This window comes from Adelges cooleyi, unplaced genomic scaffold (genome assembly GCF_023614345.1).
Source record: "Adelges cooleyi isolate 19-005CV unplaced genomic scaffold, UGA_ACOO_1.1 ACOO_flye_CR_arks_rails_tigmint_CR_PRNA_30, whole genome shotgun sequence".
In the NCBI taxonomy this organism is placed as follows: Eukaryota; Metazoa; Arthropoda; class Insecta; order Hemiptera; family Adelgidae; genus Adelges; species Adelges cooleyi.
This window is the reverse complement of record NW_026095971.1, coordinates 2,193,406-2,257,013: the sequence shown is the minus strand read 5'-3', so window position 1 is coordinate 2,257,013 and position 63,608 is coordinate 2,193,406. Positions and strand designations below refer to the sequence as shown.

Below are 63,608 nucleotides of genomic sequence, written 5' to 3'. Positions count from 1 at the left end.
TTAGTACGTAATGGGAACATGAAAATCTGAATTTTACTGAAAAACTCATTTAAGGCCTTGAAACGATCAACACTAAGGTATTACAGCAATAAAACTGTTAAAAATAACTTTTGATGCATTGGATTTAATTTTATAACAAAAAAGCTATGTAATTTAGTAGGCACAATATTTTCAATAAATTAAAATGTATTTTTAAACTTATTATAAATATATTTAAATAAAGTTCGTTTACACTTTAAACGTACGTCTAAACTACGTTTATTTTTTAATAATGTGCAAAATTTCTTGTAAACTTTAATATTATTACCAAAAAAATTAAAAAAAAAACATTTTTCTGAAAATTCTAGACTATTGGGTTCTCACGTTTCTTCAGTTTGTACGGTCCATCTGGACCTTTGCTGTCTTTTCTACTGTCCTCCGTCCGTCTTATTTCTCACCATCTTGTACCTTTACTTACCTTAAGCTCATTTATTCAGATCATCTTTAGTTCTGTCTGTCAATCGCTGTCTTAGCTCTCGGCCTTAGTTAGGTTCACCTGCGGCAGGGCTTTAATGATACCACTTCATCTCCAGATATGGCTCGCCTAATCTAGTTTTTTGCTTATTAAGTACATATATGAATGTACTAGGTTTTTAATTTTTTAAACGTTGCATTTCTTCGTTTGTTCTTCTCCCGTATTTTCCACATTGTAAAATTTGGTCATATTTATTATGCATCGCCTATTACGTTGTTCTGCAATTATACATGCTTGAAATCTCGTCACATGAAACTGTAGTACGTCAAATGACCATTTTCGTCTGTGGATATATTCAACGCTTAATGTTGTTCTTCATATCATCACTGTGATTTATGTCGTCGGGTAACAGAAAATCATTAACTCTCTGCAAAAACATAGTGATCTGCGTATTCTTCTACAGATGAAATTTATACTGTGAAAAGAAACTCATGATGTTTTTAAACGCGCTCGTGGCATGACGTCGTCGGTATTAGGAATGTACCTATATCGTGTTGAATTGTTTATTTACATATATCTGTCATGCACATCTCCGTTAAACGGACTACCGCACGTTTTACAGCTTATACACATTGCGTGTGTTTTCTACCTAGGTACCTAATTTTGAATATAATATAACGATATGTATTTTATAGTTTTTTTTTTATTAATGCAGACTGTTTGGATTTCTATCTTGTTCCGAAAATCTTACACTCAAAGCTCCTCAACGCTATTCCTAACAAATAAAAAAAAAATTGTAATAAACTATTGCATTAAATTTAAGTTGGAGCAATATAAATAACGTAGAAAAGTAACTATTATACAAGTAAAATATGATAAAGTAAATATTAATGAAAAGCAATTATTAATGAAGCGTATGAAATATTTAGCTACATATTTTTTTTTATATTAGCCTACCAAACTAAATAGTTTGGTTTAGACGCATTTCATAAACTATAAAATTAATTAGTGAATTTATTTAAATTATAGGTAAATGAGATGTTTCATGGAATATTTAAAATTAGTGACATATTTTAACTTACAACTTTGTAATCCATATATTTTATACAATATAAATTATAATCCTTCTGCGCGTGCGAGATTGCGATCGTCGTTTCTTGTTAACCTACCTGTTTGACATCTAGATATTTGTTTCATGTTTTTTACTCTTTAGTCCCTAAGTAACCGACATCGGTCATTTGAACATATCGGTCTCTAAACTTTTGAAATTCTGATAAACCACCAAACCTTAAGCATGCACCTTTAATGTGTCATTACGCGTGTACCTCCTACGATTAAATTCTAAACTTTTAGTACGCAACGAAACAAAATTCATAGTGGCATAGACTGTAGTTTCTGAGCAGATTAGGATTCTAATTCGACCAATAACTAGTCATATAATATTATATATTAAGTTTATTATTATTATACATTAAGTTTGAAAAAGTTTTTTTTTTATGTGCATTGTTACCTCAGTTTGCGCCCTCAATGAAGCCCGTAGCCGGCAAATCGTAAGCCTTTTTTATCCTAAAAATAAATACTTATATAAATAGCTTTATTTACATAAGCTATAGCTTATATTAATAGCTATACATGTACATGCTCCCAAATCAGCTGGACAAATCCGGACGGCAGTAGGTATTATAGCTTTCTTTAGATCCGATTTTTAAAACTGGTGTGACTAAAGTAACTGTAGCCAAAAATATTTCAGATTTACTTGAACATGGAAACGTCTAAAATTGTAAAATTATATCTACTTAAAATATATCTAATATACCTATAATAACTGTTTGAAGGAAATTACCTCGAGCTGTTTGTCTATATTCAACGTTTTTTTTTTTATTGAAAATAACGTTACGAAATGAACGTGTTAGTTTTTTTTATCAATTTTATAATTATAATTATTATTGTTATTCAAAAATATTGTAAACGATAAACTACTAAACGTGAACGACGAGAAAAATATTTATACATATAACTGAACTATAATGATAAATGTCCCACCTCAGAATTCTGTGGTACCCCGATACGCGGATAATGGCTCTGAGGGAAGACCAGTTACTTTTGTCGATTTCTAAAAATATTTATTATAAATTCTATAAATATTTCATCATTATTTCCGTTAATATCAAGAATTATAAAAAAAACGATTATAAATAAATATTTTACAAGCTGCCCCGACCCGGCGTTGCCCGTGTATTAGAGTAGACACACAATCAGCTGATCGGATCCCTGTGGTATGAAAACCATAGAGATGTATTGATAACTATTAATACTATTGATAATCATAATTAATCATTTTAATAAATTAAAAATTAAAAACATGTTCTATCTATTAAGTTATTTGCACGGTCTTTTATTTTTTTAAAGGGAAAGGTAATAAGTGAACGTGGTGTGGAACATAGGTAATATATTATGTTTAATTTTTCAAATCCAAACGGTTTTTACAGACACATAACTATTGACAGATAGAAGCTACTAACGCCCAAAGGGTTAAAAACGTACATCGCCGACTTCGCGGTACATTTAATGGATATTTTTGTTTAAAAAAATAAATACACAAGTTTGTTAAATGATATCATACATAACGTGCAACGGCATGAGTCAAAAGCTCTTGCGGCGCAGTTTCTTTTATATAATATATATATATATATATATATACATAAAAGTATGTATATATTTTGCTTTATTGGCCAAGGGTCGCGCGACGGGGAGACATTCGGATTCCTGGTTACGCGACGGAGAGCCTATTGATCTCTTTTTGTGTTGCAGCGCTCGACCTGGCCCCGCGTTGCAGGTCTTGTCGCCGTCGATCGTTTTGCGCTGTGTATGCGACCGCATTACTTACAGGAAACCAGCACAGGCGAAATTTATGGCCCGCCGATCGCGCATCCCGACCCAGAAATAATAACCACACCGGCACGGTAATATGTTTTCACGGTCCATTTGGGAGTGCCCGTCCGATACTACGATTAATTACGTCCAAAAAACCTGCAAAATTCAACACAACGTCGTCGTTTTACCCACGATATTCCCCGCACAATAGCCCGGACCAGCCCCCGACAATCTATATGCACACACGAGGCATCATGATGTTATTTATGATTTTACACCCGTGTCCGGTATAATGTTTTTGAGCGCCAACCGACGCGTATGAAACGTGAGCGTACAAAATATACGCCGTGCCGCGATGTTCCGCCCAGGACAACCGCGGTTTGACTTTTCAGTGTAATCTCCTCGTTTAATAATGCGATTACTGGAGAATTTGCGAATTAGAACAATGACAGTATGATCTATGTGACAGTATTTAAAGTAGGGGGGGGGGGTATTAGGTAGGTACCCCGCGTTGGGAATTAAACAAAACACGGATATTTAAGAGACTGTCGTGGGATAGTTTGTAAAAGTGATGGCCCTGGGTGCAAAAAATTCAAATTGCAAATACCCGCTGATCTATAAAAATAACATACATATCTAACGGTAGTTATATTATAGTACTCACTATTGTGTAGGGTTGTGTTGAGTTCTGAAACAAAATACAATTTTTTTTTACCCTAGATTCGGATTTCGGAACGCAAAAGGTAATATGGTTTTTTATAATGATTGTGTCGGGACTCAAAATAACATTTTGACCACAGCACCGAACAGATTTCTACACTTAACCTAGTCTATAAAATTAACCATAAATCGTAGACTATAGGTATGTACTTTATAATGTCAAAAGTGTGAAAAGTTCACCGTTTCCCTGCCCAAATCAAGAAAAACCGTCATTTTTGTGGTTAAGGGTTTATTTAAATATTTCATTATTTTACTTTTATACTATACAGTCAACATTTTTTTTTTATCTAGAAAAAACAAAAAATAACACATTTATTGGCCATAATATATTATAATATTGTGATTTATATTAGGATAAAAGTGAGGATATATTTTTCCCTTAAATTTCCGAGCAAGCCAACAATATAAAAAGTTCTTTTCATTTATAGTAAAAAAAAATGATGCTGTTAACAAACTGTAATCGAATTGATTTTGACATCAAGTGCTACCGACAACTTTTCTGCACAAATTTCACTGCAAAATATTGAGATTATCTTGTGTAACTCCAAGATTTTTAATGTCACGGCTAGTCCGTTAAAAAAATAAAATATAAGAGATTTTTTATTCGCAAGACTTCCCTTTGGGACGTAGCGTTTGTTGTTTTAATTATAAGTAGTTACGCGTAGAGGCCATGAAAATGTGTATAGTCGTGTACTTTTATTTCTGCGCGGTCTAGTCGAATTGTTCACAATTCTTGGCTATACTAAAACGTTTGCGGTAAGGTTTTTCGGCTTGGTAAAGGCTACCCACATCATTGTAAGACCAATACCTTCTCAGCTCTGCACCGAAGCTAAAAGGTCGGAGCTTTATTTAAAAACTGTAGACACTACGATTTCTTACTCGGTCTTTTGTAACCAGATTCACCGACGAGTTCTTGAAAGAAGTTAATAAGTAGAAACTTTTTTATCAGCTTACAAAGGTATATCGGGTACGTCGTCGGCTTAAGTTTTATTAAATCCGCTCAGGTTACGAGAGAATTTTTTTTTTTTTTAATAGAATTCTTTCAAACTTAGAAATGCAAACGTTTTTCCAGTCGAATTTATTTTGTTTCAAGACCATATAGATTTTATAGCATTTTTTGATTTTATTATATTAGTCAGTATGTATAACGGTCGTTTGACTTCCGACAAATGACGAGTAATCGCAACTGCTTCGACTTGCAATTAAAGATCTTTAACAGAAAACCTGTTATTCTTGAGAGACATGGTCGATTATGTGGAGAATTTTTCAATCGCTGGTCTTTTGATTGAACATGAGGTATTAATTTCTATAGTATAGTTGTAACTTGTAAGGCGTACAACCAAACACGTATGACTAGACGCAAGACGGCATGGCAGTGGTTTGAGAAGCGACTATTAATGCGTGTACAGTTGATTTATATTATATTTATATACGTATATTGTTCTATGGTGTCGAGGGAATGCAGCAATTTCAAAATACCTTCCAAAGAATTTATTGAATTCAGACGCAATCGACGTCTCGGTCCGTATTGTTAAACATAAAACCCCACAGGCTGCATTATTAATATTATTAATATGCTATGTGCAGCAGCACAGGTCATTGGTTTGTAAATTGTTGGATATTATAATGTATTCCCTTCAACACGCATAAAATGCTGATATTTGCATATCTACTCATACAATTCAAAAATATGATTTCGGATCATTGATTAAACATAAAACACGGTGGCGATGACCGGAGTTGAACCGGCTTTCGGCTACATTGCAATTTAATAAATTTTATTTATATGTAATACGGATTTTGTTGCGCCATCCTTATTATAAAGATACGGGAAGACGATGGGAAATAGCCGAAACATCCTCTGTTCTTACAAAAAACAAAAAACTCAAGAGTACTTAGTACTTACAAACGTGAATTAAGTAGGGTAATCATCGCAGCCAATGGAATTTGCTCTCTATTGTTTATTGTTGAGGGGAAATAAGATACTCTTTCGGTATATTGTATTGGATAGATCGTTTATTTTGTATACAGCCGCCAGATATAAAGCACAAAATGTAGGAAAACTATTCAAATACAAACGAATATCTACAGCATTTTGCCGTAAAAACTACTTAAGTTAGAGATAAGATAAAAAGTTTTTTTACAAATACAACGATAGTTCTACCATTTATTTTTGTTAAGTCTGTGGTTAAAATATTATTTTAAGAAACTGCTCCTTGTTTTGTTTATAAAAAAAAGTAATCAGCGCATTTGTTCGAACTTTAGAATAATTTACAAACTGTTAAAGTATAAAAGAAAACAGCTTTTAATAATGAATCTTTATTAATGCAATTTAAAAATACCTGTAGTTAATTAAATTCTAAAATTGTATAATTTATTTGTACAAATTTAATACGTTTCTAGCTTCTACAATTATGAAACAACAGATAAAACGCGGATTCTTTCCTACTAGGGATAGAATTATGTGTACGCAGTAGTCAATGATATCGAAAACCAAAACAACTTAGACTGATGGCCGTACGTAATGTCTATAATCAAATATCTTCCCCTCACTTATCTCAAAAGACAATTTCAACGCATTATTTCTAGTTATTTTAAAGTAAAGTTATTTAAAAAAAAAAAAAAGAGAAATGACGCAGTTTGTTTTATGGCCTGAGTGGATTTGCTATATTTTATTTTCAGCGTTCGAGCATTAATGTAATTGGTTTTTAACTACTTAGGGTTCTTTTTTTGTACCTAACATAACGAGAATTAAATCCTTGCAAGTGTGGATTTCGCGCAATGACAACGCCTAGGGGTATTAACGCAGAGCCGTTGTTAGTATCAAATATTATTCTGTTTCTATCTATATACATAGTATACAATGCACGCTTACCGAGCACTATAGGTTAACTCATAAATACATTTTTTTTTGTAATTATAAAATCATAACAATATTGCGTTTGCTCTGGCAAAAACTGCAATAAACTGTATTTTTTAAATATAGAATAATTCTTTAATCTATACATAAATACAAAAATGGTTTACTAGTAGCCCAGAGAGTTGTGTTAAGTTTATTATGTAATTTCTACTATACAATACTCAGCGGGTGTTTCTTTTAATGACTACCAGTACATAACATTTACAAAATGCTATACTTACAGAGCACTGCATGAGTGCAACTATTTTGAGTGAAACATACGAAGCGGCCATTAACTTCTTTGAAAACAAATTGATTGAGGATTATACTATTAAAGCGTCTACCACTGCGTATATGTTATTACGGCGTATATTATATACGATTCGTTTAAAGGTAAAATATTACTGAGAAATGCAATCGGTTCCTGATTAGTACAAATAATCATAGCATCGCGATATAGTTTAATGTACACCACACACAAACATAGGTAACACACCATAATGTAACGCCGTTCGTTAGATTTTTCATCCGTGTCCGTGTGTGTTTATAACAATATAAGTATGATTAATCGCTGAAAGAGAATTCTCGTTAACGTTTGGGTGAAAAAAACTATGCGAGTATATATTATGTACAGTATGTCATGCACATAACGTTACACTCGTAAAAATCACACACGTTTACATCATAAATATCCTACAACGGGGGCTTATGCGCACTGAAAAGTTTATGAATAATTTAATCGCAGTGTATATAGGTAATCTAATCGGCAGAGAATATTTTATGCACCCTAGCATCTATGTACGGTCTTGGTGCAAGCGCACGTATCAGCTGCTCGTTTTTTGATTTTATTTATTTGTTTATATATTTATTAATTTCACTAAACATAACTTTCCAAAATGTTTGCTACAACTTTATTCTGCAAGTGAACATCAATAAATATTAACAACAATATTATTGCACCCGGAATACGGACTACCCTTACCATACAAATAATAAAAAAAAACTTATATTAAAGCAATGGGTTTAAAATAAAATTAAGTAAACTATAAAAATGCGATTACTAACGATCGATATTTTCAAAAGAAATTTGACAATTTTATGAGATAAAGACAAATTACGTTTTTTTTGTTGAGATAATTTTGTGTAAATAGAATCTATAGTACACTATCCCTCCAGAGTGGTGCACTGTCTCATCAAAAAACATGTAAATCCAAATATTTAAGTTATTAAACTTCAGATAAAATTTAATGTGTTATGTAAAATAAAGTATAATCTGTTATTTTGGCGATGAGAATAGTAGACCATTTAGTCTAGGCATCTCGGATTTTGCTGATTTGTTTACCTTCGATCTTTCAAAAAAAGAATACATAATACTGTCTAATAACATACGTTGGCCGTTATAGATGTATTTGTATAAGGTTAAAAAACAATCTCTGTCTCTTACGTTTGTTCTTACACCATTATACTTGAAGCCAATTGAATTAGAAAGCTTAATATCATAAGTTATAATTTTCTCAAAAGCTTAATATTACTACAAGCTGCTGACTGAGTTGTATTATTTAAATTTAACCAGCCGATGTTTATTTATGAGCTAATATCAAATTCATAACATGTCGCTGTTTTTTTTTTTTTTTGCAGATTTATTGAATTTAAATAAGTTTTAAGTGGACGGCACGATGTAATATATTTTTAGTACCAATTAACATCTGTTATAGTTTTTTTAGGAAAATGATCATTGAAGTTTTACCTAAACGCATTGGATTATAGTAAAATTGCTTGGTGTGTATATAACACCCAAACGTTCGTAGTTTATTTGTAAACGTCGGTTGTGGCGTTTACTACATAAATACTAAATTACTTCACAACGGCCAAGCATGACTTGAATATCAAAATAGACGATCTGATAATATTCCTGGGGGCTTACCATTTATTCTCTTTATTCGTCTCTGTCTCCTCTTCGCACACTTATATAGCTGTCGAGAGAGCTGTTTCAGTATTTGCTGGCACAATTAATTTTCAAAACGTCCAAGATGCCACAGAACGGTGACGCTAAAATATACTAGACATTATAGTCTTAACCGTGACACGGACAAAGCTTGCATTCGAATCGTTAATAATATCTGAAGTCCTGCACACCGTTGACAATTTTTTTTATAACTATTATAATGTCACTTAGAATACAAATACAAAGACAAGAATCACCTATCATCTAATAACGACCTAAGTTTAATATATGTATTGTAAAATAGTGGCGTAACTAGAAGGGCTTAAATCCACTTAAAAGTCTCTAAATTTCTATCCCTGTTTAAAACATTTAACATCGGGACAAAAGTAAAGATTATCATACATTTTAATTATATTAATACAAAACACTTGTTTTTTTTTTTTGCGATAGACGTAAGCATTTATTATTAAAAAAAAAATGCACAACTGTTTAACGAACACATGACGTTAGCTATAGACGGTTGGTCCCATTGTTTTATACTAACTTAAACTATAGATACTCAAAAAACAATTATTTGTTGTTATTATGACTAAAACAGGTGTATGCGTTTCACTGCAAAAAAAAAAACACGGTTAGACTACCTAATAAACCGAAAAAACATATAAAATTAATTGTTTGTTAGTTTATGACACAACTTTATTCGAAATACTTTTTTTTCCGGAAATTTATACGAGTTAGGCATTTATTCTAAACGTTATTAAAATTAATTTAACGCGACAACGTCACGACCACAGGGGTTGTTGTGTAAAAACGTCGACAACTGCTGCCTGTGACCTTTGTTTTCCTTTTGTTTTTGGCGAACAAGTCTGATGACACTATCTGTATATTATATTACTATACACACAGAACAGCGGGATAATACTCTGTATTGGAGGTACCCAAATTGTACAGACGGTAGCAGTATGTACTGTACTGACAGGCTCGTACAACAGACATAGGATGTATCATAACAATAAACGCGTACTTTTGTTTTTTGTGTACAAACCGAATATTAGTAATAATTAGCCAACATATAACAATTACGTTAATTAGTTTTGATGTACGCTCGTCCGACCGCCGGCATGGCAATTAACACACCACTTACTTATACATCGACATAAACTAATGTGTATGCTAATATAAATATAATCGTGGCTAAATATTTTTGTTTATTTTTTTTCGCTACAAGTAAATTTGACGTGGACACGCTCGGCTAGCAATACATTTTCGTATTCACATAATCGACAAAATATTATTTTAGTTACGCGTTATTATACATTGTAAATATTAATAGGTCTGCTGCGGGTTCCCATAAGAAACATTTCGCCGTCAAAGCTCGTTAACGCACAACATATTTTATACTCGTTATAAATTTACTACACACTTATACCGGCAACTTCGTTTTTAGCGACTTTTGCTTGTACGAGTACGGGTTATACTTGGATATATATATATATGATTTTTGGACTGTACGTGCACACGTTATCAATTCGTGTAAAACTAATGCGTCCACCTTCCCATCGGGTGTAAAGTTATACATGTAAATTAATAATAAGTATATATGAGTAGATATTGTAGATGTAACACATGAGATATCCGCCGTGTTCGATATTATGTAACATGGAAATCTGATACAAAACTTAGTCATATGGCTTACATACAGAAGACAGTACTCGCATTTTTTTATTGGTCAACCCGATTGTATTATAGACACACATACAAAATAATGGAATAAAATGAGCGGATAATGTGTTTAGAGACTAGAACAATACTACTACAGCGGGACGCGGTCAGAGGACATTTTTATTGTGATGATTTATGTTTTTTGGCACAGAATGATGCACCAGAATTTTTCTTTTGAAAATACCAAAAATAACATTCAAATGCTGACCGGCCATCGTTGGTGTTTGTATGGAAAATTGAAAACGATTTATTAAACTACATGAAAAAATAAACTCACTCCCGCATACCCAAATCCCTTTGGAAGAGAACAAAAAGTTAAAGCATTTCTTATTATATCTACTATAAGTAGTGTCTGCCATTTGGTCAACTGTACTTATTAAAAAATGGTAAGCAAGTATAATCGTTTTGAGTGAAATTATAGAGACTTGACAAAACGTGAACGATGTATTACTGTTTTCTGCGGAGTTTCAATATTATAAAAAAAAAAAGAGGGAAAGATCGAACTTTTTAAAATGTGGCATAATAAAGTATCTTTTAGATACGATTCCCCTGATCAATAGACTAGAAGAAACAAACATATTGTAAAAACAATACCCCCTCAACTCCGCATCAAAACTAAAACAGTTAATGACCAAAGGTTATAGGATTTCGAATATAAGAATGGTTGCTTGACTCGGCTTTTAAAAAAGTATTTAAAATAAAAGTACGTTTATTTTTAAGAAGATATATTTGAAACAAGCTGTTATTTGTACTGCCAACCGAAAAACGAACACTAGTGCCAAATCTACAAACGATAAAAAAATGAACGTGTGACATTCACATTTTTTTAACGAAAAATTAAATGATGGGTGGATCACTGAAGCAAGAACACATCGAAAAAGGGTACGCTCCAGAGTATGATAGCAATTATAATATCCAAGAGGATTGCACAAGATTTTAAACTATCTGGCTCGCTGAAAGCTCTTTATTGTGCTCTCGTCAGACCTATACTTGCATATGGATCTGTTACTTGGGACTGCTGTTGAGTCAATGATGAATGAGAGTGTCCAGAGAAAATTTCTGCGGTTTGCCTCCAACGTCCTTAAAGTCCCTTGTCCTCCCCACGACTATTCGCCTATTATCCATGTGTTAAACCTGCCCAGCCTTACGGATCGTAGGCATATGGCTAACAAAAGATTCTTATCTGGCCTTCTTTCCGGCTTGGTAGACTCTCCCTCATTGTTAGCCAATATTAATTTTAGAGTACCCGCCCGTCAAACTAGAAATTCTGTCCCTTTTTATGTTCCATATTTGTCCATAATATCGGTCGTAAATTATAATAAATAAATGTCATACTATATTTTATAGTTTATAACACTCTATTTTTCCACATCTCCCCGACCAAAAATATTATGAACAAATAAAAAACTAAGAAAACAGTGCACCAACAAATATCATAATGTTATGTATTGACATATTGTAATAATGTTCATTATAGATGTATTAATAGATGTAGAATGTTTATGTACTTATATTCAATATATTAATCCTATATCTAGGTCTTATATTGTATCCATGTACATAATGTTAAGAAAGAGTGATAAATATTGTTAGTCTATTGTAGCAAATATACCTAAGTAAAGTTGCAAATTATGGTCTCAATAAGAAACGTGGAAAATAATTTTCTATTACAAATTACTTCTTGAATTTTTAGACTGCACAACCATAGGTGATTTTATAAAAAATGAAACATGTGAAATATTCTATTTATACGAATGGTGGAAGCTAATATTTACACCATTATGCAGTTTTATTACAATTTCGTAACAAAAATAAAAATACAAAACTTTTTTTCGGTGGATCCGAATCTGGCCGCAGATATTTTTTAGTACATTCAATTAAATTTATTTATTTTATTTTTTACGGGACAAGCCCAAAATTGACAATGTGTACAGTACAGTAAATTTTAAATATGATTAACAATATAACAATATGCCTTTTTTAGCGTGATCAGTGATCACTGATCTGTATATTGCAATTAAAAATTGACTTCGTTTACGATGAAATAGTATATATTGTGTTCTAAAAAAATACTCATCTCTCAAACATTCGAGCAATTTATTTAACAAAATCACTATCTATTCAATGATGATATAATTCTCGGTATTTAGCTGTGTGTTTGTGTGTCTTTAGGCAGTAGGAGTATAAATGTACATACGTCATATGACGGATATTATTACAATATTATTATTCAAATAATATCAAGAAAAAACGTATATTTGACGAAAACTGCCATACTGCACCTGCGCAGACGATCGCAGGTAACCCGAGCCATATAGACCTTGTCCCGCCTTTATTATTATATTAACATGATAATGCGACTAATTGAATTATTACATCAACGACCGCATGTGTGTTTATTGTATTATACATGCATACATATTATATTATATATATAGTGATGTGTGTTTATTGACGTTTACGCATTATATATAGGTATAGAACAGAGTATAGCATAGGAATCGTACGCAGTGGTATATTACAACAATAGAGGAAACCAACTTTTGTATGTATTTGCCTCAGTGACGTATAAATGGTTTTAGGAAACCGGAGCACGTACCCTATATAATAATATTATAACGCGCAAACTGTATTGTCGGAATAATAAAAAAAATATGGTTGTGGCGATCACTGGCTGAGTCGGGTATACATTTTTTTAAAAATGATAAATCATGTTTTACTACATCACGGCGCACCGATTCGAATTTGCAGTTTAACATATTTTAATAATTTTTATACTTTAAAAATGGTTTTATTGAAAATCATTATTTAAATAAATACATTTAGGAAAATTATTTTACTAATCTAAGAATTGATAAAGCCTGGAGTAAAATTGACAAGGCCTTATAGGTGAAAGTTGACAAATTAATTGAAAAGGACAATTGGTTTAATTGATACTAATCGTTTTGGCTGTGCAGTTGTATGTAATTTTTAGAGGCCAAAGATATGAGGTATTGAACGTTACTTTTGCTCCATTTATAAAATTAAAATTTTCGGTCATAAAACACGAGTTTGTTAAAAATTAAGGATATTCCTTTCTTGAGTCTCTTTATTAGATAAAATCGCCGCTCAAAATTATACGATTAAACTGGTAGTAATCCCTTTATACCGTTATCAAAGCTCTGTAGTAATAGAAGTCCTACTACTGTCTTACATGGTAAGTAGTAGGTCGCTGTCACGCTATTGGTTGTATACCTCCACTGATGAATTAATGCAATGGTGTTTGGAAAAAACTGTAAAAAATTTTTTAAAAAAAGTTGATGTTATACTTAGCTTTAGAAAAAACATATGGAATTTTCGGTAAAACGGCTGAAGTCGCCGATTTTAACAGCGGTAAATACATTTGTACATTTTACACATTTGTGAATTTTGTCTTTTACGTTATATCTATAATATATTCATTTTTGAATTTTAATTTTGAATACTGAACATTTTTTTTAATTGTTTATTTTATAGTGTAGAGGTACAAAAATATGATTAATTGCTTGAGTGGAGAAACCACTCGTTTGGATACTCCATGACTGAACATTTAAAATTCTAAACGATTTGTCCCGAGCATCGTCGAATATTTGGCGACACATACATCTGGTCGACAATAGATCAATTGGATACACATAGAATTTATCTTTTTTTTTAAATACGTTTAATTTATGGCTTTACTAAGGAGCTATCAGATTTTTATGGCGTTGCAAAGGACGTGATTATTTTTCGGTAACATAATGTATTATCGTCACAGTATGGAGCATGTATACGTCGCAACGGTAGCAACCGACGACAGTGTTAAACGTTTTATATCAGTCTACTATCTAATATAAATCTCGAGGTTAGGCTCCCCGCCGACCTTGTTTAATTACAACGGTGACTAATAGAGTGCGGTTAGAAAAATAAACAACCTACTGCACAGGAACCGCATATACGCTACAATAATATGTACATAGTATTATTGTGCAAGAACGAAAAATAAAAAATAACCAGTCATGGAACCGTGAACAACACTATGCCTCCTCCTCGTAACGAACCATTTCCTGTACACACACAAACAATACAGTGGCTAATACCATGAATATACACTGTACATATGTATATCATATACATAATACAAGTGTCATCATACACGGTGTTGAACTCGATTTTTTTACAGCTTCGAGGCAGTGTCTCGGCCCCGATTGTACCAATACAGTATCATGTAATGTAATTTGCACGTCCTATATGTGTACACGAGGGATTTATCGTACGACGGAATCCCTGATTTATGCTTTCATCTGTGTGTGTACTGTGTTCGATATAATATTCGTTTTATTATTATACACTACGAACTCCCATAAAATAAAAGAAGAACACTACAACCCGGCAAAACGTCATCGTGATCGGGACGCACCTACCTATACAATTATGTCGTTCGAGAACAAAACACGTCTCTACTATATTATGCAGGAGTGGCACTATATATTACTATTATATAAGTCCAACCGAAAAACTGTTCTCCCACATTAGCCTCTATACAATTTGCTTGTAGCCTTTTTCTTTTCCATGAACACTATACTATCTTATTTATTAATAACCCCCCCCCCCCAGGTATAGTGCAGTTACTTATAACATATTAATTATCTTTTACTTTTAGTAGCAATATCTAGGTATATGTTCCTATAATTAATGTACCTTAGAAAAATCGTGGTTGAATTCTTCGATGTGCGAGTTTTAGGAGAATTTCACAAAAACTATGCCATATTTGAATCGCTTTTTGTTAAAAAGTTACCATATTTTAAAAGTTATACAGTTTTTTTATCATTTCCCAAAAGTTCACCTATTGAAACATGTGCCCTTTTAACAAAAAGCGATTCATTTGACTAAACTAAAAAAAAACCCTTTTTAGGTAGTTTGTTTAGGTTGTTCAACATTTTAGATCAGTGGTTCTTAACATGGGCAGTACCGCCCCTAGGGGGAATTTCGCTCCTTCAAGGGGGCAGTAGATTTTAAGGGGCGTTAGAGGGTCGATGAGCTCTAAAATGCGGAATAATAGAAAAAATAGAAAAACACCAATTTGTTTATTGGTTAGAAGGGGGGGGGGGTCGTAAGCCATCAGTTATCTCGGTAAGGGGGCGCTGAACCGAAAAAAGTTAAGAACCACTGTTTTAGATAATAATGAATTCCTAAAGATTTTGGTGAACATATTTATAAAACAGAACATATTTTCAACATGACTAAACGAAGAAATATTTGAACGCAAACTGAATATTTTATAGAAAATACTCTAATAATAATGTAAATGTCCAAGCGATAAGCAAATTATATTGTTTATGTGTAATCTATGCAATTAATTAACGTTATGTAATTACTTTATAGATTTCGGCAGAATGGATCATTTAGATTTCGAATAGCGGCAATAACATAATTTTATCTATTCAGCCAGCCCGTTATTTCTTTAGTTTTACTTAATCTAACAACAATAACAATGTTATTATTCAGATTTCATTGAGATTATTCAAGATTTTACAGACTGATAAGGCAAAATACATGTATTTCTGGTTAATAATTTTTTTGAGAAACGAAGGTTTAAAAACGGGTCTATTTTGCCGTCTTACGTCTGTATATTAAACATTGATGCTATCATTTGTTGGTTGTACATACTACGTGCAATCAACAATTTGTCGTGTACCTACAATGTAACGCGGTAAAATAGTTTTTTTTTTGTAAATCTTCTCCGCTTAATCTCTTCTAGGAATGGGCTTCAAAGTTATTATCATTCTTTTCCATATACTATAGAAAGAATAAATATATAGAGACATATAAAATGTATATTCCTCTTGAAGTAATGATAAAAAAAAGTATAAACCCAGAATATTTTATGGTAGAACAAGTTTAAAGCTGAACGAGTCTTATCTTTGAAATGATCCAGGAAGCTTTAACCATCCTATAACCACAAACGACTCGGTGCGTTACTTGAAATCCCCCGTGATAGCCACACGGAGATCTACAGAGTGTACTTAGAGCGTTGACCCAATTGAACTAAGACCGTCTGTATTATATTAAAGCCTAGAGCTCTGAAAATTTACGACCGAGTTGACCCCATCGGTTTTAACATTACATATAAGTATAGTACTAACGTTATATGTTCGACTCATTGCGGAAAGAAGCCAAATAGAATTATATATGACTGGCAATCTCTGTGCTATTTGGTATGCCACTGTGGTCTTAAAAATACTTAGTAGAAGCTCATCAGGTCTTGATGTTTCTGATTTTATAATTATTTAATATTTGATTATAGTATAATGTGAATTCCCTAAAAACACATCAACAACCTGTTTGTTCATTTAATCTAATAATTTTAAATTAAATGCAGAAGATTCAATGAAGAATACATAAAATATAATGCTACTTAGAATAATTTTGAACGTTAAGCGACTGGGTAAGTGACCATTATTTGTAAACGTATTAAACCAAAATCGTACTATGATAACTGATATTTAAAAAAAAAATTACTATAAATAAAATATATGACATCTAGCTTTTGATTTGGGCTGAAGTAGCACATTTTTTACAAAAATAGAAGAATAAAAAAAATAATAAAACCGAAAATATTTTTTATCAACATGCAAAGAAGCTGAGAAGGTGTTTTTTTTTATAATGATGTTCGCCTTCTAGTTTTGATATTTTGGCAGTTATAACAGGTATACAGAAGTCTTAAACTGAAATATAAGCTACAAATTATATGTACATCGATCAGCTAGCAGCTCAATTTCTTAAACTGTATAAAGAATTGTAAGCGATGTCCTCCCAAAAGAGTAGGTCTGAGGACCTAAGAGATAACGGTGCCTTGCAACCTGAATTGAAGGATTTGCAAAGCAAGATCAACGCATTAGACCCAATACGAATACCGGGGTTGCATTTGATACTAAAGTAACGTTCCATATCATTGCATATATTTTTCATGTAGCTTAACGGGCCATCAATTAACTTGTCTATGTAACGTTTTGGAATCCTAAGAGTACCTGGGTGATAGAAACAATTGCATTTCTTAATTGTTTTTTTAACAAATCTGTACATCAAATGACTTGGTGATATCCTCCATCTTGTTTTTAGCACATTCAATTAACTAACTGAAGTCCTTCGTGCCCCTGAACTTCTTATAGGTTATACTTTAAGGCTAAATAACATCAGATATGTTTATTTCTACGATCATTAACGGCTACTAAATTGTTCTTGTACATCGTTGGCTATGGGTATTTTTACCATGCCATCCATTCGGTACTACGTTTTGTGCTAGAGACCACTTATAAACCATCTGGTTTTCTTTGCGGGTTCTCTCCAGAAATCAAATTTATTGTCATTGGGAATTCACGTAATCATGCCAAGTATAGAGCATTATAGTCTCAAGAGGTTACAATCTAAGGTGATATATTTGTACCATCTACGGATTTGCATAGAAGTGTTTTTTTAAAGTGATTTCTTCACTCTAAAATTATTTAAAAATAAATAAACATTCAACTGTTTTTAAAACAGTGCAGTCGTTATTGTTTATAAGTTGATGCAGCAAAAAAAATCCTTCTGCTTGTACAAAAATAAAACCGGCGAACCGAGTCGATACAAAATAAAAACTATCCGTTTTTATTGTTATCCTTTTCGGAATCCTTTTTTGCCGAGTTAAACAGAACTATGTTTGTCTAAGCGTTTTTATTTGATCGATTGAGGGACAATAATAAACATCAAGCACAAGTCGCGACGTCTTGGTTTCATTTGTTGAACGTTTATTATTATTGCGATTGTTATTATTATTTTTACGACTAAGAATATATTTTTATTTTGCTGGCGTAATAAAGTCGAATGCATTGTGTACATAGTTATTTTGCCGGTCTATTTGTCATTTGATTACCAACGTTACGTGCGACATAATAAATAATATAATAAAAGTAATGCTACAAAATGCGCCTGTTTGCATACAGTAATAGTTTATTATTATATTCTCTTCGATTTTAGTTTAAATTACATAACAATAGTTATTCAATTATACCCAAAGTTGTTTTAATGGTGATTAATGATTACTCAAAAATCTGTTCGTTCCATTCAATTACTGCTGGGACTGTTATTCATTAGTAAATGTTTTTTTTTTTTTTTAAACATTTACAATCTGTACATAAAAAAATATACAATAAGAAAATATGCTAACAATGTAATAAATGACTTGTAGACTAAAAGTAGGGAAGCTATCCAGTGATAGGACCCTTATGACAGGTTTCGGCTAGAAATCAAACGGTAGCATTACAATTTAGGAGGTCTCGACACCAACGAGAGGGGTTGTCCGGGATAGTAGCTGTGTGCTGGCTTGCTATTAATGGATTCGAGTGGAGGAGTAATCTAGAGTGGAATTTATTATAATGAGTCTTAACTAAATTTTTAACTGATTCGGTGTGTAAGTCATTGTGAAGGGTGAGGTTGGAAACATACCATGGAGCTTCTATTCTTTTTAGTTGGGATGGTTTGGCACAACCCCATATTTGAGCTCCGTATGACCAAATTGGTCTTAACATTGACTTATAAATAAGAATTTTGTTATGAAGCGGGAGTTTGGATTTTAGTACAGGACGTAGTAAGTGCAAACGAGTATTAGCAAATGTTAACTATTGATTAATAAAATCATCGGTGGGTAAATAGTTACAGTTATATTTCAGTTTGAAATCTGTTTTAATGATAAAATGCATTGTATATAAAAATCAAAGCAATGTGTCACAATAATTTTGTAATTTATGTCAAAACATCAAACATCTTATGAAAAATGATTATAATTATTGCTTCATATGGCTTACAATTAGTACACTATTTTCGGAATAACAAACATCTGATAATAATATCTAGTCGCAATTTTTTAGACAGGGTAAAATACAAATACTTATTGTGTATCGTTTTTATTGTTATATCTGTTCGAATTCGTTTGGTCTCAAAATGGAGGTTTGTCTTTTTTCACTCAAAGCATATAAAATATTGTCTTGCCGATAATAACGCGACGAGCTTATTATGAGGGACGCGAGGAATATCATATATAATATATTGTGTTGCTCGTGTATTATAAATTATGTAAATCACGTGTGTGTCAGCATTTGTTTTCCGAGACCGTTCAGTAAAATGCCTTTAGAGAGGAGAAGCAATGACAGTATAATATATTATATCTATGTGCGAATATCCATTTAAAACGCGTTATGCCGGAGACGCGCGATAAGACCCATTCTGAGGACAAAACTGCCGGCCGTGGTCTTGCATATCGTTGTAACGTAAACGGCTAAAAACGGTGTCTACCTATTTAATTAGTAAACAGTTGAAAGAAAAAATCGTTTCATTACCATGCGATAACTTCGCAGTAGCCGCATAAGTCGACCGAGGGTACACTATATGCACTACAATGTCGGTAGCATTATCCTATAGTGTTGATTAGTTGATACGCTGTTTATTATTTTTTTTTTTTAATGCTAGCGGGTTTTTTTTTATAGTTTCAAACGACCGAGAAATTTAAATTTAAATTATTGGAATAGTTTCGTTTGTTGCCCCGAAGTTAGTTTCGCTAATTACTATAAGCGCGCTGCTACGTGGTGACTGGAGGGGTAGAACAGCTCGGACCGAACTTTTATAGGGAAAAAAACCAACGCCGTTAAATCGACTAAGTTTTATACTTTGACTGAAAAAATAACTTTAAACGTTAAATTAAATTAAATTATAAAAAAAAAGAAATCATAATACGATAACTTTTTACTCTCCACCAAATCGTTTCCCCATCACGTGTGTTCGTCTCGGTCGGCAATGGCACGAATGCGTCCGCTGCGGTTAATTAATTCGACTCGGCAAACGGTCGAATCGTTCAAAATTTTTATGTACACGAGCAATGCGTTAAATGTTTAAACCATTGACGTTATTATTGTTTTCTCTGTCCCGTTTCGCTTTGTACTATTGGCCACGCGGCTTTTGAATGCGATATCGAGAGGGTGTAGTTAAGCTAATTTATTTGGCCCGGAAACGAGTAAGAGACGACCGACCTATTTATTGTTGCGTCCAATATAGAATACAATATATTACGTCAAGTATATTTAACGTCAAATTCCATGATAATGCACCTAATCCGGAGAAGGAGAGATATTAAATTTGATTGTTTAAACGACAATTCGACTGCGCGTATTGTGATGATGGGAAACACGATTGAATAAGGTAATTGAAAAAACGTCGAGTTGGCGCTCAGATATAAAAATATAAAAATTTACATTACGTCAACTCGGCTTATTGGGAGAAAATAAACGATAAACACATATAAACCCTGAGAAAACAAGTATCGATTAGTTGTAGAGAAGTCGAAATCACTTCAAAGAAACCAGTTCAAACAATTACAGCCAATCGCTTAAGAAAGCTGCTATGCACGTATACTCGTGTCTAATCAAATATAACATTATGTCCGGTTACCAATTGAGTTTTAACAAGCTTCGTTTCTATTGTAGTAATTTATTATATTGTATTAACAGTATAAATGAAAATAAATACGGACAGCACTTTAGTTAATAATATTACCCCTACCTACGCTGTAAGTAATTTACCAAAAGGATGCAGGTAAATCTGAACTTTATTATTTCTTAAAATTCCATACTAAATGAACGAACGTGACATATTTGATTGGTAATGTAAATTATATTTCGACGACTGAAGAAATTAACCATTTTACATTTAGTACCATGTACTCGTACATAAATAATTATTGATTATAAACCGTTTTAAAATCTCGTATTTATTCTTTAAGACATTATTTTACGACCAGTTGTTTTGTTATCAAATACTGAGGCATAATATTTTTAAGGCAAAAATACTTCAATGCAGTGTACAGCGATTATTAATGGGTTTAATGTATGAGTTTAACGAGATAAATATAACTGGACTGCTGCCAGTGGAGTGTTTAAAATTAATATACTGGCTCCTGGCTGAGAGGGACAAAAGTTTCGTCATTCTCCTTTGACAAAAAAAGTTTTTTTTTTTTTTTTTAATATACAGCTCTCAATGGTATGCGTGCCTCTGCAAAGTGAATACAGTACAATAAAGATATGGAGTATTATAGAAAATAACGATACGATATTCGTTTTACCGACCTTAGGATATTCAAAAGGATCCCATAGTATGTTCTTCCCTGACATTTATAGTCTGTTGGCTGGTAAAATTATTCGATTACAGTAAGGGCTAAGGGACACAGACTGATTATCATCTCGATTGCTAAATGCCACATTATGTTTGCCGGGTAACCGAGTGAAATTATTATAAGCTTAATCTTTGTGGAATGTAATTGGTCTTATATATTTTTGCAGATTGTAAAATCGTAGCTAGTTGTTTTTAATGCATTCATTATGTGTACATTTTTATGGAATACATTTTCTTTAGGTATTATTACCACATACAAAATTAAATTTTCCGTTTAGTATTATTTTAATATGTTTTGTTATATATTTCCTTATTATACATATAAATAACTATCGATACTACTTTTTGCTTTAACCCAGTACCTACTTTAATTTGGTATTTTTCTAATTCAAATATTATATCTTCAATTGTAAAAATTTCCGAAATACGATATTAAAATATTAAAATATTATTTCTTTTTTCGGTATTATGTTGACGACATACTATCTCATAATAATTACATTCGATAAATAAATGTTGAATCATCGAACATTAATAATATATTAATTGATTAGTAGTGTTAATAACATTTCATAATATTTTTATCAAAAAACCTTGATAAAACCTTGCATTTAGGATTGTTATTTCAAGTTTTGTCTTTATTTTAATAGTACTGTTGAAAAATTCCTTCTCGACTTAAACAACCAAGTCAAAAAATAATATTGAGAAAATACATTTCATTTTATTAATTTAAACACATAATGTTAAAACTATTATACGACATAAAAGTCTACTATGTAATTCATAAGTTATTTCATTCTGCGGAATTTTTAATATTAGTTTTCAATATAATGAAGCTTACAGTCATTGTCCATTATATGAACGTCACGTAGTTGATGCGACCCTCGCGACGATAATATTAAATTACTGTTTTAATAAAAATCCAGTGAGGTACGGAAACTGATTTTCACGTTTTATGCTCGTTATTATTGTCTACCTCGACAATTTCATTTTTTTTACAAATCCAAAATCAAATTGTTAATAATTATTAGGTAGATATAATTATAGTAGATGCATTCCGATGTGTGATTTCATTTTCTCGATATTTCCTCAACATTCGCGGTACGTTTTAATCCATTGATATGTATCATCACGAAAAAAACGATAGATAATAATTTTGCTAAAAATAAAAACACGTGTATGCCGTAATTAACTTAATACTTTTACTAGCTCTAACAATAGGTATGTGATGTATTATTATTGTTTCTCGCGTGCATAGTGTAGTACCAAAGTATATTCGACGGAAATAGTTTCTTTTATTTTGCAGTCAATTGATTTTGAGTATCCTGAGAATTCCCGCTTCTCAATAGAAGTATTTTCTACTTCATTGAGTTTTCAAAACTTCGATCCTTCAATGAGCTTTTTCGGATTCCAGTGTGGTGCCAAAATGATATGGGCAAACTATTGTGCGAAACATGTTAAAACTAAATTCTTAAATGTTTGAAATAGTATGTGAATAATTATCGGATGTCTTAAATTCTATGCTGACATTTTTGACTTTCGGACTCATTTCAGAGTCCATCTCGCTGTCGTGGCTATATTGACTGGCTCGCTTGTTTTCTTATCGTTATATTTGATGTGTTCCACGTCTTGAGAGCGCCGTATTATCTTGACCCAGGGGTTGCTACGTGATCTGCAGTGTCGTACCATGTCGTCATATAACATGTGACTTTCTTTGTATGTCATGCTTTTTTTTTTTGCATTCTTTACATATTGCTCATCCTTTGCGTTTGCTATTTTCATTTATTTCGACAACGGCTGCTTTTATTGTCTGACATTGATCAGTTGGTTTATTTTGTTTCTTCTCTTTTCCTGTTGAATAATTGGTTTTCGTGTATTGTTATTTTATCAACCATCTTCTCCATTGAAATTTCGTTGGCATTATTCAATTTCTATTGCGTCTTTGAACATCCTTTTTCTGAAGTTAGCTTCTTTGTTTAGCATTTTTACCTTGTGGAACTGAATGTTATATCTCCAACAAAAATCTAACGGTGAAAAAGGGCCAAGTTCCAGACCCAAAAAAGTCAGCCTATCAAAGTAGTGATATCTACAATGTGGCCAAGTCTGCTATTTCTTTAGTTCATAACCTACTTTCATGAGTAACACTGCTCTTTTAATTATCTATTCTATCTGTTCCTTTTTAGACTGGCTGTTTTTAGTTTATTATATTTGGCTATCGAGTTCAGAATCGTCCTGGTGCAGAGCATGCCCCTCCTGTAAACTGTAGTTTGTACATTAATGAGCTTTTGAAATATTTAAACCGCGTTCTCGTTACACTATCGTTTTAATCCACTCATTAAAATGTACAAAAGCAATCCGCGATGATGTTATAATTAATTCGTGGGGCGGTCGCGGTTTATGGACAGGGCTGATCGATTTTTCTATTATTAATACGGTACGATACACATTGTTCAATTGGAATACTCAAAACAATCGGGTTTAAAAAGAAGTCGACATCAGTCGCGACTGGTTAATAGATTTATCGGTGTCACCCCAAAAGCTGAAAACAACAATTTGTTATATTTTATACATATGTACTGCACGCGTGCATATTATCATACAGTATAGTCGGTCGATGGAGTTATTCGGAGCAACCCATCAATTTCTATGTAATTTCATAAGTCACGATACATAAAAATAAAAATAAATCACTTCGCAATCGAATCCCCATATCCCGAGCTATATGTACATACCGGGTTTCTCCTGGTGTTTTGACAAATCTACATACAAACCGTGTACACGAATGTTTGTCAAAACAGCGTGAGACACCCTGTGTATACATATAGACGTGTGCCAGCGTACCAAAGTATCCTTAAACGTACATTTAACGAAATAGTTTGGAAACGGCAGCGAAAGCAGAAACGCTCGGTTATTATATTAATATTCTTCTAGTTAATTCCATTGTAGCGTGAAATACCGTTTTTACAGCACACCCCCAGACTGTGTGTGCTCTTTAAGCACTGCATATAGTTTGTAAAATAAATAAAATATTCAACGCTGTGTGCGAGGTCTTCGGACGTCCAATAAATAGCGTTTAATCTATAGACACCTTAGAACAAAGAGTTAGGTTAGGTTAACCTAACTGTCACGATTGCATGGTGGTTCTCTTCATTGTATGTTTGTATTTAATATTTCAAATAGTGAGAACAAATGGCTGAGTGAATAAGACGAGAGTGGGTTAGCGCTCACATTTACCGATTCGACACTCAAGTCACGGACGGTCTCTCTCTCTCTCTCTCTCTCTGGGCAGATGACTATCTAAAGATAAACTTTAATCATCTTCCTAGGTGGCCGAACTTACACCTTTTAAGTACGCTACCATCAAAATAAGCCACAAGACCTTACAGAGGTAAAAATTTCGCTCTTCCGGCTTCCACTTATTTTATCTACTAAAGCATTATATTTTGATTCAAGTCGTTTGTTCTTAATACATGTTGATATATCTAAACAAATTGCAAAGATTCTGTTTTGAACTCCCTTCTGGAAGTTATTTTGTGTTATTATTTATTTCCTTTGTTCTATGACTTGATTTTATTTTTTAGTATGCCTAAGGATAATAATAAGAATGTTATCACGTCAATAGCACAATCTATTATTAGTTATTCTTTTCTAGGAAACCAGTTGTCATATTATTCGGATGAAATTTATCGGTTGTTTGAGAACAAATTCCTTTTATATGCCATGCCATATTTTTAATCTGGCGTAAGTACGGAATTTTGTTGTTATTGTTACCCGCCGCCCTGGCTGTACTAATACTGTTGTAGCTATGACGGGCGAACGCCTGAGGATTTCTGTCGACAAATACAAACAGCGTTTCCTGGTCTCTTAGCTTGGCAAACTTTGTAATAGCAAATTATTTTCCAACTGTCTGGAAGTTATTACTTAGAAGTGCAATCTTCTAGGAACGACGGTCTAACCGTGAAAGTTTGAACACAACCCGGTCGACCGTCATTCAATTTTCACCATAAACCATTTGGGAAAAACAGGCTGCGGCACGCATTAAATCTAATTTTAAATTTACTCGCTCGACAGAAGCTTATACATTTAAGTTGGTGGTATAATCAAACAGATCTATTTGTCGGCGGAAAAGGAAATAATTAAAAAAAAGACAGAGATAAAGAACTAAATGTTACATAAGGTTCTAAGGAGAAGTTGCCCAACGCGGTAACAAGGTTTTTACCAAACACGAATGTATTTTATAAAACAACCGAAAATGTAATTTGTGAACACATTCTCGGCAAAACGTCAAGTGTACACAGAGCGAAGTAATAAAATAAGCTAACGCTATCAAAACAACAGTAACAAAAAAAAAACACCTTGCTCTCAAAACAACCTCCTAAAACGTGTTTTCCAATAAAATAAAGACAACATAAAAAAAATCTTCCCAGTCCTCTTGGTTTTCGCGTATAATGATTTTAACTTTTTTTTTTTTTTAGCAACGCCGCACCGTTGAGAGTAAACTTACAATGTTTGTGGGTATCCACGTCACGTCGGGTCGCAGCAAAACTAATGCGAAGAACGTTCACACTCATTAACGTTAAGAAGTCTCACAGGCACCGCAATGATGTGCGGTGAACGGGAATAATATAAGGAAAATTAATCGTCGTCGTTTCTGTTCTACACCTAGTGTTGTTGCTGTAAACGCCGTTAAATTAATATAAATGTACATACCGCGGTGGCATTCGGTAAATTAACTGAAGTATGTGCTATATATATATATATATATATACGTACGCGCTCAAAGGGCGGATGCAGCAGCCTACACAATAAACGCGAGAAAATTTTCAAAGTTTCTGGAACGCCACCTTAGATCTATTATAGCTTTGTCGCAGAAATTGTAAAAAGTTGTCTGAGAGCTGCAAAATAAAAGCTTCGGGTCTGGGTGTATAATACAAAATTTAAAAATCCGGCGAAACGCTGACGATTTGACACGCAGGAAAACATGATTTTCTTATTATCTATGCGACGGAAAGGTTTTTTAAAACCGACAAATTGGTTATTTTGAATGTAAACACGTCTCCGCACAACACTATAATATTTGCTTGAAAATAATAAACTTCCATGTATACTTATTGGATTTTGGCTTAGGGGTTTCACAGCGAAATTCGTTTAAAAAAACCTTAGGCCAAGATTGAAAGCTTTAGCTCTTATATAAAACAAATTGAATTGAAACTGAAGCTATCTCAAAAATAAAAAATACCCCCGACAAAGATCTGATCGACATGCAAGATATTAGACACATTAGGTATAATAATATCATACTAAAACAATTTTTTTTTTAGTATTAGTGGCCTCTGGGACCATCCTGTGCGCTTTCCAATAATGTTCTTATTTTTAAAATAAAATATATAATTGATAACAAAATCACATTGAAACAAATTGATTAAATTCAAACTTGGAACTGCGAGAAAAGTTTATTTTTAGTCTATTTGCACTTATACATGAAAGTCCTACTAATATGTTAAGAGCTCATTCTATGGATAATTTACATACATTTTTATATTTTACTCAGTATACGAATAGATATTGGGTAATTATAGAAAACGTACAGTGCCATACACGCTGACAAATTGTTTTCAATACCTAGCTGAATTTCACACTAATACTGATTGATGTCGGATAGACAGATTAGGCATATATATTAGAAACCATTAGCGACTATGAATTTCCAATTAAAATCTTTTATCATTAACACCAATAAAAATAACCTATGTTTAAGAAATATGTTTATTTGGCTTCAGCTACTAACAAATATAGATTTTTTTTCTTTCAAGATGTTTTATATTTTGGTAAACGTCTCTCAGGCAGTAATAAGCCAATCGCTATACTCATGACGCACTGTACTTTCGGTAGGTATTGATAATAAATTTACAAAAAAAAAATATTCACTGTGGTTTTAAATTTTTCCGAAAGCGGTATTTCAATTGCCTGAGGCCGACTGAGAAACCCCATTTCCCCACCAAAAAACCGTTGAAAATAAATTATTACTTCATTATGCGTAAAAAATGGCGGGGAGGCAACCGGAAATAAAAGTATACCTATAGATTATATAAGAACCATTGTACAATAGTGCGTACGACGTGTACAGCCATTAGATGATGACAAATTGAAAATAAAACGATTATAATTGTTAAATAAATAAATAGGCCCGTAAAGGGGAACGGCCGAGGCGGAAGGGCAGAGGTGGTGTAACCTATTTTCTTTGTGCGTTAATCTTGGCTGATACGACAATAAATTACGTGCACCCAGCAGGGGCGTGGTGCCTATGATACTCATTAGTCATTAAATTATTTTGTTTTCAAATCCGAATCCAATGAGATATGCTTAGTTAAGGGTTTTCGTTTTCCTTGGCTTTCAATTACTTTTAGCTAAATAACCATCATCGTCGGCAGTCGACACACTCCGACGGTAATGGGTACGAAACGGAAGTACTTCGTTACTGAATCTCGTTTGAAGAAAATACAATTCTGCGTCATAAGAATTAATATTAGTTTTTTGATTAACCGCGAGCGCCGTGAGGACGAGCTTTAGCGCAATTAGGTCAAACCGGACACAGATAACGTTTGAACTGTTAACGTCAAAACCGTGTTGGCCGATTTCGGCAAAACGGTAATTGTTATAAACAACGATTAGAACGGGAAAACAACAAATTTAGGTGTAATATTAATTACAACGGTCTCTTGTTGGCATTAATAATAAACAAATAATACATTATTCGTTATCGGTCGTTATAGTATTTAGACAGCGGTTAAAAAAGGCCGTTGGCGCGGCAGTGGAATAAAACAAGGCGTTTCGTGTAGGCAAATTTAGTACGTCGGCGCGTGTGTGCGTGAACTTTGTCGGATTGTCAACGAAGTATTATCCGGTCCGGGGTCGAATTTGTTCGTAATATTACACAATAAAAATCTGATATCCGATACACTTATATGGGTGTACATTGTACGCAGTAAAAAACCATAAATACCCAATCGCATAATGTTAGCGAAAAATGATTTTACGTTTACGATTCAATCGGCTGTACGCGATTGTAAACAACAGTTTGCCTAATGATACATATAATATAAAGTATAACGAGAGGATGTATCGGTAATAGTCGTAGTCGTAGTAACCATAGTAGGTGTATACACGTTATTATTATTATTATTATTATTATTATTAATATCGTCATTATTGGCGAAACGACGTTAATATCCGGATTTTCGGCCGTAAGTATATGCGTGGAACAAAAAAAAAAAAAAAAAATAATAAAACGTTTTAGCAGAAAACCAAGGACGCGGCGGACAGGCTATACGAGTAAGGACGTTGTGCGTGTGTGCGTAAAATGGAACGGGGCTGAATTTTAATTTAGAGTTCCTTTGTGGGAGAAGGCAGGGTTTTCCCCGGGGGTCGCGATGGCGGCAGCGCCGACGACGGTACAGTTGAAAATCGATAGCACCGCTAAGGGCGCTCTCTACTGCCGGGACCGAGCGTCCGTTCGGGTCACTGCGACCACTGTACACACCTACCCTTCTTTTTCCCTATCTCCAAGCGTATATCATATATATATATATATATATGTACACTTGAGCCGCCCTGCGCACCAGTGAAAGCGCCTGAATTTTTCCCATGCCCTTCGACATCGATTAACCCCCTCGGCGACAGCGGTGGCTTTGCCGGCAGTCTCCCCTCTTGCGCACACACGCAGCCGTCCAAAACGCCCCGCCGTTGCCACCGCCCTTATAACCGGTGGCAATTTCGTGTAAAATATCTTAGCATAACGCCACATATTTTAATCTCCTACCACTGTTCCTCTCTTTCCTAGTATAGCCCACGTAAGTAGGTATACGAGTTCGTAATAATATTATTACACTCGAGTCTGCTCCTGAACTCTGTATAATTACCGTATTTGTTGTTAGGTGTAATATTATCTCCTTGACCGTCATTTACAACGTGCGCGACGTCGTGACGACGGCGACAGCACATCTCTAATTTAGTGTTAGTAAATAGCTAGTCGTTTATTATAATAAATGATAGTAGTAATATAATAGATCATGTTATGATCGTCGTTGTAGCGTTAACGTGCATTATCGTAAAATACAATAGCGAAACACGACAACAATTCGCCTACCATCGTCAATAAATCACGTTTTTTAGTTAGCATCCACAACGCATGTACACGACGAAAACCGATTATTCGACCATTAGGTTTATTAAAAAAAATCAAAGTAGAAAAAAACAAGACCTAGGTAACGCGTATAAAGAACAAATCGTTCGCAAGGGTAAAATATTTAAGGGAGTATCTGACAAACGAGGGAGAAAAAGGTCAAACGAATACACAGAAATCAACCGCCGCTTGTGACAATATTATTTTAATAAGAACAATTACAATTTCACAAAAGTAATTATTTTGTGCTGTACAATTATGAAATACTATTTAATGGTCCGCTTATGTGTATTAATCGGAACGCCTTGACCTATGGAAACGATCAGTTCTCACGAAACACATTTTGCTACAGAAATAAAATAAGTTAGCACCATACCGTTCGTTTGAAAGTACATTGTAAAATAATGAATGTCACGAGGGAAATAATACTTTATTTGGTTCCATAGAAATCTCTCCTTTTTTATTTTATCATTGTATTAAGGGTCGGTCTTTTATGTTTGCACAACGTCATCTGAATACAAATATAAAGCGAGGGCAGTTAAGGCAGACAGACCGATCGATTCGTACGGTATGCGGCGTTTGTAGGTAAAAACGACGTCGGTTTTTTTTTTGGTGTTATGTACACATTTCTTTCTCCCTCGACCCAAGCGCTTTGGACAGGCGCCGTCTTATTGCTGTTGCGGACATACCTGTACTGAATTGTAATATTAGCCGAACCATAACGTTCGGCTACGGTTGTTTGGGTAAGGCCTTTTTTGGCTTGTTTACACGATCGCAAGAGTCGCGACCCAATTTGACGGTCGTTCGACGACTGTTATTATTATTATTGTGTATTGAACAGATAAATAACCCTCGTTTACTTGTACCCCCGCGTATTGTCTTTTCCCTGAACAAAACAAACGTTACACGCACATATTCCGTGTTGTAAAATCCGGTACGAATGTTCACGTTGTAGAGTCGAAAACGTTACAGCTGGTGCTTGTAGTATCGCACACAACGGTACCGCCGTAGGAAAACGGGTCGTTTGGCTATCGCACACGGCACAGGTCTTTATAGACTGACTGTGTGCTAGCCGAATCGAGATGAAAATTTGCCAACGTTCATGTAATATCTAATACGCGTTAATGCGAATACGTATGTATACATTTTTTTTTACACAGAAAACGGATCAGAAACAATGCACGCACGCCGACAGTGACGGTTGTCAATGGCACAGGTGGCGAGGAGCCCACCGTCCATTGTGAAATATAATGTGCGTGTATTTTTCTTAGTTTTGACTCGACATAACACATACATATAATGTAGCGATAAATGTTTTTTTAAAATTCTAGGTCTTATTATGTTACTATGATGTATGTATTTTTTTTTTTTTGTCGTTTGTGTTGAAACACACTTGTGCGCAAAACTCGCATTGTGCAAACACAATACAAACACACGCATACACGCAAATACGAAACGTGCAAAATAATTAATTTTAAACATGTTTTTTCATAGTGACTAGTGTCGAGACTTACCGATTTCGTACCACACATCATGTTTGCTAAAATGGTAGGAAACAACTGGACAATTGATTTCTGTTCGGTCGATTATTAAATAACATAGGTATATAACAATATTGTGTCGTAGCGTACACCGACAATATCGTAGGGTTGGTTGCATGTCATTGGAGGGACGTAACATTGTATCATGGAAAAATAAAAAATTATAAGCGGCAACAACGTAAAACAAAGGGTTCGTTTATTATGATTATGATGATGATTATTATCGTTATTATTATTATAAATTGTACTTTGCCCGTGACCAAGCACACGTGTATCCACACATGTATATTATACAATAGGTACCTAGGTAATACGGCTAGCAACCGATGCGCCGGTAATGGTTAAATAATTGTAATGCCCGTCCGCCCGATGAAATACAACCCACTCGGATAATAATTAATACTATACGGTTATAAAGCATTGTAAAAGTTATAATACGGAGTCGCGTTATCGAAAATATGGTCATTGCATACAGCATGTCTTAAACAACGATTAAAACAGATATCGTTAACGAAACGAGTGGAGGTTTTAAACGAATCGTCGCTGGCACAGTACAATTAACAATAATATTTCATACTTCGTACAATATAATATGACAGTGATAGCCAACCCAATCTCATGAAGTTCAAACGACAACGTCCGTAGGTACTTATGAGTTATACAATTAAGTTCTATAGGGTATTTGTGTATACTAACCGGACTTTACATCTTAAACCGCTCAGTGAAATATTGTTTAAGTTTTCAGCTTTTGAAACACGTATAAGCCGAAAGTAGTATAAAGTTGAGACCGCAAGTCTCCATGTTTCACTCAAAACTTAAGACTCCCCATTATTCTCCGTCATCACTGTACTGGATTGTATGTATAATAATATTTTTGTTGTTACCAACTTTCAGTTATAATAAGAATTTTCTTCAAAAACTAACGTCATAAATAATAACTAATAAAATAGTTATTAAAGAAAATTTTTTTATCTTTTCACCTCTTTTGGTAGGAATAATAATAATAACTATGTAAGTATGCTTCATAACAGAGATCATCGCTGGGTCCAAACCTCAAATTAATCATTTTTATTTATAAGTCTGTCGTCCATCTAGGTACTTTTAAAAGATGATGCTTTGTAAATGATTAAATACTATTGAAAACTATAACAGTATTAAATAGATTTCTATAAGGTATAAAAAGTACACCTTAATCCTAAAAAGGTACTGAAATTTATATTAAAAAACTTACTTGAGATTGTTGAAAATCCAGTTTTTGAATAACTTCTTTCCGTAACTAGATTACGTTTTGAATTGTTACCTATTTTAAGGTATTAATAATGTGTATTAACGCTTAACATTTTATTTTCTTTGCTTATGATAGTCTGTGTTAGCTTACACATTTTTAATGCCAAAATAGTTCACCAGTCCGTGTTGTCCTGATTTTAAAATAATTATGCATAATGGTTACTAACCTAGTCACCATAAAGTACACTAGATATGTGGTCTACCTATCTATGTATGTAGGTATCGAATGCTTAAATAAAAAATGTTGGAAGTACAAAGTCGAAGATTTTCCTTTTACATCTCTTTATAGTATGTACTTAACGCACTTTGTTATGCTTTATTGACACATTATCAAAATATTTATTTTAGAATTAAGGTCAAGTCTATTTAACGGGGTTTTCGAACAAACATACCTACTCCTGAAGTTAAAAGCGCATTTCTTTTTCTCCCCGTTAAGTTCTATTTAAATTTAACAAAAACATCTAAATCTGATAACATTAATTGCATTACTATAGCAACATCGAAAACTTTAATTTAAAAAAAAGGAAGTCCAATATTTTACTCTTTAAAATCCATTTATTCTACAATGCAAACACATCCCCAGGGCACGCTTTTAAAACAAACAGCGTTCAGATACTTTTGTATACTTAAGCTCATAAGGAAGAGACAAAATATTTATTATAGCGGCCTCTCCCTTAATGATCAAATGTTGCACTCGTATTTAGTTTAATAATCTCATAAATTAAACCGACACAGAACTATAATATATTTTAAGCAATGAATGATAGTATTACATGCATTTTTTTGTAATAACTGTAGAATAATAATTAGTCATATGACGCTATTTAAGAGGTCACAAGCATAAAAGTGGTGTGTGAAGGAAACATAAGTTCATGACGTCCACTCATATTTTTAACTTGTCGTTAATTACAAGGTTATAACGACTAATTAAAAAAAAAAAAAAATTTGTAATAATTACTGATGGTAAATCATGGAACACAAAATAGAGGAAAAAGAGAGCGGTAGATAGATCGGTTGATAAAAAAAGTCGATATTTTATGTACCATACTAATGTCAAATTTATTAAGAGCATTTTCATTTTGTTTCAAAAAAAAAAAAATGTCTCACTAATGATCATTTATTTGTATTGTCGCCAACGTTCTTAACTGGCAAACAATGGTCTGAAAGGTAGTTGGTATGATCCCAAGATTCATCGGTGCAGCTTTATTTCCGCAATAACACGCCTGTAAGAAAACGTAAAACAAAAAAATAAGTCAACCAGTCATATAATGTATTAAACCATAAATGTCTTAAAAAGGTTAACGTTGCCAAATATATTTTGGAAGGCTGAAAAATTTGGCACGCCCTTAAATGGCTGCTGGCGGGGACAACGGGCTCGGCGAAGAGGAATAGAACTCCTCGGTTTAATATGAAATTGTAAATAAAAAGTTGATAACAGTTGCCACACAACGAGTAGGGTTTCGTGCAGCAGATACATTCGTTCTGCGCCATCGGGTTTGCGATATTTATTTACATGGTAGAAGGGGGGGGGGGGGGTGGTAGGGGAAAAATAACGTTTTTCGACGTTCTGTAATCCTTTTAGTTTAATTAAGTGAATACCTTGTAATGGTGCATTGGATGGCATATTATACTACTGCAGCGATACTTGAACGGCAGAGGAAGCAGCTAAAGCGGTATTTTTGAAAATCAATACCGTCACAACGTGTTGAGAGAAAACGACGTTGACGCAACACGACGTGTGTACAACCAACACAACACTTTACTCCTGTCTTCTTGTCTAGCGCAAATAAACACAGGCATTTCATCTACTACTTCTTTTAGATAAGCGTCGCCGTCTTTTGCCAGCTTCGTCCATTTTACGATTCAACCATAAACCGAGCACATTCGGGCCTGAAAATTAAAATCAAACACAAACTTTAATCGTTATTGGTAAAGAGTAAGCAGGGAGCCAACCAGAAAGGATACAAAAGTCGCCTCTTGTATTTAAAAAAAAAATCGTTTTACAACATGTACACAGTACACAAGGCGTTTAAAGGGTAAACGGCATCGACCTAGATTTTTCGAGTTCTGTTTTGTTTATTCCCCTGCACAATATCGGCAGCAATAAATCGTATCGCGTGACTAATTTATATATATATATATAAGTTTGAAAAATAGCCGTGTATCACAAATGCCCTTAAACCACGAATCGTCGTCGGCCAATAGAATTAAAATCGTTTACAACACGCTTGGGTCGCCCACCTAACATATTATTAATGTTATTAGCTCATGTAAATGTTTTTGAAAAAATGTCTAAATAACATACTTAGTTTCCGTTTAGTTACTACATATATTTCTGTACATCTGACCCGTCCCGAGAAATTCCCCCCACAAACAATAAATGGTTTTTGTAATAAATTCGGTATTGGGAAAATATACGATTGCGTACGGAATACATGTATTTAAAATATAGATAAGACGCCACCGCCAAACGGTAATATGTATACGTAGTCTACCAGCCAAAATAATGGTATTTAATACACAACTACGTTTCTATAATGCAAGTTCGAAAAACAAAAATGATTTTAACATATTATATGACCACTGATGGTTAATTTTGGCCACGGAAGTTTTGTTTGAAAGTAATAAATTCGAAAATACAGCTCTTATCATTTTACCATTATTCTATTACAAGTTATACATTCCTTAATAATAATCGTATGACTAAAATTAGTTATTAAAGATGACAGATTATTTTTTATCGGTCACCAGTGTTCACATCACGAGAATGATGTGCATTATAATATGATATTGCAGGTTAAATTTATATTCTCATTTAATACAATTTGTTGGCATTGAATTTGTAGTAATCGAGTTGTAAGGCAGTGGACAGAAGCGAATAATTAATCAGGCACAGCGCTTACGACCTATCAAGAATAACGCCAGTAATTAGACCTAATGTTCCCATCAAAGAAAACATGGCTGTAGGTTAGTTAATTCAAGTCAGTTCATATCTGCTTAACGAATATATGTTACAACATTCTTATTATTTATGACATTTGGAGTTGGGTATAACATTTTTCAAAATAAAGTAAAAACAAAACCTAAACTTTATAGAAACGTTTTGAAAATTGTGAATTTTCCACGGTAGGAATACATTTTAGGACAAAATAGTGAATTGGCATGCATTATCGTAAGCAATCGTATAATTTTGTTTAACCAAGACTTGCCGACAACTGTACACATTGACAGTTAAGGCACTCAAAAGGGGTTCATGTATCCTAGAAAAATCGAGAATTTGTTTTTTTTTTTGGTGGGAGAGGGGGGTTAAACAAAAACATAAATATAATAAACATATTAAAGCAAAAAAAAAACCCGCTTAAGTCGTATTTGGGGTTTTATTTTCCAACTGTTCGAGCACAGAAATGTGAAAAATAATGATCACATTTCCAGTATTAAGATTTTAATGAGCAGTGTTAGTTCACTTAATATTGTAGGCAGAACGATACTTGTTGATCTGTGATCAAATTGAATAACATAATGTAATTAGCTAATAGAGTAAGATCGGGTGAGATATCGACTTTTCCCAAGACACGAGTAATTCAAAGCAGCGGTCAGTCGATGGCAAAACGGTATAATAATATTTAAAGATGGTTTGTTTTGCACCACTGCGGTTGGCCGTAATACGTATGGAAAATCTATTTTTGCGGTTCAATTCTCGTCGACAAAACAATGATACTTATTGATTTTGCCGACCGGAGTCGGCGTGTACCTTACAACTTCTTCTGGTGTTTGCAAGCAACAGCCAAGTATACAAAGGGTCGACTTGTGGGTGGACTCGTCGATAATGACATACCTGAAGTTGAGTTTCCATGTCCACTGCAGCTTTCTGGTTGAAGCCCGGAATAATTTCACCGAATGACTCTCTCTTTCTCTCTCTCTAGTCGATAGTCTAACGTTATACATATTGAATGTAATGTACATACTGTGTCACACTGTAAAAACTCGGGTGGTCGAGCACGGTCTTGATAGATATAGCGTCGAAGAGACACAAGGGACGAACATTTTGTAGCCAGCGCAACACAATTAATGGGGAAAAAGTGACTAAGCGCAATTTATTCTTGATGATATAATTAAGTATTGAATAATAAAAACCTAATAACCACCGCAATGTGTCTGGTATCAATTTTAGATCCGACCAATATCCAATAGAGAACTATTACGCCTATAAACTACCCGACGAGACAACGACAGACATTGTAAAGAGACCGCCCCTCCCCCCTTAAGTACTTATTTTTTGTGGTGGTCTATATAGTAAAAAATTTTTAAAAAAGAGGGCTTAAGACTTTCAGAAAAGCATTAATAGAGGGCACCGCTTCTCCGTTTCGATCGTAATGTAATTTACGGCACATAACGATTTTATAATTCTGTAGCTAAAGATGAAGCGAGGGGTGCCCTTCATTCATCCTTGTTTTTTATCCGCTGCGTACAAAAAATAATTATTTTTTCTAGCTGAAGTTCTGACAGCGAACCACCTAAAAACCATTAGTCGCCTGAGCGGGTCACGGCTTCCGTCAAAACTAACTTTTCACGAGCAAGAACAATATACCCTCTTAAACGACCCATCGGCATAGCTTCGTCAGTAAAGTTCTTTCACCTCACTTTCGCCATATAAGAAATGCGAGGAAAACAATTTTAACGCTAAAGACGTTATGTACAGACACATGTACTCTGCCCTACTAAGCTAAAGTGCCGTTGAGTCGAATTTTGTTTTCGTTGTAAAAAAAACTGATTAAACCCAGTAAAAAACTATATTACTTGGTTTAATCGGGTTTATTTAAAGGTACGACACATTTGCTTATCAGGGCAGTGTACATGTAAAAACACATGACTTGTTTACAAAATCTCAAACTTAAATGAAAGTTGTAAAATATACATACTCAATCGCTAAATAAAATAAAAATAAAAATTATAATCATCGTATTGGTTAGTTAAATAAAAATATAGTTTAAAATAAGTGTTTAAACACATGTTTTTATGTTTTTTTAATACACATGACGGATTATAGTTTTACTTACTGTAAAAATATTAGCCGCGAAAGATAATAAAATCACGCTATGTCAATCACTTAGATAATTTAGAATCTACTTAATAATAATATAAATTCGATAAAAGAAATCAGATTATTGCAAAAGACCCATATTTTGTTTTAACAAATTAATCGTTTCGTCAACAGCATTTTAAGTGTTAAGGAATTATTTTTTTCCTACTTGTAATAATAACAAGAGGAAAATCGGACATTAGGTTTATTGAAGTTTCGCTAAATAGAAACTTTCTTAAAATATTAAGGTTTTTCATTTTAAAATTATATATTCTTAACAAAACACAACTCTAATATGTTGTACATTTCAGTCACTATGAAATGGACGTGTAGAATTTTTTTTAAATTTCCCATAACAATAAAAATACCTTTAGCCGTGTAGCTTTTAGACCCTTTAGCTCTGTAACCAACACTATATGGAACGCAATAACCTTTAATAATTTAAATGTTTTAAAACCCGAATTAGGTTAGTACTCAGCTTATGAAATTAACACTTTCGGTATACATACACTTTACAAAACACACAATAGGTACATCATTTTAAATTACATTAAATTTATATATTTTTCACTCATTAAAGCAAAGCCGTTAATTAAATAATGTTGCATGGAAATATCAAGTGTATATAAACTACACGCATTTATTTTTATTTTTCCATTACAATCATTTTTAGGTCCTGGAGACCAAATGAAAGCGTAGTTCTATGAAGCGCATTCTAGTTTTACATTATATCAAAATTTGTGTTAATAGAGGACATTTTTTCTTACCTACTTATAGCAATGCTAATTATGGCAATATTTTTCTTCCAAAGAGGATGTTACATTTACTATTCAATAAAAACCGCGCCAGCAGATCATTGCAAATTACATATAACGCACCGTTATTAATGAGCAAGATCTGAAGGATAAGAGACGGTGTTTATTAGGTATAATTAAATTATATACATAGAAACTGTTAATTAAAATTAAGAACATAATGATTCATAATTCATGATGTCACCAGAATCTAAATAAAATACAAGACGTTCTAGCTTGAATTCTTACTAGAATCGGTATTAAATTATGTTAGAACTTCAATATTAATTATCCTTGCTAGGCTATCATAGACGTAACAACGGCTTTACATAGGGGAATGGCTCTAAGCACAAACCCTTTTTTTTACGAGTTCAAAAAAGTAGTTGAAATTTTATTGAATCTTTATGAGAGCTACTTTTCCACCCCAAGTGTTCTCTAGTTACGCATATGAGGCAAAACGACTGTAATGCCTATTGACAAAATACAAATTAGTTTTGAACGTTATTTGACATGGACTCGTCACGTAACTTATACAAAATTCAAAAATTAGTATCAAATCATCAACAAACGAGCATTGTCTACTCATAGTACATTTTAAAACCAATGGCTGTATTGATTAGTAACGACATCAGTTCGTGTGTCAGAATTACACACGAGAAGTCGCTACAATTATTTAAACTGTACCGAGTCTGTGTATATATTTCTGCTGAAAAATAAAAAACATTTAACAAATATTATAATTTAACATAATAATTAAACCAGGCACTTTTCGTAAAGCGTCAAGGGCATGACTGAAGAAGAAAGGTGTATAAAATAGCAAATCGGCTAAGAGAGAGATCAGTGCAGAAGGGCACAGACCAAAGAATTGGGTGGATGTTAGACCCAGAGATATGTGGATGATTTAGCTGCCCGACCCAATTTGCAAAGAATAAGGTGAAGAGAATGAAGTTTTAAGTATTAGAAATATTCAGTACGTAACATAATGGACATTAACCTGAAACCACATTGAAGCGTTATCTTGCCGTTATGAAAATTGCCAGGTTTTAATATTTTTTTTCCATTACATTTATTTGTAGTATACATATCGCAGTTTTTCGTCAACATACCTTCATAAAAAAAAGTTATAAGGTATCTTCCATCAATAAAATTAACAGAAAATATTATGTCGAATTTTCGGTGTCCTCAATTGCATACAAGCTCTTCGCAGTTTCCGTACACTATAATATATACATATTATATAACCAAGGAAATACTTGATGAACGAAAAGGAAGAATAAGAGATAAAGATAATAATTTCGAAACGGCGTTTAAAAGAGAGGTAAGGATTAAGGGAAGAAAGAAATACCTACCCCGATGGTTTCTTCTCCTGGAGCAATCACAAACTAATGATATTGATTTTAGGATATAAAATCAATGTAAGTGTACTGTTTTAACTATAGTCATATTCTGCTGTAGTAACTAGTAATCACAGTAGGTATTCATTATTTTATGAATCGACGATAGAATTGGCTAAGCTCACAATCACTCTTTGTCAACTCATTTGATTGACTTATTTAATTTTGTTTTATTGTTTACACGTTTTAGTTTTTTGTTGATTACATTCTGATAATTCGTTTTATTTATTTTGCGTCAAAAGTATATTAGTTTTCACACTTCTTTGGTGGTTTCCGAAAATTGGAAAACATTAATCCATTTTATAATACAGACGAAATAGATTATAAGGACAACGATTAAAATGTAATACAATTGCTGTGTACAGCCGACATTTGAAGGCAATAATGCATCAACGAACTAGTCTAATAGTGTCTTAAAAGAAATTGATAATTCAGTAATTCACTTTTTTCTAACGTATGTTGAATATAATATACTTAATTATTATATATTAGCGTAACAAATATTTTTAGATTTGTAATTATCATAAGAATATTATTATTGAGCAACTACCATACCAGCTAAAATTCTTTGCTAAACCTTTCAATGGCGTTATAAACAAGTTTAACAGTACAATAAATATGGATGTAATCCCCGTTTGTAGAATTTTGTACATCTTTTGCTTCAATATCTGTGCCGAAGTTACTACTTCAACGATCGTTAAAAAAATACTCTCATATCAAAATGCACAAATAAAGGTACCGATAAATTGTACCGCAAAATGTTTGAACCGAACAAATTTGTATTATTATTTATTGCTTCCAACAGTTCCAGTTTGCTTATTATAACAAATTATTTCACTTTAAGATAGCAAAAACTTAACAAAAATGAAAAACCATTATAAATTCAAAATAATTTTGTATGTCAGTTAAAGTTATACTACCGATTGCAAATATATACTTAGAAAACTATCTAAGTAAAGCTTTTTTCATCAAATGCGCATTAAAAATCAAATATTATAATTTCTACAGATCACTCATTTATCAAAAATAATGAAATTTATAAATTGAATGTATCATATTCTTTTAACGCCTTTTCACAAGTCAAAATAAAAATTAATTGAGGAACAAATACCATAAAAATTCTAGAATTACACATCAAATTGTGTTTCAAATCAATATGCAACAGTTATACATTTATAAATTAGTTTATTCATCATACTAGTATATTCAAACATTCGACACCAAATAAAAAAATCTCATTATGGCTCATTTTTTGTAATACAACTTTATATTGTAAAATATGAAATTACTTATTATTTATTGATTAATAAATAATTACTTTTAGTCAAAAACAATCTATGCAAACAATGTGTAAATAGTAGTTTCAAAATAAATTGCGTTTAATTTTTTAATAAATGAATATAAATCTAATTAGTTTCTAGTAATAAAATAATATAAAGACTACAGGGGAAATTTAGAAGTATTTTTTTTTTTAAATGGGGATTTTCGTGTCATAAAATTTGATGAAGTACCGCTACGACAATATACGTTTTTAAACGTATATTGTTCTTCAAATTAAAAAAAAAAAATTCCATCCCGTTTCCCCTTAGTACACTTAATATATAAAAAAAATAAGATTTGCATAGACTAGCTTTTGTACTATTATGTAAAACAAATACTTTAAAAAACAAAAAAAAATGTACACTAATTAAACTCACGCGTTAATAAAATGGGGTTTTTTTGTGGATACCAACCCCCTTCCCTTGTAAACATTCTAAATAGTAAATAAGTGTAAAATATAATTTTTCGTCCGCACTATCTACATTCTAGGCGTTTAAATTAACATACATGAATGATCTTAATATACTTAACCTACCTAATTATTATATAATTAAGGTGTACTTTATATATATTTCTAAGAAAATGTATAAATACATGAAGGTTTTATGTAATAAAACTATAGTCACGCATTTGGGCTAAATGCTAAAATTGCATTAGCAACGAAAATTCAGGGAACTTCATACAACACACATACACGATATAATACAATATAATAATACTTGTATTGCAACCAGAGGTTACTGGCGGTCTCATGGAGCCTACGTCTACACACAATAATAATACGGGATTTTGGTTGCAATCATTCAGTTGTTACTTAAAACGCTGACAAATATTTCATTAAAATACAGAAAAATTTTACTTTCAAGTACCAACAAAAAAATTATAAATATAGTCGCTATCATGGTCTCCTGGAGATCGCTAGCAACTTAATGTCAACAAAGTATTGCAAAACTAAATATAATAAAATTTAATTGTTATTTCTAGCTTGTATAGAAAATTATGAAAATATACACGATATACGTGACCATGAACATGACGTATTCAAAAACACTGTCGACACTTAAAATAAAAGAAAAGTACAAACTACGTTTAATAATTACTACCAATATTTATATCAAAATGTGTATAAAATATTATAAAAAAAAAAAATAATAATAATAATAACCAAATACCGTAAATGAATAATTAGAGAAACTAAGTATCAAAAATAAAGAAAAAAATTGTTTAATCGGCTTGATTTTTGTATGAAACAAATTCGGTATACAATAAATGAGATAAAATATAACTCTTTTGGATGTAATGTCAAATATTGTAATTAGTTAATTTATAGCGTTTTCCACAAAACACGCCTTAAGAAAACTCTAGGGTGAAGTGCAAAAACGTAAATAAGTAGTCTAGAGATGTTGGGAGTATTTCTATTAAAAATAATCGTTCCCAAAAAATATGATATCCTCTTAATCAATAAACATTGACCTAGGTTACAATGGATGGGTCTGCATAATAAGTTATCATTTAATAATAATTGTTTAGTGTTAAGATGGAAAACGCTAATAGTCAACTGCATTATAGAAAAAAAAATGTAATTATGAAGGCAACTAATAGACGTTGTTCTATCTTCAGATGTATCCCATTTTTTTTTTTACGCGTTTTTGTTATGTACTTTTTTTTTAGTCAGATTAAAATCTTCTACGGTCCTGGCCATTACGTCTGTCAGGACCCCACCTTCCGCCCCTGTCTCCTCTAGGGCCATTGTCGAAAAGGCCTGGCGGCGGCAATACTCCTTGATTGTCACGTACAAAAGTTTCCACAAACGGCGTTGAATCCTATCAGTTATCAAATCAATCAACGCATTCAAAGGGAATTAGTCAAGTAACAATTAAATTACCTAATTAAAATAAAAATATATAAAATTAAAAAATATGAGTTTTTCAAGTAGAAGTTTTTTTCTGAAGTCACTGGTTGAGTTACTGATAAGTGATAACGTAGACATTAAACAAATATACATGAAATGGATAATTTTTTTTTACCATACGTATATATCAGGATTGTTATACCTCACCAGTTTAAGCATAGCTATTACATGTTGTGTAATAATTCATGTATTAATAATTTCATAATAACCAACAAAAAAAGTCTGAAGTGGACACCAATGCACTAAAAATGACTTATATTGCCTAACAATTTATAATATTTCCTAATTTTTCTTCGAAATTCTGATTAACTACATTACATGCAGAAATAATATTTTAACGCGCTAATTTTATCAGTTACGTATCCAAAAATGTAAACACCATGACTTGGTTAATTTTTAGACTCTTATCGATTTATTATGAAACACGCATATGACCATTGATTTTAAAATACAGATATGAGGTGCTATACATAACAACAGCAATAGATCTGCATAGTTTGTCGCTGTATAGTACTACTATCTGTATCTTTTAAAATCACCGATATTATACAACACACATTCATTAATGTGTTCAAAATTTTAATGCTGAAATTAATGCCCAATACTATCTATACTCGCCACGCATTAACAACATCAACAGATCAGCGATCAAAATTCATAGGCTGGCTTATTGGTTTACAAAAAAATACCACCGCTATCCAAAGACAGTGCACAACTATGGTGAGGTTGCGGGACGAGACCTGTGCGACTAGTCATGTGCAGCGAGTAAAGACAATAATAGCAATTGATAACCAATATAATATATTGACAGTTGTTTTACTTAATTGGCACAGATTAATTTGTCAGTTGGTCGTTTTACTGTAGTAAATCATAAATAATAATAAAGAATAAAGCATTTCTATTAAACAAAAGTAAATTATTCAAAATATTATTGAATAGTAACTATAAACTATATAGTATTGAAAATATTGCTATAACTGTATTCTTGGTATGGTGTTTAAAACTTTATGTTGGTATAAAATGTTTCATTTATATTTTATTAGCACGATGTAAACGTAGGGATTAAAAAAAAAATAGATCTACAAATAAACAACATTGAATGTCGAATAGTATTGGACGAAATCGAATATTAAATAATTTATCGAATCATATGTTTTCGTCAAATAATAACTCCCTTTTTTAAATAAATAACCAACAATAATAAATAATTTGCCTAATAGAATAATAAAAACCGAATAAAAAGAAACAAAATGAATTACAAATAATTTTGTCACAACTCATAAATAATTTAAAAAAATTAGGTAATTTTTTTATTTATAGCTTCATATTTTTATTAAAAAAAAGTTTTATTAGTTTAGTTTGTTTTCATTCATTATTTAACAGTTATACATAACTCCTTATATTATAAATGATAGTAATAATACCAGAATTAAACCTTCCTGTTAAAAAATTCTAACTTTTTGAAATTGTATGAAAACTTTTAAGAAGATACAGTAAAAAGTTCAGTTTTGGTGACACCAAATGACAATACTTATATACTTGTAATAAGAATAATATTGATTTGTATATATATAATACATAGCTTATCCAGAAATAATGAAATTACAAATAATAATGCTTTTCATTTTATATTGTAACAAAATACAACTTAACTGAAAATATTTGTTTACAATTACATTCATACTATAAATTTACTCCCTTAAGTTTTTAGAGGAAGTTAAGTTCTAGAAACTTATGAAAATCAGTTCAGTATTTAAATAATAATATATTATCATTTGAATAACAAATGATATCTCTAATTCTAAGAGATGTCTTGAAATTGAAATTTCAACTTAGAATTTGGTTATTTAAAATAACTCTTTTGTGAGGTATTCTAGTTTTAATAAAGTTTTTAATCAAGTCAATACTATTTTCTATCTTTGTGTTTTAAATTGTGATATTTTTATCAACAAGGGATATATTATAGTTGTTTATTAATAAATTTTTCTTAAAGAGCAGAGATGTCCTTAAGACAATTGCATAAACTTTCACTTAGACTCAATGAATCAACACTGATATTTAGTGGACTTTGATTGGTCCATGAAATTTACCAAAATCATATTTTTCGATATATACGCTTTCACTTTGGTGCTTTAACTGAACTTTGTTCACGTTAAGTATTTTTTAAATTGAGTAAATCATATATGCCATTAGAGATCTACATCTACTTTGGCCCCTCTTTAAATATACACCTTCCAATATTTTTAAAATATGTCTAACTATTAAATATATGGGAATAGAAATTAATAATTGGTACATTACCATTCCTTGTGCTGTAAAAAACAAAAAAGGTAAAAATTAATTTAAATGTTATTAATAAAAATTAACAGTTAATCGAATCATTACCAGTCATAGCTTCTAGTTCACGAACAGACATGCCTTCGACAGGTGCAGGCGGTCCATCAAATCCTGGTTTGCCTGGTCCTCCTCTGTGGTCCTTAGTAATAAAAAAAAAAAATATATATAATGTGAAAAATACTTTAAATATCTTTTATTTCAATAAGATCTACTTCATTTAAAGAGGTCGCCGAAAAAAAAAACTAGCTTTTCACAGTAACCAAGTAAACTAGAGCACAATTTGGCATTTAAAATTAACTCTTATATCCTATAGTTAAATTTCTAATTATTTTAAAATGAAATAAATGACCAGTACCAATTTTAGTCTTAATCTTTAATTTTACAAACTTGTACTTGGACTTTCTCAAGAAAACTGCGTTATAAAGGTTGGAAAAGAATTATGAAATAGTAAATACTAATAATGATTTTTCATTGCAACGCTAATATTAGAGTATGCAAAGTTAATGTTGAGTTTAACTTAAAAAAAATACCCCCCTTATATCCTCCTCATAAATAAATAGTGTAGTTTCCACAGACAGCATTTTAGGACTGAAGAGTGGGATAGACAAGTGTTACTACAATACAAACATAAATTATCAAATAATTAAACCCTTGTATTATCTTACTTGCATAAAAGCAGAATTATCTTGTTGACGTCTCCTCAATTCTTCATCCTGATGATGAATTCTCATAGCAAGATCATCGGTTTGCCTCCTAAACATGTCTCCTTCTCGTAGCCTTTGATCTTCAGCTTGACGTTCTTTCATTTCCCATTCCAACTTTTGGCGTTCCCGATCCATTTCACGCTGACGCAATTCTAAATTAATAAACTTATATTAAAACTCATGTTTAGGAAACATTTTTAACAGTATGCATTACGTTCTCGTAACATTTCAGTTTCATGTTCATAACGTGCATATTCCATTTGAGCTTCTAATTTTTCTTCTTCTAATTTCATTTCACGTTTCAAAGCGTCTTCTTTTTGTTTGTACAACTCTGATAATTGTTTCCAACGAGTACCAAATTCATACTCGAAAGAACTTGGATCAGCAAATCTAGGTCCTGCTTCTCTTTGTTTTTTGAATTCAAGCGTTTTTTTTGGAAGTAATTTATCAGGCAAGCCATCAGAAGTATCAACAAATTCATATGGCTCAACAATACAAGGCTTCAAAGAACTAAAATAGAAAAATTAATAGATTATACATAACAAATTTAATATGCCGGTTCTATAATTTGTAACTCAGAACTAATTAGTCTACACTGCATACCTTGTTAAAAAGAAGCAGCCTTCTGAACAACGTCTTAATGCAGCAGCAGCAGCATTTTTTCGAGAAAATTCAACAATTCCTTCACCAGTTGAATTGCCTCTTTCATCAACCATGATTTGGCATCGCTCAATCTAAAAAACAATAAAGAAAAATACATTTTTGATTTGAAATAGAAATTTTATTAGAACACTTACTTCTCCAAATATTGAAAATGCGTATTCCAAAAGCTCATTGGAAACAAATGGCGTTAAATTCTTAACTTTAATAGCAGCAGCAATGGGAGCAAAACGAATTTTCAACATACGACCTTTGCGCATTTGTCCATCAAGTTCTCTTTTAGCTTTTTCAGCATTTGCACGGTAATCCTGTTAAAAAAAATTATTACTAGCAAATTTCATTTATTATGACAATCTCTAGTTTATTAAAACGTGAGTTAACTATGAAGATTAAATTAAATAATTTAAAGATGTTATTTCTCAGGAAAAACTATTATTACAGATTTTACATATAATTACCAAGCGAACAAACGCAAACATTTTCTCTTTATTCAAGAAATTTTCTGAAACCTCTCCATAAGGTTTGAACATTTCTGCTAATTCTTCTTCGCTACATTCCACTAAATTTCCAATATACAGACGGCACTGGCTTAAAAATTTTCTTTCTTTATTATCATTAACTGGAAGTTCATGAGTGGGCCCCATAATTTGCATCAGTTTTTCATTCCACATGTTCTAACAAAAATAATAAAACATGTACACATTACAGTTATTTACATAATATACGCTGATAACTATTTTAATACTATATTGTGTTTTTGTAAAATAAAATAAAATAAAATCCTAGTTCAAACTTACATCAGCTCTATTGGATCTATCGCCATCACGGTTTGGTGGTGGGCCTCCTCTGAAGCCACTACCACCGCCACGTCTACCTCTTCCACTTTCATTAGGGTTACGATTACCCCTATTCATAATTTCATTATCTTGGTTATTATTTCCATGAACATCATTACGGAAGTCTCCTCTAGGCTATATAAAAAAAAAAAAAAATTAAATAAAGTTGAATTACAACACAGTATTTATATACAGTTAATGATGTGAATAACAAAAATTAATATGACCCAAGTTTTTACTAAAACAAAGAAAAAAAAAATAAAGCAAACAAAACATATATAAAGCGTAAACATATTTTTTTAGGAGACTACTGTACATATAATCGATTTTCTTTTTCGTTCATCTAAAACAACCAGATTGATTCATTACCATACTCAAATTATTATAATTTGGTAACTTCCAGATTATTTAAATATTTATTTATTTTATAAATAACTATCTGAATATCGCTACTTTTGTTACTACAGGTAATGATTCAAATCAAAATAGTAAAATAAGCGAGTGTAAGAATACAATAAGTAATTATTACATCCTTTTATGTATTAAATAAATTGTATCCAATATGTCGACACACTTAAGAAATTATTCTTAGTGCTTCCTAAAAAGATTTTTAAATTTGATGTTCCCTATTATTTCAATTAATTAAATTGGCACAATAATACACAAATATACAGTATTAAAGCGTGGCGATGGGGTTGCAATTCATATATTATTTATCTACCTATTTCTTGCTTTTCTGAAACATATTGTTAAAAATAGTAGTTGAATCCCACATTAACATTTCCAAAATAAATTAAATATTACTAGGTAAATAATATGTTAGTTAAACATATTAATAATATTATACTTTTTATCAATTTCACCAAAACCATTTTACGCTCTTGTCAGATTGAATGAATTTGATATCATGAAGTATCAAAGATCTTGGTGGTATTCATGAATATCATCATTTTGAAGCAGTAAAAGGAATGATAACAATAAATATTTAAAAACTATAAAATTACAAATATTTTATGACCCTTTATTATTATAATAAATATATTAGTTGACTTCAGAGGTGGGTGGTGATAAAACAATTGTCATCAATGATAATCAGACCAATTTGATAAACTTCTCATCATTATAAGTATTAAAAATTTTTGTAAATCTTAATATTTGAATTAGAAAATTTTAACGTAATAATACAAATATCTTAAGTATTAGTGTTGTTATAATACTTTATTATTTTTTTAATTTCTTCAGATAGGAGCGAAAGACAATTGCATATATAACTTTCATTATTAATTCAAATGAACTATGTTATCATCATTGCAGCAATTACACAATATGTAAATTCTAAAGTGAATATGTATTTATAAATATAAATAATATAATATATATGTATAAATAAAATAATAAATATATATATATAAATAAACCCTAAATATCCGCTACCAATGTTACTATAGGTAACGTTTGAAATCAAAATAAAGTGTTAAGTAAAATGAGTGAGTGTAAGAATACTAGTGAGTAACTATTGCATCCTATTAATGTGTTAAATAAATTGTATCCAATATGTCGACACACTTAAGAAACTATTCTTAGTGCTTCCTAAGTGGATTTTAAAATTTTATTTCCCCTATTATTTCAATTAATAAAATTGGCACAATAATACTAAAATAAATTGTATTAAAGCGTGGCGTTAGGGTTGTGTTACAAATATTTTACCAAGTTCTTTCTTTCTTCAACATAATATGCAAGAATAAGTAAGTTTTCATTAATATTAATTATACCCCACATTGACATTTTTAAACCAAGTTAAATTATTAAGTATTAATTAATAAGCTGTATCCAATTTGTCGACACACTTAAGAAACTGTTCTTAGTGCTTCCTAACAGGATTTTTATGTTTTATATTCCCTAATATTTCAATTAATAAAATTGGCACAATAATACACAAATATACAGTATTAAAGCGTGGCGATAGGGTTATAGTATACACAATTTTTATAATTTTATACAAGTTTATTCAGATAGGAGCGAAAGACAATTGCATATGTAACTTTCATTATTAATTCAAATGAACTATGTTATCATCATTACAGCAATTACACAATAAGTAAATTCTAATGTGAATATTTATTTATTTTATAAATATCTGAATATCTGCTACTATTATTACTACAGGTAACATTTCAAATCAAAATATTAAAATAATGGAGTGTAAGAATACATTGAGTATTAAATAAATTGTATCCAATATGTCGACACACTTAAGAAACTATTCTTAGTGCTTCCTAAGTGGATTTTAAAATTGTATTTCCCCTATTATTTCAATTAATAAAATTGGCACAATAATACTAAAATAAATTGTATTAAAGCGTGGCGTTAGGGTTATATTTGATATATTTTACCAAATTCTTTTTTTGTGTAAATTCTAAAATTGTATATCTGTCACTACATGTATACAAGTTATAAAAACAAATATTTTGATTAATTAATTGTTTTTAAAAAGAATTATTTAATTTTAATCGAATACCTACCAAGTGAAACTATATAATGAGTAACTATTTCAGAGGTGGGTGGTGATAAAACAATTGTCTTCAATAATTTTCAGACTAATATGTTAGACAATTCTCATCATAAAAAAGTGATAAATATTTGCTTAAGAGTTATGTATTAAATAAATTGTATCCAATATGTCGACACACTTAAGAAACTATTCTTAGTGCTTCCTAAGTGGATTTTAAAATTTTATTTCCCCTATTATTTCAATTAATAAAATTGGCACAATAATACTAAAATAAATTGTATTAAAGCGTGGCGTTAGGGTTGTGTTACAAATATTTTACCAAGTTCTTTTTTTTTTTCAACATAATATACAAGAATAAGTAATTTTTTATTAATATTAATTGGACCCCACATTGACATTTTTAAACCAAGTTAAATTATTAAGTATTAATTAATAAGCTGTATCCAATTTGTCGACACACATAAGAAACTGTTCTTAGTGCTTCCTAACAGGATTTTTATGTTTTATATTCCCTAATATTTCAATTAATAAAATTGGCACAATAATACACAAATATACAGTATTAGAGCGTGGCGATAGGGTTATAGTATACACATTTTTTTAATTTCTATACAAGTTTATTCAGATAGGAGCGAAAGACAATTGCATATGTAACTTTCATTATTAATTCAAATGAACTATGTTATCATCATTATAGAACAAAAATCAATAGGTACAATTAAAATTTTTCATTATCTTGAGTTTAATGTTATTCGTTTTCATTTATCAATATGCTTAACCACAAAAACTCTTGTTTTAAATAGCAGTCTAGTCAAATAAATTTTCATTAACTTTGTTAAATATTGCAAATGAACTATGATAACATCTCATAAAAACATGAAAAAAATGTATCACTATTAAATGACTAGTCTACTAGCCACATGATTTATTTAAAAATGGTAAATACTTTGTTTTCTACTTCAGTGGTGGGTGGTGATAAAATAATTGTCATCACCTTGTTCAAGATAATTAGATTAAATTAACATCATTAGTAAGAAAACATAATATATATTTAATTTTAACTAATATTAAGAATTACAATATTATCATGCTTTCTTGTATAATACTTTTTCTAATATTTTATTCAATGGAATAAATATAAGATTATACTCTTCCAATAAATTGTATGATTTCAAAATTACTATTTTATAAGACTAAAACACATATGATGTCAAAAATTTAATGGTTTTAAAATTAACTTTTAGGTTAATTTAAATGTTTAAAAGTGTTCATGTTATAGAAGATAGCTCTATAGTTAAATTTGCTTTTAAACTTAACTCATGTTTCATATAAGAGCAAAATACATTAAAATATTGCTCACTATCATAAAAACTCAAATTTAGTATGTTTTTGTCAAAGAACATGATTATTAACAAATTAAACGTAATATAGATAGATATCATGTTTTTTCACTTAATAGCAATATAGATATCAAATATTTAATATAACATATTAAGATAACAACATAATTAATAAAAATAAATTTTTCTCTTTCACAATAAATTCATATGGTTATAGTAAATGCTTCATCAGATTGAATGAATTTAATATCATTTAGTATCAAAGATCTTGGTGGTATTCGTAAATATCATCATTACTCAGCAGTTAATATTTTTCATTACAGGGATTTGTTTACTTTCAGAGGTGGGTGGTGATAAAATAAATGTCGTCAATAATTATCAGACCAATTTGATAAACTCCTCATCATAATTTAGAAAGTGTTGAATAAACATTTACTATAAAACAACAGATCTGCTTAGCTGAGGTAAGTGTCAAGTTTTATAAGTAAAAGTTGCAACATTTTATTAGGGTAGGATGACCATTTATCCTCGAAAAATCCAGGACGTTACTAGTTTTGTAGAATTACATCCACAGTACACAAAAAAATATGGTAACAATAGAAGAACATTTTTTTTAAATATTTATGACAATGTATAAACTTGCATTTAATTACTTTGTATTTATGTTATAAGTATTCTTTGTTGAAAATAAAAATACACTCTCATTTCATAATTTTAATATTGAGTATTTTATATTTTATAACAAAGATAACACGTACAAAATGATAAGAAAAAGTACAGGAATAGGTTAGCAACAAGTAAGAATTTGTCATGGATTTTTTTAAAATTTAATCTGGCCTCCAGATTAAATTAGAGCTACATTAGAGTATAAACCTAATGACAATAATACAAAAAAAAAAACTATTTTACTTTATGAAAACTTTGCGCTTTTATCAGATTGAATGAATTTGGTATCATTAAATATCAAAGATCTTGGTGGTATACATAAAAATCATCATTATAAGCAATAGGTAAATGAATGGTAATTTTTTTTTTTTTTTTTAACCAAGATTTTATAACTTTGATTATTATTATAATAAAGATATTATATGATTTCAGAGGTGGGTGGTGATAAAAATATTGTCATCAATGATAATCAGACCTATTTGATAAACTTCTCATCATTAATAATTATGTAGTAAATAAAACTTTTGTTTAACATTTAAGTATTAAATAAACTGTATCCAATATGTCGACACATTTAAGAAACAATTCTTAATGCTTCCTAAAAGTATTTTTATATTTAATATTCCCAAATATTTCAATGAACAAAATTGGCACAATAATACCAAATTATATAGTATTAAAGTGTGGCGTTAGGGTTGTGCATTATATGTTTTACTGTTTATCTACTCACTAAGAGTATTTTTACTTGAATATTAATTAGAACATATTATTATTTAATAGACAATTATAAATATTAATTAACTGTATCCAATATATACACTCTAAAAATGATTTTGGGTGCTTTCTAAGCCGAAAACTACGTTTTGTTGTCTTAATATTTTAATAAGAAAAAAATTAACGTAACAATATCTACAAATATCTTAAGTATTAAAGCGTTGTTATAATACTTTATTTTTTTTTTAATTTCTATAAAGTTTCTTCAGATAGGAGCGAAAGACAATTGCATATATAACTTTCATTATTAATTCAAATGAACTATGTTATCATCATTACAGCAATTACACACTAAGTAAAATCTAAAGTAAATATTTATTTATTTTATAAATAAATATCTGAATATCGCTACATTTGTTACTACAGGTAATGATTCAAATCATAATAGTAATATAAGCGAGAGTAAGAATACAATAAGTAATTATTACATCTTATATATGTATTAAATAAATTGTATCCAATATGTCGACACACTTAAGAAACTGTTCTTAGTGCTTCCTAACAGGATCTGTATGTTTTATATTCCCTAATATTTTAAATAATAAAATTGGCACAATAATACACAAATGTACAGTATTAAAGCGTGGCGATAGGGTTATAGTATACACAATTTTTATAATTTTTATACGAGTTTATTCAGATAGGAGCGAAAGACAATTGCATATGTAACTTTCATTATAAATTCAAATGAACTATGTTATCATCACTATAGAACAAAAATAAAAAGGTACTATCTATTTAAATTCTTCATACCATGTGTTAAATTTTATTTAAAAATGATTGCTAATCTAAGTATTTTACATGATATAATATTATAAGGTATAATTTTACTTTACCGGGCACTCTTTTTATAGGTCAGAATTAGGCGGATTCCTTAGTTTAAAAGTTATAGCTTCATGACATTTGCATATACCACGTGTATAATAATATGCAGCAGGGGTCTGTGGCTGCCCCTGTATCTGCCAGCGTTGCGATGTAAGAATAAATTAGATTAGGACGCAGACGCTTCAAGAGTGATAGGCTAGGTTAGTTTATTCCTTTAGGCTAGCTGTTTTTACCACTAGGGAGATGTTTGGAGATGTAAGTCCACATCCAAAGAAGAGTCTTAAGAGGATTGAATTGGCTCTAGAAGTCGGCAGTCGTTTTAAATAGTTAAGGATTCACCAATTTAAAGCTTTAAAAAAATTATATTGTTGTTTTATACAATATTGATATTTCATAATTGATAATATTATAATAATAAAAATGAATAGTAACTAAAAATACTTTAGCAATGTACACTCGGGTCGCTGACAAATGTAAGGTACGGCGGCGGTCGTAGCTGCCGTGTATTGTTACACTCGCGTAAATATGCTCTAGTTATGTAAGTTAGTTTAAGAATGGGGTATAAAATCCTATTTGTCATTTTAACTCTAACCGAACCTATCAATTGTAAAACTCCACGTTTACTGCACAACAATTCAGCCGTTGGATACACCGGTGCGTTTCGTTTTTTATTATAATTACAGCTCTAAAAATATGTATAGTTACCGCATTATTATCTCTAGGACCCTTCTGGTCTCGATTAGGTCCTCCCCTGTAAGGCTGGAAGCGATTTCCTCTTCCACCGCGACCACCACCACCCTGAAATTCAGGCTTAACCTTGTGGTTTGTAGCTGGGGTGTTCTGATTCACATTATTAGACGTATTCAATGACGTATCATTTTTCTTCTCTTCTTTAACTTGTGCCATGTTAGATTTATTTAGGAACCGACTAACTTAGTGAACGTTAAAACACAATGTTTGATACGACAATTCGTGATGCCTAACAACAAGAACTATGTATATTGTAGACGTAAGCGTCAAACGAGAGACGATGACGACAAAGACGCAGAATAGAAAATGGCCGACCGCTAGAAAATGTTTGAGTATGTCATGACTCATGAACGAATATTCCGTTACTAGGAAAAGAGTAGGGAGGAGACGCCGTTTCTGAACAGTGTAACCAAACGATAACCTAAAAAAACGCAAGAACTCATGTCACACCTTTTTATACATTTTGATAAAGCTGTTTCTTACAACATAGTTATTATCATGAAATGTAAATCATAACTAATTTTCAAATTTCTGTGTAGGTTTTTTATGAATAAAAATAAAAGCATACATAGAAAAATTGAAACATGAGGTAGTATGTTGTATTATGTGTGTATGAAGTATTGAATTTATTTATTTTCATGATAAATATTATATAGTTCCATACCTTATACTGTTAAACGCATATCAATATATCGTTGACGCTATAAATTATTCATTAATTTGTCTTCTCTTTAAATGTAAATCTTTCAATTATTTATCACGTGTTGTAATTATATCGAAACTGGAAACAATAAAAAACTACAAATTATTATTTTATAAAATCGTTTTATACGATAGACAAAAATATATACTAAATTTGTACGTTATTTCACGCCTTATCACTTCGGTCACACTGACGAAGATTCTAGAATTTTCCAAAATCAGTAATATTTTACCATGAGACTATGGCTAAAATAATGTAGTGTGCTGTGTTTGCTTAATTTTGAAATTTTTGATCGGGCTAATATTTTATAAGCTCCTCTAGAGACTAGAGATTTTGTGTATTTATTCATATATTAGTATTAGTACTAGTATTTCTTTTACGATTTTTACCAGTTGGTTAAAAACGTATGATAATATTTTTAATGATTATTTATTATTTTATTTCCGTTTGCTTATTAATTAATATTTATCCAACAACGTGAATTACAAAATCTAAATTTTAATAGGTATACTGTTTTGCAGATGGCCAAATGGGGAGAAGGAGATCCACGTTGGATTGTAGAAGAACGGCCTGATGCTACAAATGTTAACAATTGGCATTGGTAAATTTATATTATGTTCTAATATCTGATTAAATTTAAAAAAGTTAAATAGGTAAGAAATGCGGTAGACTGTGTTCATATGTTTTTAAGTTTTCATACCCATTAATCTTGATTCAAATATTCAGTTACATTAAAATGCAGTACAAAATTACTATATTAACCCTGCAACGAAAGAGTGGGGTGAATACGGCCCCATTTCATTTATAATTTTGAGTACTACAGTAGTTCTAGAGACTTATTATTTTTAGAAAATATGTATTGTTGTATGTATTAATCTGGAAATTGAAAAATTCAATCTCGACACCCTTAAAACATTAATTAATAGATAAATATTTTTTTTTGTGAAGCAAATTGTTAGTTCTTTAAATATATTTTATAGGTATGTGTCATTTGTATTTTTAATGGTAATTTTATAATACATAAATATTATTGAAATACTATGGAATATATTCAACCTTAATAGTGTATTAACTTGACATAACCATAAGTATTTTTTTGTTTAAGGAGAAAGTGAAAAATTAAACAATTATTATTTGTTATTTTACATTTTAAAATATTTATGCATTTTATTATATTCTGATATTTTTTAGGACTGAAAAAAATGCATGCCAATGGTCAAAAGAAAAATTGAATTCCTTATTAGTTGGAATGGTATTAGAAAACGAAGTGGCAAAATGTGAAATAAATAAAATTGATAGTTGTGAAGGAGAAGCTGTTGCAAATAATAGGAAAGGCAAGTTGATATTCTTCTATGAATGGGATTTAACATTGTCATGGAAAGGATTTTTGAGTGGTTCTGATAAACAAATAGAAGGCTCGATCAATGTACCAAATTTGAGTGAAGAAAACAGCATATCTGAAATTGAGGTATGATTTTATTAGTTAAACAATTTAATTTAAAAAAATAGTGGTGTATGTAGAAAAAAAATGAGTCCTTCCTTATGTCTTTTAATGTTTATTTCTCCTATCATAAACCAAAAATTATTACAAGAAGGCCTACAGCGGTATTGTTCCTTTAAAAAAAAAATTAATTATAATACATTCAGTCATCAAATAGTTTTTGTGAGGAGTTGTTACATTTAAGGCTATTTCTTAAATAATTCTGAATATTGTTGTATACCTAGTCATTTTAGCTTCGATGCGGAGTTGAGAAGGTATTGTTTTACAACAAAGTGTTTTTATTTTTTTTTGTGTTTGGACCCACAATATCTTCTAAAACGCTGACCCGATTTCTTCATGTAGCAACTCCATAAATCAAAAATTGTATAATATGTAAAAATCTTTATTGGGCCTCTTCCCCTGCAAAATAAAAAAATGTATAATTTTTCAACTTTAAACTATAGTGCTCTATACATTTTTAAAAAATGGTCAAATTAGTTCCAATTTTTATGGAATATTCTTAAGACATAGTACTACTGATAAATGTTGACAAAACAAAATAATATCTTAAACCCTTCCCCCTAGGCGGGGTGGAAACTTCTACTTTATTACGCTAGGTGAAGCTTTAGGGCTTAAGGTTTGAAAATTCAACCGAAGGTAGATCTAGAATAGAGCTTTAACATATACAATTTTTTTTAAAAAATCTGTAAAACCAATTTTTGTGTGAGTAAATCAACAGTCAACAGGTATTTAATAATACTTTTATTATATTGTTAATTACGATTTATGGGTAACTATGGCAATAAATTATTATAGACAGACGAACAGCTCTATTTGTATCCACCCTAATAACAAAAGTACATTTTTAAACACATTACTGTCATTAGGTACAATGCTTTTATTGATATTTATATTTATACCATTACAAATTCGCATCAAACCATTAATTTGAAAGTATGAAAGTGAAATTTAATCACTTTCAGTTGTCATAATTCATATAGATATGTGACCTCCCCACCTTAATATGCCCCAACCCCTCTGTTTTTGATTTTATATAAGCAAAGAATTATAATAATATTATTTATTATTATTACCTAGAATGTCTTTAGTTTTATGTTCCTTTAATCTGGTAAAATAAAATATTAATTTTTTATTTTTAGATCAACATTTCACTCAAAGAATCTTCTAACGAAGGAAATATAATTAAAGATTTTCTCTATCACCAAGGAAGAAGTAAAGTTAGAGACCAGTTAGAAAAATATATAAAGGATCTTAAAGAAGGTAATTTTTATTTGCTTTTTATATTAGAGTCAGATGAATACAAAATAAATTTAAATTGTGGTTTAAATGTATTTCTTTACGAGAAGCTTTATAGCCTCTTAAGATTTTTATATGGTAATACTGATAATACATTTTACAGAATTTTCTAAGGGTATGATCCTGCCAAAAAAAGAATTAAGTGATAATTCTACTTCCAAAACATCATTGCCAAAAGATTCATTAAATAAAGTTCACAACTCTGAGAATGTTAGTATTTTATTAAAAATTATTTAGTGTTATTTTTTTGTATGATATATTTTATAATATGTATTAACAATGATTGTTTTAGGGTGCTAAGAGTGATACCTCTAAGTCTAAAGTAGACACAACTACTGTTGTTATGGATGTAGTGTTCCAGTGTTCTGGTGACGATTTTTACAACGTTCTTACGACACCAGATGTGAGTAGTTTTATTTATAACATGCTCTGAAGGTGTGTTTATTAAAAATGAAAAAAAACATTTTAGCTCGTGTCAGCGTTTACTCATCAAACAGTCAACTTTCGAGCAGTCAAAGGAGAAAAATTTCAACTGTTTGATGGCAATATAGTAGGAGAATTTTTAGAGCTTGTAAGTTGTATTTAAATATTTTTAAGTATATTGTTCAGAAACTATTCAAGTTAATTGGTATGTTTGATTATAGTGTCCTGGTAAAAAAATTGTTCAAAGCTGGAGGACTAAGCAGTGGCCTGATTGGTTATACTCTACTGTGACTGTTTCTATAAACCAGCAGGAAGATCATACAAAAGTTAAAGTTACACTTGTTGGTGTACCTAAAAGGTAATTTAATTCAATATTTATATTATGATAAAGTTAATTTGAACTTTGTTTAATACAGCGATGAAAACGTTACGCGCCAGAATTGGGAAAGATATTATTTCACACCAATTAAAAGAACATTTGGTTATGGCATGCTACTTTGATGAGTCTGAACAATACATCGAATTATTAGTTATAGTTTTTCAATGTATTTATTATCGAATAAAATATGCAGTTTGACCAGATTTCACCAGGTCTAAATTTGCGTTTACATATTGTTCTATTAATTAGTAAAAATTCTTTAAACTCACCACAAGTCCTCCATAAAAACTTTACCTCGTACCTATTCGATATATAATCATCTTTAAGGTGTTTCTTTTTTTTTTTTTTTTTTATGTTCGTTTTTATTTTAAATTTAAATAAAATGAATAAAATAACCTAAATTAATTGTTTTTATTTATTTTTATTATTTTATTATAACTTTAGCCAAGACATTTCCAAGGAGTATAATCACTTGCTTCGACACTGGAGGTGGTAACGATTCGGTTTTTGGGTAGCTGCCAGGTTTTTATTTCTTGTAGCTAATCATAAATCGTAAATATCCAGATCATATAACATTAGATTAACTAAGCTTGTTGTACCTAGTTACCATAGCTTGGATAAATTGGAGGATGTAAAAAACTATAATTTTATTACATAAGTTGAATAAATTTTTTTTTTTTTTTTAATTAAAATTATTTTACTTTTTTTTAATATAAAGGTTTTTCGTGATCACCCTGTATTATAGATGTGTATATTTGTTTACCCATAACTTTAATTTTATTTTAAAGAATTATGTTGTTTTATGTAAATAAGGTGTCCGTGAATTAATTTAAAGCATACTGCTTAGTTTTAAGTGTATTTTAGATGTAGTGTGTGAAATACGGATAATTATTAATTATTACATAACATAAAAATTATATAAAATGTATCAGAATAATAAAGTTTATATTAAACTTGAAAAATAATGAAGTACAATAAAATAAGTGTTCCGTGTTACTACTTAAATAGCGAGTGAACCAGTTCAACTATACACCAATGAGTATTTTGAAAGTTAAATGAGTTTTGGTGGGCGTTTAAAAACTGGTGGTGGCATATTTGGGCAGTTTTGTACCAACGTTTTTTGATTTGTACATTCAGAACCTGCAAAATTAAAAATATGTATTTAGGTTAAAAATTCATAAACTATTATTTATTATGGTACTCACTTTCGACCCATGTACCACGAGGACAACTCTGTAAAATAAGAAACAATAAGTAAAATGTTGGAAATGCTAGATAATATGACGCGCAATTCGCCGAAGGTGCGCCACCTTTTTTTTAACACCAAACTTCGAAATTATACTTGCTACCTATCCCCTGGCCTGGGTTTCAATATCCGACACCAAATTACAGTATAATATTAAGTTGATAAAGTATAAAAAAGTATATTTAACCCAAATTAATGGTCTAGAGATTTTTATAACTTAATATTTGTGACTGTCAAACAATAGACGATTTGAAAATGTCTAAAAAAAAATTACCTAATTTTATTTTTCTGAATTATAAATTTATAAGTTCCTAAGTAGATACTTAAGGTTCATAGACCTCGTTTATAAATAGTTTTAAAAAAACAGTCGCGGAAAGCGAATTGGCCAAGAAACCTGTCTAGACGCCAGACGGAGGCTGCGATGGTCCTACTTAGGCTGCTTAAACTAAATCCTTATATGTAATTACAATAGTAACTTTTAAGAAAATTAAGTTCTTTATTTACCATATACAAATTTCTAAGGAAACACTTCATCAATTTTCCTGCAGGCGTGTTCATCATATGATTTAATTGTTCATCTTTTTCATTTTTAACTGAAACCGTTTATTTCACAATATTAATTAAACCATTTTCAGTAATTACCTATAACACTATTTTTGTATTTATATTTTAATCAATTACTTTCGTTGAAACATTTGTTCAAATGCGGTTGCCATATAGATCCCCAGTTAGCATCGTTTTTAAAACTTTCGCTCATTTTGTTTGTTATCTTTTGCTCATCAAGCTTTCCGTCATTTGTCTGCGAATGAAATATAGATATTATAAATTGAATTGTTAGTTTTATCGAGATAATATGCCCATTTGATTTTAAATATAATATTTTTGTAGTATGAACTGTGAATGGTACACACAAGACGTTTTCGGGGGTAGTATTATCTTAGGTCCATTGAATTACAGTAAGGAAATGTGGGTTCATACAAACCTCTTAAAAACAGAGTTTGACACCTATCATGAAAAATAAATGGGCACCACTGCTTATTATAGGTATACCGTATATTCTCATATACATTATGAGTACTTACGACAAGTCCGATATTCATGAATACACATTGGAACAAACACGGAGGTTCTGAAATCAGTAAAATAACTAAATCAATTTACATTGTATCAATAAAAACTATTGTCAATTTCAATAAATTTAAATATAATTAATATAGGTTTTTATATTAGATACATCTCACATATGTTAAATATAGATAATCGTTCAATTAATTATGTAAACCCATCATAATTTTGACCAACTAATCATCATAAAAAATAATGTTCCAAAGTAGGTGTAATGAAAATAATCCAACAAATGGGAAGTAGAAGAATTTTTTTTGTTACTTTATTTTGGTGTTGAAAATAGAAACTAATGACTTATGTAAGTCCATCAAAATTTTACTTTTCTCGCCGCATTAATTCTATTTTTTACCTATCATTAAATTTAAATGTGTATTTACGCATTTAAATTTACATCAATCTTTCTTTTTTTTCATTATATTAAACTTTCTAGCTAGTGCAGTTAGGTACATTCTACAAATTTCAAAATTTTAATGATTTAAACTTTTTTTTATGACACTTGTGTTCATAACAAAACTTACCGTGTTTTCCATGAACCATTTCTTTATGTTCTTGAGAGTCAGGCTTATCCATAGCTTCCTTAAATTTGGCCATACAAGTTTCCCAAACACTTTCTGTGCCTGGCAAAATGTTAGGCATTTGACAGCAAAGTGGTACGTCCTGAGATCACAGAGACGTATTTTTTTATATTGTTACAAAAATATATAATACATTTTACTCATTTTTATTTGTCTTCGATTTAACTGAGACACAAAAAAATAGCTTAAGAAAATAAAATGGCATTGATCGTAATTCGTAGCGTCCACAAAAGTGTTTTTTTAAACGATTGCGATTGTTTTTGTCATTTTTGAAAATTCTGTTTGGGTTTGTTAGATATTTTATTCATTGCTCGGACTTCAATAAGTGCAAACCGTTTTTTAATATACTGTTGAACTTTTATAATTGATTAACCAACGAAAACTATTAAACTATAGTATTATGAATTTGATTTGAAAAAATATAAAACCTATGAAACCAAATTTGTATTTGATTATCTAATATTACTAGGACAAAATATGTTCATCGTGTTACCGAGAAGAACGTTTATATGCACTTTTTTATGTATGTAAATATTAAATATGATCATTAAAAATGTACCAAGTATAAAAAAATACTATTTTTGTACCTTATTGGGTTTGGGTAAAAGCGAGTGACATTCTTCTTCGCTAGACATCCGCTTCTGTCGCGAATTCCATGACATAAAGATATGTCCATCGTCCTAAAAGTACATAATAATAAAAGTTTCTATAATATAACCATTTAAGAATTATCTACCTCTTTTACACTGTAAGAAGCCGTCTGGTATACAAGCACTGTTAGGCAAACAAAAATAATTCCTTGCATTTTGAAAAGTTTCAACGTAGAACTAAGTTGTCTATCCAAAAAAGACCGCGGAACGTTACTGACGACTAAACTGTCGTTGCAGTCTCTTTTTAAGTTAAATATGCGAATGTAATATTTCATGTTTTTCGCTCGAATAAACAATAAAAATTGTTTAATCATAGTTATCGTAGTCATTAAACGTTCCTCAAGGTCTGTACCTATTATTACAATTATAATAAGCATTCATTGTTAAGGTTAAACACAGGAAATCAAACCACTATTATAGATGCCCTACTAAATAGGCACCAAACGAACAAAACATATTGTATCTATGTGTAGGAATTGTTGAATTGTGTGCATTTAAATATAAATGTACTCCTACAACATAGTGCACTTGTTGACATATTATAATAGGTAGATATTTATTAAAAGTGACTTTGAAATATTTTGCTAAATTCGGAATGCCCAAGGTTGTCTGTAGTCGTCCAACAAAAATTATTAAACAGTATTTTTTTAGTAAAATCAGTAACATTTAAAAATTTGTATAAGTTATTTAAAGATAATAATTATAATGTATTGTACAATTAAATAAATCACAGACATTTTTTGTTTTTACAACAAAAAAAAATTGTATTTTTATTTGATCATATTTCGCTTACAATTATATTAGATTGAATATTATACTGTTTTTTTTTTTTAATTTGCTTATAAAATTAAAATGTATACATAGATTTTTAAATTCTAAATTCATTTGAAAACGTGCCATGCAATGACCTATTCAAATATAGATAATGATGGTGCAAAATGGGTATGATTTTATTTAAAAAATGAAAAGCAGTTATTTATAAAGTT

At 31.0% G+C, this 63,608-nt stretch overlaps 3 protein-coding genes and 5 non-coding genes across 9 annotated transcripts; 1 reads left to right on the top strand and 7 right to left on the bottom strand.

Moving 5' to 3' along the window:
* Positions 1-33,853: 33,853 nt before the first annotated feature.
* Positions 33,854-55,069, bottom strand: LOC126838988 (hrp65 protein-like). Of its 2 annotated transcripts, XM_050573868.1 has the most exons (11): positions 54,680-55,068; positions 47,819-47,992; positions 47,480-47,695; positions 47,159-47,329; positions 46,965-47,095; positions 46,576-46,871; positions 46,323-46,513; positions 45,706-45,796; positions 45,622-45,632; positions 34,420-34,710; positions 33,854-34,043 (listed from the first exon to the last, which is right to left on the bottom strand). In XM_050573868.1, exons 1-10 carry the CDS (start codon positions 54,878-54,880, stop codon positions 34,684-34,686), a joined length of 1,509 nt encoding a protein of 502 aa, XP_050429825.1. In that variant the 5' UTR covers positions 54,881-55,068; the 3' UTR covers positions 33,854-34,043; positions 34,420-34,683. The 2 variants fall into 2 exon arrangements, with proteins under 2 accessions (XP_050429825.1, XP_050429824.1); XM_050573867.1 differs by lacking the exons at positions 33,854-34,043; positions 34,420-34,710 and having other exon boundaries at positions 45,190-45,632; positions 54,680-55,069.
* LOC126839445 (small nucleolar RNA snR60/Z15/Z230/Z193/J17) lies at positions 49,088-49,177 on the bottom strand. The gene has a single exon (XR_007685872.1). It is a non-coding gene; the product is annotated as a small nucleolar RNA snR60/Z15/Z230/Z193/J17 (small nucleolar RNA).
* On the bottom strand, positions 49,858-49,945 carry LOC126839446 (small nucleolar RNA snR60/Z15/Z230/Z193/J17). The gene has a single exon (XR_007685873.1). It is a non-coding gene; the product is annotated as a small nucleolar RNA snR60/Z15/Z230/Z193/J17 (small nucleolar RNA).
* LOC126839442 (small nucleolar RNA snR60/Z15/Z230/Z193/J17) lies at positions 50,983-51,070 on the bottom strand. Its single transcript, XR_007685869.1, has one exon. It is a non-coding gene; the product is annotated as a small nucleolar RNA snR60/Z15/Z230/Z193/J17 (small nucleolar RNA).
* On the bottom strand, positions 53,347-53,436 carry LOC126839443 (small nucleolar RNA snR60/Z15/Z230/Z193/J17). The gene has a single exon (XR_007685870.1). It is a non-coding gene; the product is annotated as a small nucleolar RNA snR60/Z15/Z230/Z193/J17 (small nucleolar RNA).
* On the bottom strand, positions 53,778-53,865 carry LOC126839444 (small nucleolar RNA snR60/Z15/Z230/Z193/J17). Its single transcript, XR_007685871.1, has one exon. It is a non-coding gene; the product is annotated as a small nucleolar RNA snR60/Z15/Z230/Z193/J17 (small nucleolar RNA).
* A 591-nt stretch (positions 55,070-55,660) lies between the features above and the next one.
* Positions 55,661-59,229, top strand: LOC126838989 (activator of 90 kDa heat shock protein ATPase homolog 1). Its single transcript, XM_050573869.1, has 9 exons — positions 55,661-55,831; positions 55,949-56,028; positions 56,619-56,895; positions 58,068-58,188; positions 58,328-58,434; positions 58,517-58,627; positions 58,694-58,795; positions 58,869-59,005; positions 59,064-59,229. Exons 2-9 carry the CDS (start codon positions 55,949-55,951, stop codon positions 59,146-59,148), a joined length of 1,020 nt encoding a protein of 339 aa, XP_050429826.1. The 5' UTR covers positions 55,661-55,831; the 3' UTR covers positions 59,149-59,229.
* Positions 59,230-59,946: 717 nt separating this feature from the next.
* LOC126838990 (uncharacterized) lies at positions 59,947-62,866 on the bottom strand. Its single transcript, XM_050573870.1, has 8 exons — positions 62,709-62,866; positions 62,560-62,652; positions 61,916-62,054; positions 61,355-61,401; positions 60,954-61,071; positions 60,777-60,865; positions 60,232-60,259; positions 59,947-60,166 (listed from the first exon to the last, which is right to left on the bottom strand). Exons 1-8 carry the CDS (start codon positions 62,775-62,777, stop codon positions 60,078-60,080), a joined length of 672 nt encoding a protein of 223 aa, XP_050429827.1. The 5' UTR covers positions 62,778-62,866; the 3' UTR covers positions 59,947-60,077.
* Between the last annotated feature and the right edge of the window lie 742 nt (positions 62,867-63,608).

What these genes read in the sequence shown, in the direction of transcription:
- LOC126838988 (XM_050573867.1), bottom strand. Translation starts at nt 54,880, where the DNA reads ATGGCACAAGTTAAAGAAGAGAAGAAAAATGATACGTCATTGAATACG. An exon ending in GTCCTAGAGATAATAATGCG is followed by an intron (nt 47,993 to 54,679) that starts GTAACTATACAT and finishes TTTTTTATATAG; the next exon opens with CCTAGAGGAGACTTCCGTAA. An exon ending in TGAACTAGAAGCTATGACTG is followed by an intron (nt 45,633 to 45,705) that starts GTAATGATTCGA and finishes TGTTTTTTACAG; the next exon opens with CACAAGGAATGGTAATGTAC.
- LOC126838989 (XM_050573869.1), top strand. Translation starts at nt 55,949, where the DNA reads ATGGCCAAATGGGGAGAAGGAGATCCACGTTGGATTGTAGAAGAACGG. An exon ending in ACGTTCTTACGACACCAGAT is followed by an intron (nt 58,628 to 58,693) that starts GTGAGTAGTTTT and finishes AAAACATTTTAG; the next exon opens with CTCGTGTCAGCGTTTACTCA. An exon ending in TAGGAGAATTTTTAGAGCTT is followed by an intron (nt 58,796 to 58,868) that starts GTAAGTTGTATT and finishes GTTTGATTATAG; the next exon opens with TGTCCTGGTAAAAAAATTGT.
- LOC126838990 (XM_050573870.1), bottom strand. Translation starts at nt 62,777, where the DNA reads ATGCAAGGAATTATTTTTGTTTGCCTAACAGTGCTTGTATACCAGACG. An exon ending in AATGGTTCATGGAAAACACG is followed by an intron (nt 61,402 to 61,915) that starts GTAAGTTTTGTT and finishes TACTGATTTCAG; the next exon opens with AACCTCCGTGTTTGTTCCAA. An exon ending in TCCTTAGAAATTTGTATATG is followed by an intron (nt 60,260 to 60,776) that starts GTAAATAAAGAA and finishes CTTATTTTACAG; the next exon opens with AGTTGTCCTCGTGGTACATG.